General features: G+C 37.3%; 1 protein-coding gene, 1 long non-coding RNA gene, 13 other non-coding genes and 20 pseudogenes across 16 annotated transcripts; 2 read left to right on the plus strand and 33 right to left on the minus strand.

Moving 5' to 3' along the window:
• Positions 1–95: 95 nt before the first annotated feature.
• Positions 96–213, minus strand: LOC114775056 (uncharacterized; annotated as a pseudogene).
• A 144-nt stretch (positions 214–357) lies between these two features.
• LOC114775054 (uncharacterized) lies at positions 358–466 on the minus strand (annotated as a pseudogene).
• A 139-nt stretch (positions 467–605) lies between these two features.
• LOC114775059 (uncharacterized) lies at positions 606–724 on the minus strand (annotated as a pseudogene).
• Positions 725–864: 140 nt separating this feature from the next.
• On the minus strand, positions 865–982 carry LOC114775043 (uncharacterized; annotated as a pseudogene).
• Positions 983–1,119: 137 nt separating this feature from the next.
• Positions 1,120–1,237, minus strand: LOC114775058 (uncharacterized; annotated as a pseudogene).
• A 136-nt stretch (positions 1,238–1,373) lies between these two features.
• Positions 1,374–1,492, minus strand: LOC114775053 (uncharacterized; annotated as a pseudogene).
• Positions 1,493–1,636: 144 nt separating this feature from the next.
• LOC114775032 (5S ribosomal RNA) lies at positions 1,637–1,755 on the minus strand. The gene has a single exon (XR_003744975.1). It is a non-coding gene; the product is annotated as a 5S ribosomal RNA (ribosomal RNA).
• Positions 1,756–2,153: 398 nt separating this feature from the next.
• On the minus strand, positions 2,154–2,272 carry LOC114775038 (uncharacterized; annotated as a pseudogene).
• Positions 2,273–2,417: 145 nt separating this feature from the next.
• Positions 2,418–2,536, minus strand: LOC114775039 (5S ribosomal RNA). Its single transcript, XR_003744980.1, has one exon. It is a non-coding gene; the product is annotated as a 5S ribosomal RNA (ribosomal RNA).
• Positions 2,537–2,934: 398 nt separating this feature from the next.
• Positions 2,935–3,053, minus strand: LOC114775047 (uncharacterized; annotated as a pseudogene).
• Positions 3,054–3,193: 140 nt separating this feature from the next.
• On the minus strand, positions 3,194–3,312 carry LOC114775029 (5S ribosomal RNA). The gene has a single exon (XR_003744972.1). It is a non-coding gene; the product is annotated as a 5S ribosomal RNA (ribosomal RNA).
• Positions 3,313–3,703: 391 nt separating this feature from the next.
• LOC114775033 (5S ribosomal RNA) lies at positions 3,704–3,822 on the minus strand. The gene has a single exon (XR_003744976.1). It is a non-coding gene; the product is annotated as a 5S ribosomal RNA (ribosomal RNA).
• A 138-nt stretch (positions 3,823–3,960) lies between these two features.
• LOC114775060 (uncharacterized) lies at positions 3,961–4,078 on the minus strand (annotated as a pseudogene).
• Positions 4,079–4,221: 143 nt separating this feature from the next.
• LOC114775040 (uncharacterized) lies at positions 4,222–4,340 on the minus strand (annotated as a pseudogene).
• A 144-nt stretch (positions 4,341–4,484) lies between these two features.
• Positions 4,485–4,603, minus strand: LOC114775031 (5S ribosomal RNA). Its single transcript, XR_003744974.1, has one exon. It is a non-coding gene; the product is annotated as a 5S ribosomal RNA (ribosomal RNA).
• Positions 4,604–4,739: 136 nt separating this feature from the next.
• Positions 4,740–4,858, minus strand: LOC114775044 (uncharacterized; annotated as a pseudogene).
• Positions 4,859–5,001: 143 nt separating this feature from the next.
• Positions 5,002–5,120, minus strand: LOC114775034 (5S ribosomal RNA). Its single transcript, XR_003744977.1, has one exon. It is a non-coding gene; the product is annotated as a 5S ribosomal RNA (ribosomal RNA).
• Positions 5,121–5,257: 137 nt separating this feature from the next.
• LOC114775045 (uncharacterized) lies at positions 5,258–5,376 on the minus strand (annotated as a pseudogene).
• A 144-nt stretch (positions 5,377–5,520) lies between these two features.
• LOC114775035 (5S ribosomal RNA) lies at positions 5,521–5,639 on the minus strand. The gene has a single exon (XR_003744978.1). It is a non-coding gene; the product is annotated as a 5S ribosomal RNA (ribosomal RNA).
• A 137-nt stretch (positions 5,640–5,776) lies between these two features.
• LOC114775057 (uncharacterized) lies at positions 5,777–5,894 on the minus strand (annotated as a pseudogene).
• Positions 5,895–6,038: 144 nt separating this feature from the next.
• Positions 6,039–6,147, minus strand: LOC114775055 (uncharacterized; annotated as a pseudogene).
• Positions 6,148–6,547: 400 nt separating this feature from the next.
• Positions 6,548–6,666, minus strand: LOC114775036 (5S ribosomal RNA). Its single transcript, XR_003744979.1, has one exon. It is a non-coding gene; the product is annotated as a 5S ribosomal RNA (ribosomal RNA).
• A 144-nt stretch (positions 6,667–6,810) lies between these two features.
• Positions 6,811–6,929, minus strand: LOC114775051 (5S ribosomal RNA). The gene has a single exon (XR_003744981.1). It is a non-coding gene; the product is annotated as a 5S ribosomal RNA (ribosomal RNA).
• Positions 6,930–7,073: 144 nt separating this feature from the next.
• On the minus strand, positions 7,074–7,192 carry LOC114775061 (5S ribosomal RNA). The gene has a single exon (XR_003744982.1). It is a non-coding gene; the product is annotated as a 5S ribosomal RNA (ribosomal RNA).
• Positions 7,193–7,592: 400 nt separating this feature from the next.
• Positions 7,593–7,711, minus strand: LOC114775050 (uncharacterized; annotated as a pseudogene).
• Positions 7,712–8,110: 399 nt separating this feature from the next.
• Positions 8,111–8,230, minus strand: LOC114775041 (uncharacterized; annotated as a pseudogene).
• A 144-nt stretch (positions 8,231–8,374) lies between these two features.
• On the minus strand, positions 8,375–8,493 carry LOC114775030 (5S ribosomal RNA). Its single transcript, XR_003744973.1, has one exon. It is a non-coding gene; the product is annotated as a 5S ribosomal RNA (ribosomal RNA).
• Positions 8,494–8,886: 393 nt separating this feature from the next.
• LOC114775062 (5S ribosomal RNA) lies at positions 8,887–9,005 on the minus strand. The gene has a single exon (XR_003744983.1). It is a non-coding gene; the product is annotated as a 5S ribosomal RNA (ribosomal RNA).
• Positions 9,006–9,142: 137 nt separating this feature from the next.
• Positions 9,143–9,261, minus strand: LOC114775048 (uncharacterized; annotated as a pseudogene).
• Positions 9,262–9,405: 144 nt separating this feature from the next.
• LOC114775028 (5S ribosomal RNA) lies at positions 9,406–9,524 on the minus strand. The gene has a single exon (XR_003744971.1). It is a non-coding gene; the product is annotated as a 5S ribosomal RNA (ribosomal RNA).
• A 144-nt stretch (positions 9,525–9,668) lies between these two features.
• LOC114775037 (uncharacterized) lies at positions 9,669–9,787 on the minus strand (annotated as a pseudogene).
• Positions 9,788–9,923: 136 nt separating this feature from the next.
• Positions 9,924–10,041, minus strand: LOC114775049 (uncharacterized; annotated as a pseudogene).
• A 144-nt stretch (positions 10,042–10,185) lies between these two features.
• Positions 10,186–10,304, minus strand: LOC114775042 (uncharacterized; annotated as a pseudogene).
• A 15,370-nt stretch (positions 10,305–25,674) lies between these two features.
• LOC114775026 (radial spoke head protein 6 homolog A-like) lies at positions 25,675–29,307 on the plus strand. Of its 2 annotated transcripts, XR_003744969.1 has the most exons (6): positions 25,675–25,960; positions 26,039–26,379; positions 26,625–26,797; positions 27,477–27,532; positions 28,475–28,631; positions 29,087–29,307. XR_003744969.1 is itself a non-coding variant. In XM_028966440.1 (2 exons), exons 1-2 carry the CDS (start codon positions 25,889–25,891, stop codon positions 26,294–26,296), a joined length of 330 nt encoding a protein of 109 aa, XP_028822273.1. In that variant the 5' UTR covers positions 25,676–25,888; the 3' UTR covers positions 26,297–26,588. The 2 variants fall into 2 exon arrangements, 1 of the variants encoding a protein (XP_028822273.1); XM_028966440.1 differs by lacking the exons at positions 26,625–26,797; positions 27,477–27,532; positions 28,475–28,631; positions 29,087–29,307 and having other exon boundaries at positions 25,676–25,960; positions 26,039–26,588.
• Positions 29,308–30,096: 789 nt separating this feature from the next.
• On the plus strand, positions 30,097–30,487 carry LOC114775027 (uncharacterized). The gene is made up of 3 exons (XR_003744970.1): positions 30,097–30,181; positions 30,259–30,367; positions 30,432–30,487. It is a non-coding gene; the product is annotated as an uncharacterized LOC114775027 (long non-coding RNA).
• The last annotated feature ends 39,051 nt before the right edge of the window (positions 30,488–69,538 follow it).

A 69,538-nucleotide genomic window follows, 5' to 3' on the forward strand; every position in this document is an offset into this window, starting at 1 on the left:
TTGAAACATATCACAGAGTGAAAATACCTCTTAACTTACTTAAGAAAAAACTAACAAAGCCATGCAAAAAAACTTCATTTTAAAAAGTTTTTCAACAGTTAAAGCACCTGGCATTCCCAGGAGGTCTCCCATCTAAGTACTAACCAGCCCAAGCGTTCTTAGCTTCCGAGATCAGACGAGACCGGGCGTTCTTGGGCTGGTATGGCCGTAAGCAATCTCTGCTTGAAAATCTTGGACTTTAAACAACCTAGGCTTGAAAACATATCATAGAGTGAAAATACCTCTTAACTTACTTTAGAAAAAAACTAACAAGGCGATGCAAAAAAACTTCATTTCAAAAAGTTTTTCAACAGTTAAAGCTTACAGCACCTGGCATTCCCAGGAGGTCTCCCATCCAAGTACTAACCAGGACCAAGCCGTCTTAGCTTCCGAGATCAGACGTTCTTGGGCTGGTATGGCCGTAAGCAACTCTCTGCTTGAAAAATTTTGGACTTTAAAACACCTAGGTTGAAAACATATCACAGAGTGAAAATACCTCTTAACTTACTTTAGAAAAAATGTAACAAAGCGATGCAAAAAAACTTCATTTTAAAAAGTTTTTTCAACAGTTAAAGCACCTGGCATTCCCAGGAGGACTCCCATCCAAGTGCTAACCAGGCCCAAGCCTTCTTAGCTTCCGAGATCAGACGACACCGGGCGTTCTTGGGCTGGTATGGCCGTAAGCAATCTCTGCTTGAAAAGTCTTGGACTTTAAACAACCTAGGCTTTGAAAACATATCACAGAGTGAAAATACCTATTAACTTACTTTAGAAAAAAACTAACAAAGCGATGCAAAAAAACTTCATTTTAAAAAGTTTTTCAACAGTTTAAGCACCTGGCATTCCCAGGAGGTCTCCCATCCAAGTACTAACCAGGTCCAAGCCTTCTTAGCTTCCGAGATCAGACGAGACCGGGCGTTCTTGGGCTGGTATGGCCATAAGCAATCTCTGCTTGAAAATCTTGGACTTTAAACAACCTAGGCTTGAAAACATATCACAGAGTGAAAATACCTCTTAACTTACTTTAGAAAAAAACTAACAAGGCGATGCAAAAAAACTTCATTTTAAAAAGTTTTTCAACAGTTAAAGCACCTGGCATTCCAGGAGGTCTCCCATCCAAGTACTAACCAGGCCCAAGCCTTCTTAGCTTCCGAGATCAGACGAGACTGGCTGTTCTTGGGCTGGTATGGCCGTAAGCAATGTCTGCTTCAAAATCTTGGACTTTAAACCACCTAGGCTTGAAAACATATCACAGAGTGAAAATACCTCTTAACTTACTTTAGAAAAAACTAACAAGGCGATGCAAAAAAACTTCATTTTAAAAAGTTTTTCAACAGTTAAAGCACCTGGCATTTCCAGGAGGTCTCCCATCCAAGTACTAACCAGGCCCAAGCCTTCTTAGCTTCCGAGATCAGACGAGACTGGGCGTTCTTGGGCTGGTATGGCCGTAAGCAATCTCTGCTTGAAAATCTTGGACTTTAAACAACCTAGGCTTGAAAACATATCACAGATTAAAAATACCTCTTAACTTACTATAGAAAAAAACTAACAAAGCGATGCAAAAAAACTTCATTTTAAAAAGTTTTTCAAAAGTTAAAGCTTACAGCACCTGGCATTCCAAGGAGGTCTCCCATCCAAGTACTAACCAGGCCCAAGCCTTCTCAGCTTCCGAGATCAGACGAGACCGGGCGTTCTTGGGCTGGTATGGCCGTAAGCAATCTCTGCTTGAAAATCTTGGACTTTAAACAACCTAGGCTTGAAAACATATCACAGAGTGAAAATACCTCTTAACTTACTTTAGAAAAAAAATAACAAAGCCATGCAAAAAAACTTCATTTTAAAAAGTTTTTCAACAGTTAAAGCACCTGGCATTCCCAGGAGGTCTCCCATCTAAGTACTAACCAGCCCAAGTGTTCTTAGCTTCCGAGATCAGACGAGACCGGGCGTTCTTGGGCTGATATGGCCGTAAGCAATCTCTGCTTGAAAATCTTGGACTTTAAACAACCTAGGCTTGAAAACATATCACAGAGTGAAAATACCTCTTAACTTACTTTAGAAAAAAACTAACAAGGCGATGCAAAAAAACTTCATTTCAAAAAGTTTTCAACAGTTAAAGCTTACAGCACCTGGCATTCCCAGGAGGTCTCCCATCCAAGTACTAACCAGGCCCAAGCTTTCTTAGCTTCCGAGATCAGACTAGACCGGGCGTTTTTGGGCTGGTATGGCCGTATGCAATCTCTGCTTGAAAATCTTGGACTTTAAACAACCTAAGCTTGAAAACATATCACAGAGTGAAAATACCTCTTAACTTACTTTAGATAAAAACTAACAAAGCGATGCAAAAAAAACTTCATTTTAAAAAGTTTTGCAACAGTTAAAGCTTACAGCACCTGGCATTCCCAGGAGGTCTCCCATCCAAGTACTAACCAGGCCCAAGCCTTCTTAGCTTCCGAGATCAGACGAGACCGGGCGTTCTTGGGCGGGTATGGCCATAAGCAATTTCTGCTTTAAAATCTTGGACTTTAAACAACCTAGGCTTGAAAACATATCACAGAGTGAAAATACCTCTTAACTTACTTTAGAAAAAACTAACAAAGCGATGCAAAAAAACTTCATTTTAAAAAGTTTTTCAACAGTTAAAGCACCTGGCATTCCCAGGAGGTCTCCCATCCAAGTACTAACCAGTCCCAAGACTTCTTAGTTCCAGGATCAGACGAGACCAGGCGTTCTTGGGCTGGTATGGCCGTAAGCAATCTCTGCTTGAAAATCTTGGACTTTAAACAACCTAGGCTTGAAAACATATCACAGAGTGAAAATACCTCTTAACTTACTTTAGAAAAAAACTAACAAAGCGATGCAAAAAAACTTCATTTTAAAAAGTTTTTCAACAGTTAAAGCTTACAGCACCTGGCATTCCAAGGAGGTCTCCCATCCAAGTACTAACCAGGCCCAAGCCTTCTCAGCTTCCGAGATCAGACGAGACGGGCGTATCTTGGGCTGGTATGGCCGTAAGCAATCTCTGCTTGAAAATCTTGGACTTTAAACAACCTAAGCTTGAAAAATATCACAGAGTGAAAATACCTCTTAACTTACTTAAAAAAAAACTAACAAAGCGATGCAAAAAACTTCATTTTAAAAGTTTTTCAACAGTTAAAGCTTACAGCACCTGGCAGTCCCAGGAGGTCTCCCATCCAAGTACTAACCAGGCCCAAGCCTTCTTAGCTTCCGAGATCAGACGAGACCGGGCGTTCTTGGGCTGGTATGGCCGTAAGCAATCTCTGTTTGAAAATCTTGGACTTTAAACAACCTAGGCTTGAAACATATCACAGAGTGGGCAGTGGTGGCCTAGCGGTTAAGGAAGCGGCCCCGTAATCAGAAGGTTGCCGGTTCGAATCCCGGTCCGCCAAGGTACCACTGAGGTGCCACTGAGCAAAGCACCGTCCCCACACACTGCTCCCCGGGCGCCGGTCATGGCTGCCCACTGCTCACTAAGGGTGATGGGTTAAATGCAGAGGACAAATTTCACTGTGTGCACTGTGTGCTGTGCTGCTGTGTATCACATGTGACAATCACTTCACTTTAAAAATACCTCTTAACTTACTTTAGAAAAAAACTAACAAAGCGATGCAAAAAAACTTCATTTTAAAAGTTTTTCAAAAGTTAAAGCTTACAGCACCTGGCATTCCAAGGAGGTCTCCCATCCAAGTACTAACCAGGCCCAAGCCTTCTCAGCTTCCGAGATCAGACGAGACCGGGCGTTCTTGGGCTGGTATGGCCGTAAGCAATCTCTGCTTGAAAATCTTGGACTTTAAACAACCTAGGCTTGAAAACATATCACAGAGTGAAAATACCTCTTAACTTACTTTAGAAAAAAAATAACAAAGCCATGCAAAAAAACTTCATTTTAAAAAGTTTTTCAACATTTTAAAGCACCTGGCATTCCCAGGAGGTCTCCCATCTAAGTACTAACCAGCCCAAGTGTTCTTAGCTTCCGAGATCAGACGAGACCGGGCGTTCTTGGGCTGATATGGCCGTAAGCAATCTCTGCTTGAAAATCTTGGACTTTAAACAACCTAGGCTTGAAAACATATCACAGAGTGAAAATACCTCTTAACTTACTTTAGAAAAAACTAACAAGGCGATGCAAAAAAACTTCATTTCAAAAAGTTTTTCAACAGTTAAAGCTTACAGCACCTGGCATTCCCAGGAGGTCTCCCATCCAAGTACTAACCAGGCCCAAGCTTTCTTAGCTTCCGAGATCAGACTAGACCGGGCGTTTTTGGGCTGGTATGGCCGTATGCAATCTCTGCTTGAAAATCTTGGACTTTAAACAACCTAAGCTTGAAAACATATCACAGAGTGAAAATACCTCTTAACTTACTTTAGATAAAAACTAACAAAGCGATGCAAAAAAACTTCATTTTAAAAAGTTTTTGAACAGTTAAAGCTTACAGCACCTGGCATTCCCAGGAGGTCTCCCATCAAAGTACTAACCAGGCCCAAGCCTTCTTTGCTTCCGAGATCAGACAAGACCGGGCGTTCTTGGGCTGGTATGGCCGTAAGCAATCTCTGCTTCAAAATCTTGGACTTTAAACCACCTAGGCTTGAAAACATATCACAGAGTGAAAATACCTCTTAACTTACTTTAGAAAAAACTAACAAGGCGATGCAAAAAAACTTCATTTTAAAAAGTTTTTCAACAGTTAAAGCACCTGGCATTTCCAGGAGGTCTCCCATCCAAGTACTAACCAGGCCCAAGCCTTCTTAGCTTCCGAGATCAGACGAGACCGGGCGTTCTTGGGCTGGTATGGCCGTAAGCAATCTCTGCTTGAAAATCTTGGACTTTAAACAACCTAGGCTTGAAAACATATCACAGATTAAAAAAACCTCTTAACTTACTTTAGAAAAAAACTAACAAAGCGATGCAAAAAAACTTCATTTTAAAAGTTTTTCAAAAGTTAAAGCTTACAGCACCTGGCATTCCAAGGAGGTCTCCCATCCAAGTACTAACCAGGCCCAAGCCTTCTCAGCTTCCGAGATCAGACGAGACCGGGCGTTCTTGGGCTGGTATGGCCGTAAGCAATCTCTGCTTGAAAATCTTGGACTTTAAACAACCTAGGCTTGAAAACATATCACAGAGTGAAAATACCTCTTAACTTACTTTAGAAAAAAAATAACAAAGCCATGCAAAAAAACTTCATTTTAAAAAGTTTTTCAACAGTTAAAGCACCTGGCATTTCCAGGAGGTCTCCCATCCAAGTACTAACCAGGCCCAAGCCTTCTTAGCTTCCGAGATCAGACGAGACCGGGCGTTCTTGGGCTGGTATGGCCGTAAGCAATCTCTGCTTGAAAATCTTGGACTTTAAACAACCTAGGCTTGAAAACATATCACAGATTAAAAAAACCTCTTAACTTACTTTAGAAAAAAACTAACAAAGCGATGCAAAAAAACTTCATTTTAAAAAGTTTTTCAAAAGTTAAAGCTTACAGCACCTGGCATTCCAAGGAGGTCTCCCATCCAAGTACTAACCAGGCCCAAGCCTTCTCAGCTTCCGAGATCAGACGAGACCGGGCGTTCTTGGGCTGGTATGGCCGTAAGCAATCTCTGCTTGAAAATCTTGGACTTTAAACAACCTAGGCTTGAAAACATATCACAGAGTGAAAATACCTCTTAACTTACTTTAGAAAAAAAATAACAAAGCCATGCAAAAAAACTTCATTTTAAAAAGTTTTTCAACAGTTAAAGCACCTGGCATTCCCAGGAGGTCTCCCATCTAAGTACTAACCAGCCCAAGCGTTCTTAGCTTCCGAGATCAGACGAGACCGGGCGTTCTTGGGCTGGTATGGCCGTAAGCAATCTCTGCTTGAAAATCTTGGACTTTAAACAACCTAGGCTTGAAAACATATCACAGAGTGAAAATACCTCTTAACTTACTTTAGAAAAAAACTAACAAGGCGATGCAAAAAAACTTCATTTCAAAAAGTTTTTCAACAGTTAAAGCTTACAGCACCTGGCATTCCCAGGAGGTCTCCCATCCAAGTACTAACCAGGACCAAGCCGTCTTAGCTTCCGAGATCAGACGTTCTTGGGCTGGTATGGCCGTAAGCAATCTCTGCTTGAAAATTTTGGACTTTAAACAACCTAAGGTTGAAAACATATCACAGAGTGAAAATACCTCTTAACTTACTTTAGAAAAAATGTAACAAAGCGATGCAAAAAAACTTCATTTTAAAAAGTTTTTCAACAGTTAAAGCACCTGGCATTCCCAGGAGGACTCCCATCCAAGTGCTAACCAGGCCCAAGCCTTCTTAGCTTCTGAGATCAGACGACACCGGGCGTTCTTGGGCTGGTATGGCCGTAAGCAATCTCTGCTTGAAAATCTTGGACTTTAAACAACCTAGGCTTGAAAACATATCACAGAGTGAAAATACCTCTTAACTTACTTTAGAAAAAAACTAACAAAGCGATGCAAAAAAACTTCATTTTAAAAAGTTTTTCAACAGTTAAAGCTTACAGCACCTGGCATTCCAAGGAGGTCTCCCATCCAAGTACTAACCAGGCCCAAGCCTTCTCAGCTTCTGAGATCAGACGAGACCAGGCGTTCTTGGGCTGGTATGGCCGTAAGCAATCTCTGCTTGAAAATCTTGGACTTTAAACAACCTAGGCTTGAAAACATATCACAGAGTGAAAATACCTCTTAACTTACTTTAGAAAAAAACTAACAAAGCGATGCAAAAAAACTTCATTTTAAAAAGTTTTGCAACAGTTAAAGCTTACAGCACCTGGCATTCCCAGGAGGTCTCCCATCCAAGTACTAACCAGGCCCAAGCCTTCTTAGCTTCCGAGATCAGACGAGACCGGGCGTTCTTGGGCGGGTATGGCCATAAGCAATCTCTGCTTGAAAATCTTGGACTTTAAACAACCTAGGCTTGAAAACATATCACAGAGTGAAAATACCTCTTAACTTACTTTAGAAAAAAACTAACAAAGCAATGCAAAGAAACTTCATTTTAAAAAGTTTTGCAACAGTTAAAGCTTACAGCACCTGGCATTCCCAGGAGGTCTCCCATCCAAGTACTAACCAGGCCCAAGCCTTCTTAGCTTCCGAGATCAGACGAGACCGGGCGTTCTTGGGCGGGTATGGCCATAAGCAATCTCTGCATAAAAATCTTGGACTTTAAACAACCTAGGCTTGAAAACATATCACAGAGTGAAAATACCTCTTAACTTACTTTAGAAAAAAACTAACAAAGCGATGCAAAAAAAACTTCATTTTAAAAAGTTTTTCAACAGTTAAAGCACCTGGCATTCCCAGGAGGTCTCCCATCCAAGTACTAACCAGTCCCAAGACTTCTTAGTTCCAGGATCAGACGAGACCAGGCGTTCTTGGGCTGGTATGGCCGTAAGCAATCTCTGCTTGAAAATCTTGGACTTTAAACAACCTAGGCTTGAAAACATATCACAGAGTGAAAATACCTCTTAACTTACTTTAGAAAAAAACTAATAAAGCCATGCAAAAAAACTTCATTTTAAAAGGTTTTTCAACAGTTAAAGCTTACAGCAGCTGGCAGTCCCAGGAGGTCTCCCATCCAAGTACTAACCAGGCCAAAGCCTTCTTAGCTTCCGAGATCAGACGAGACCGGGTTATCTTGGGCTGGTATGGCCGTAAGCAATCTCTGCTTGAAAATCTTGGACTTTAAACAACCTAGGCTTGAAAACATATCACAGAGTGAAAATACCTCTTAACTTACTTTAGATAAAAACTAACAAAGCGATGCAAAAAAACTTCATTTTAAAAAGTTTTTCAACAGTTAAAGCACCTGGCATTCCCAGGAGGTCTCCCATCCAAGTACTAACCAGTCCCAAGACTTCTTAGTTCCAGGATCAGACGAGACCAGGCGTTCTTGGGCTGGTATGGCCGTAAGCAATCTCTGCTTGAAAATCTTGGACTTTAAACAACCTAGGCTTGAAAACATATCACAGAGTGAAAATACCTCTTAACTTACTTTAGAAAAAAACTAACAAAGCGATGCAAAAAAACTTCATTTTAAAAAGTTTTTCAACAGTTAAAGCTTACAGCACCTGGCATTCCAAGGAGGTCTCCCATCCAAGTACTAACCAGGCCCAAGCCTTCTCAGCTTCCGAGATCAGACGAGACCGGGCGTATCTTGGGCTGGTATGGCCGTAAGCAATCTCTGCTTGAAAATCTTGGACTTTAAACAACCTAAGCTTGAAAAAATATCACAGAGTGAAAATACCTCTTAACTTACTTTAAAAAAAAACTAACAAAGCGATGCAAAAAAACTTCATTTTAAAAAGTTTTTCAACAGTTAAAGCTTACAGCACCTGGCAGTCCCAGGAGGTCTCCCATCCAAGTACTAACCAGGCCCAAGCCTTCTTAGCTTCCGAGATCAGACGAGACCGGGCGTTCTTGGGCTGGTATGGCCGTAAGCAATCTCTGTTTGAAAATCTTGGACTTTAAACAACCTAGGCTTGAAAACATATCACAGAGTGGGCAGTGGTGGCCTAGCGGTTAAGGAAGCGGCCCCGTAATCAGAAGGTTGCCGGTTCGAATCCCGATCCGCCAAGGTACCACTGAGGTGCCACTGAGCAAAGCACCGTCCCCACACACTGCTCCCCGGGCGCCGGTCATGGCTGCCCACTGCTCACTCAGGGTGATGGGTTAAATGCAGAGGACAAATTTCACTGTGTGCACTGTGTGCTGTGCTGCTGTGTATCACATGTGACAATCACTTCACTTTAAAAATACCTCTTAACTTACTTTAGAAAAAAACTAACAAAGCGATGCAAAAAAACTTCATTTTAAAAAGTTTTGCAACAGTTAAAGCTTACAGCACCTGGCATTCCCAGGAGGTCTCCCATCCAAGTACTAACCAGGCCCAAGCCTTCTTAGCTTCCGAGATCAGACGAGACCGGGCGTTCTTGGGCGGGTATGGCCATAAGCAATTTCTGCTTTAAAATCTTGGACTTTAAACAACCTAGGCTTGAAAACATATCACAGAGAGAAAATACCTCTTAACTTACTTTAGAAAAAAACTAACAAAGCGATGAAAAAAAAATTCATTTTAAAAAGTATTTCAACAGTTAAAGCACCTGGCATTCCCAGGAAGTCTCCCATCCAAGTACTAACCAGGCCCAAGCCTTCTTAGCTTCCAGGATCAGACGAGACCAGGCGTTCTTGGGCTGGTATGGCCGTAAGCAATCTCTGCTTGAAAATCTTGGACTTTAAAAAAACCTAGGCTTGAAAACATATCACAGAGTGAAAATACCTCTTAACTTACTTTAGAAAAAAACTAACAAAGCGATGCAAAAAAACTTCATTTTAAAAGTTTTTCAACAGTTAAAGCTTACAGCACCTGGCATTCCAAGGAGGTCTCCCATCCAAGTACTAACCAGGCCCAAGCCTTCTTAGCTTCCGAGATCAGATGAGACCGGGCGTTCTTGGGCTGGTATGGCCATAAGCAATCTCTGCTTGAAAATCTTGGACTTTAAACAACCTAGGCTTGAAAACATATCACAGAGTGAAAATACCTCTTAACTTACTTTAGAAAAAAACTAACAAAGCGATGCAAAAAAACTTCATTTTAAAAAGATTTTCAACAGTTAACGCTTACAGCACCTGGCATTCCAAGGAGGTCTCCCATCCAAGTACTAACCAGGCCCAAGCCTTCTCAGCTTCCGAGATCAGACGAGACCGGGCGTTCTTGGGCTGGTATGGCCGTAAGCAATCTCTGCTTGAAAATCTTGGACTCTAAACAACCTAGGCTTGAAAACATATCACAGAGTGAAAATACCTCTTAACTTACTTTAAAAAAAACTAACAAAGCCATGCAAAAAAACTTCATTTTAAAAAGTTTTTCAACAGTTAAAGCACCTGGCATTCCCAGGAGGTCTCCCATCCAAGTACTAACCAGCCCAAGCCTTCTTAGCTTCCGAGATCAGACGAGACCGGGCGTTCTTGGGCTGGTATGGCCGTAAGCGATCTCTGCTTGAAAATCTTGGACTTTAAACAACCTAGGCTTGAAAACATATCACAGAGTGAAAATACCTCTTAACTTACTTTAGAAAAAAACTAACAAAGCGATGCAAAAACACTTCATTTTAAAAAGTTTTTCAACAGTTAAAGCTTACAGCACCTGGCATTCCCAGGAGGTCTCCCATCCAAGTTCTAACCAGGCCCAAGCCTTCTTAGCTTCCGAGATCAGACGAGACCAGGCGTTCTTGGGCTGGTATGGCGGTAAGCAATCTCTGCTTGAAAATCTTGGACTTTAAACAACCTAGGCTTGAAAACATTTCACAGAGTGAAAATACCTCTTAACTTACTTTAGAAAAAAAACTAACAAAGCGATGCAAAAAAACTTCATTTTAAAAAGTTTTTCAACAGTTAAAGCTTACAGAACCTGGTATTCCCAGGAGGTCTCCCATCCAAGTACTAACCAGGCCCAAGCCTTCTTAGCTTCTGAGATCCAGATTATATCAGATTTGCATTTAGGCATCTAGACGTGGTGAAAACAATTTTCTGAAATCCAAACTGGTCATTAGAATTTGGGTAAAAGAATATTTAAGTTGTTTTGGACGAGACACAGTTGGAGTTTTTAGAAACTGGTGATCTACTGTCATGCACAACCATATGTAGGGTTTACCAGGTCTGAAAAAGAGAAAAGATCCGGTTAGCAACAGTTGTGTAGCCAAAAAGCCTTGTTGATGTCACAGGATAAAGGGCAGACTCAAAATGTCAGAACAACCAATGTATGTGGACAGTGTTGGGGAGTGACGGAATGCATGTACCGTTTAAATGAGTGATAATCAGAATACAGTAACTTTGCTAAAATAAATGTATACACGGCTGTCTGATCAGCACTGCCACCAGGACGACCATCTGCCCGTTCCAGAGCAAGCACAAGTGTGCGTAATAGTGCGCGTAACAGTGCCAAACGTTACCACAAAACATTCCATTTTCTCCAAGTACAGTATGAGTGCGAGGAATAATTAATTCATGCATTTTTATAATAATTTTTATAATAATTATCTCGGTATTGTTCACTGATAAGACCTGATAAGACCTCATTATTTAGTAAACTTAGTGTTTGTTTTTTTGCAAGCATTAGAAAAGCAGCACCTCATATGTTTATGCCAATTGTTAGCCAATTATTGGATTTTTTGGGGGGATTTAAGTTTTTCAACCAAACAGTTCAGCACTGACACCTTAGAGGGTTCTTGTAAATGGCCATGAAGTAATGTTGCTGGGTTGCATTAAAACATATATTGTCTTGTGTTTAAAAAGATATGTGGTGGTTGTCATATGTTGTCATTGTCACATCAAGTTTAAAATATCTGATTTGTATTGAAGGATCTTTAGTATTTTCAAGTTATTTGTGGAAGAGTAATATTGACAGAAAATAAAAAAAGTATATTTAATTTTTTTTCTATTCTACTTTATTAACTAGAAAACTGAAGACTGGAGAATTATCAAAACAATTTAACATTCTGTTAGTAGGGTCAAAATGTGGTGTAATCATTATGTAAGCATGGATGCATCCAACCCTGGATCTAGTGGTTCAGGCTGGTGTTGGTCTCTCAGGAGGGGGGGGGGGGGGGCTGTCCATGTAACTACCGATTGTAAGTCACTCTGGATAAGGCTGTCTGATAAATACCATAGATGTACACATAAATTAGTATTGCTGCTGACATCTCCATTCACTTATTACCACAGTGTACCCCCCCCCCCCCCTTTTTTTTTGATGGCTACTTAAATACAGCATAATACACCAAGTCACAAAGCTCAAACTATCTCAGACTAGTTACTTGAACATGACATTGAGTTCGTTGTACTCTACATTCACCAGGTCTCAATCCAAACAGAACACCTTCGGATATTGGCTTCGGATATCATAGACAACCAGCAGACAAATCTGCCGCAGCTACATGATGCTATCATGTCTGTATGGCTCAATATATCTGAGGAATATTTCCACACCTTTTTGAGGCTATGCCATGAAGAATAAGGTGGTTCTAAAGGCATAAGGTGGTCCACCCGAGTACTAACGAGGTCTACCTAATAATATGACCAGCGAGAATCAATCATACAGATAGAAAATCTGCGAACAATGAAGCACTTCAGCATCAGAAGGATAAAAAAATACAAATATACTGTAGAAAAAATATACAAATAAATAAACTTTAAATTCTTTGATATTATAGCCCTAAAGTTGCAAGCCCCCTCCCTAAAAATCACACCCCTTGATACGATTTCAGAAAATATGAAATTGTTAACATGAGAAATTTATTTGAAGTTACTTGATAATAATATTAAAAACCATGTCTAAAATATATATATGTCTGATGTGAACTATATTAAAAAGTGGTTAGAAAGTGTGTAGGTATATATTATCAATATTATCATTACATAATCCATAGTGGAAAAACATGATTAAAAAGAATGTTGAAAAGTTTTTTCAATGTTCATAAATATATCAGTTTGATAAACAGAAGTCTGTGTGAGGTTCATTAAATAGAAATTATAGTTTGTTAACGTTTTTGTGCGGCATATCTTCTGAAAACCAAAGATGAGACACCTTTGGAGAACGGTTTGTTCATAAAACATTGTTACGATTAGTTTTTGTGTGGCATATCATCTGAAAACCATAGATGAGACACCTTTGGAGAAAGGTTTGTTCATAAATCAGCATTATGATTAGTTTTATTTTGGCATGGAAAAGTCTGTTTGTGTGTGTGTGTGTGTGCGAACAGGTTATGTCCTGTGTCAATGGTGTGATGCTTCCTACATACCATTATGTGATGTATCTTTTGGAAAATGACTGATGGGATACCATATTCAGTAAGTATATTAACAGTGTTTGCATTGTATTAAAATTAGTATTGTGTTTAGTATGTGTTTAACACTGAAACAATAGGTTGAGTAAATCCTTGAGTGAAAAACAAGGTTTCTGTTTTAAAAGATAGTCTAAGGGTGTGTGAACTGTGGGTCTGTGTCATTGATATGAGGGGTTCGTAAACCACCAACAATGGTCATTTTTGGAAACATCAGTTTCAAGCGAGCACTAAATAGTAGTTGGTTATCTGCTGGGTGGTGAAGATCTTGTTACTGCCAATGAGGAGCGGTCACAAGCTGGGATGGTTTCAGAAGAAATTAACATTGTTAATAAATGTAGGATTTTATTTTTTCTGAAAAGAATCTTGAAAAAAATATTTCATGTTCATAAATATATCAGTTTGATAAACAAAAGTCTGTGTATGGTTCAACTAAATAAAAATGAGAGTTTATTAACGTTTTGTGTGTCAAATCATCTGAAAACCATAAATGAAATACCTCTGGCTTGTTCATAAAACAGCGTGACGATTAGTTTTATTTTAGCAAGGAAAAGAAAAAGTATGTTGTGTGGGTGTGTGTGTGTGTGTGTGTGTGTGTGTGTCAATCATACAAATAGTAAATATACGAACAGTGAAGCCCTTCAGCATAAGAAGGTTAAAAAAATACAAATATACTGTAGAAAAAAATAACTGAAACTTTAAATTCTTGATATTATAGCCCTAAAAGTCACAACCCCCCTCTCTAAAAATCACACCTCTTGATACGATTTTAGAAAATATGAAATTGTTAACATGAGAAATTTATTTGAGGTTACTTGATAATAATAATAAAAAATCATGTCTAAAATATATATATGTCTGATGTGAACTACAACAACTACAAAAAGTGGTTAGAAGTGTGTAGGTATATTTTTCAATATTAAATGTTAGGTTTATATGTCAGTCTAACATTTACTAAACAAAGAGAAGAAAGACACAAAGCATTTGAGTCCATTTTACTTGCAAGGAGAGCGAATGGAAGTCACGCCTTACAACAGGCCTCCAAAAGGTCAGGCGTCCTTCATCGCATCTCCTTCTTTTATTTGGTAGGTTCATTAGGGTTCACATAAAACCACACCATATTAGTTAATAATTGTGTATTACACGTAGTCTTATGAATTGATCTTTGGTCGAGTCATGGTGACATGGTGACATGTTCATCTTCGTCTGTAGATTCTTCAGGTGATTGGACTCTGGTTCATCATAGTCTGCTTGTTGTTGGTCCTCAGGTCGCGGTCATGCTGTCCTGCAATCTTAAAACCTTTGATCTGAGATTTGTAATGATTAAGAGTTGTCAGTAATATTCCAAGGATTAATACATATTCGTGCTTAAAGGATATGAATAAAAGTAGTAATTACATGATAACATATATACATTTTTCCAACAATTATCATTACATAATCCAAAGTGGAAAAAAAAAACATGATTAAAAAGAATTGTGGTTTTTAACGTTTTAAAGTAGGATTTGAGAGTTTTTTTTTCATGTTCATAAATATATCAGTTTGATAAACAGAAGTCTGTGTGTGGTTCAATTAAATAGAAATTATAGTTTGTTAACGTTTCTGTGAGAAAGGTTTGTTCATAAAACAGTGTTATGATTAGTTTTATTTTAGCAAGAAAAAGAAAAAGTCTGTGTGTGTGTGTGTGTGTGTGTGTGCGTGTGTGTGTGTGCGTGTCAGTGATGTGATGCCTCCTACATACCATTGTGTGATGTATCTTTTGGAAAAACGACTGAATGTGTTGTATATTTAAAATAAGTATTGTGTTTAAACTTGTTTTTCTTTAACTAGAAATCCTTTTAAACCATATATCATTAAAATATGGTTTTAAAAATAGTCTAAGTGTGTGTGTGTGTGTGTGTGTGTGTGTGTGTGTGTGTGTGTGTCAATATGAGACTCTGCAAGGTGTCGGGGAAGAATGTGAGATGAAACCGGGAAGGGAAGTGCGGTGGGGAAAGGGATGGCTTTGGGAGAAATGGGGTCATAAGCCATCAGCAATGGCCATAGTTGTAAACAAGTGATAAGACATCTGTTTTAAAAGTTAGTCTAAGTGTATATGACATCTGTAATGTGACACAAGGGAGAGAGCGATAGACTGGGGCGAGAAGGTGCTGTGATGCTTCCTACATACAAAATGGGATTCTACCATATTCAGTCAGTATATGAATAGCGTATGCGTTTGTATTTTTAAAATAAGTTTGTGTAAGTATTGTGTTTAAACGTGTTAAACACTGAAACAGTAGGTTGAGTAAAACCATACACTTAAAAATAAGGTTTCTGTTTTAAAAGTAGAGGTATACCGGTTTATGACCTCTCCCACAACAGCCATAGTTTGTAAACTAGTGATATGACATCTGTTTTTTTAAAAGCTTGTCTAAGTGATTATATGACATCTAAGATTGTGAGAGGATGCGCTGGGTGTCCAAGGGTGAGAGAGGGGAGAGGGAAGGAGGTCATAAATTACGCGCTGGGTGTCCGGTGGAGAAGGGGAGAAGGTAGAAGGGTAGGTGGTCATAAATCATGCGCTTTTTCTTTATGCTGATATGTCATCAATCATTTTTGACATAAAGTATATTTTAATCACTACTTATACAGATACATATTTATGTTATTTTTTTGTGATGCTATTACCTTCTGCTTCTGTCACTTTCTGCCGTGACAAGTGCAATTTCCCACTTGTGGGACTAATAAAGGTTTATCTTATCTTATCTTGCACTGGGACTGCTGTACAGGACCTCAATTTCGTCGTGCTGTAGTACTAAGTATGATTGTGCAATGACAATAACGTCTTTAAACTTAAATTTTCTCTGGCATTAGATTGAACAATGAAAGTCTCAGAAACGTCAATTTGCACATGTCAATAAATGTTTTTGTTCGGACTCAATCGATTAAAAGTGATTAGTCGCTAATAGAGCTTGCCATGATGCATATTTAAAACTATTTTCAATTTGTTACTTTTAAAAGCTATTTAAAATACAGAGACTTTTCCCGTCCACGTCGAATGGTGTAATATCATGCAAGTTAAAGGGAATAAATTGGATAATGAATCCAATGAGTGGATGCAAATTTTTCGACCAATGGTCTCCATGGCAACAGGTCAGTAACGGTCAGTCCGATTAATCAACGTGCTCCACTTCCACAACTCTGGTCGACCCGAAGCGGTTTACCCAGATGTTGAGGTAAAGCAGACTGTGATTTGTTCTGGAACTGTCTCTGGAACGTACTCAGCTCTTAGTGATGGCACACAGCTTCACGGTTAGAACTCTGTCAGGTTCTACAAGTGAAAGTGAACTGATTGTCATTGTGAAACACCGCAGCACAGCACACGGTGACACGGTGAAACGTGTCCTCTGTATTTAACCGTCACCCTTGGTGAGCAGTGGGCACCATGACAGGCGCCCAGGGAGCAGCTTGTGGGGACCGTGCTTTGAACCAGGGGACCTTGGTGGTTTGGCATCCACACCTGCAACCTTCCGATTACAGGGCCACACTTGGACCGTGTCGCCATATCGTAATACAGCTAAAAAACTCAATGTTGCAGGTGAGAACTTAAACAGACCAATCAGGACATGAGAAGAATCATGTCTAGCTGCCCTAAATAGATCTTTCATACAAGACACAGTTAGAAATGATGATGAGCACTTTATTACACCGCGTCATATTTACAATTATGGCATACGACTTACAACGTGCTTTCAAGTTACCATCGATTAAGAGATCAATTCCGGTTCACTAGGACCCCCAACTATGAATACAATCTTTTTATTCACTCTGTTGTAGATTCTGTACACAAGTTTGAAAAAAAAGAAAGTTACAAGTTCATCTAAATATTCTCTAAAGCAGTACTGGAGGCTCGGAGTATACGAGGTGCAGTGCGAGGTGTAATAAGGGCTGTGAGGTAGGATGGTGCTACTCCATGTTTGGCTTTGTAGGCCAGCATCAGTATTTAGAACCTGATGCGTGCAGCTACTGGGAGCCGGTGAAGGGAACGTAGCAGAGGGGCGGTGTGGAGAACTTGGGAAGGTTGAACATCAGTCGTGCTGCTTCGTCCTGTATGAGTTGTAGAGGTCGGATGGTACATAGAGGTAGATTCTTGTTTACTGTCACTTTCACTTTTTAATCATTATTATTGGTGTGTTTTACACTTGACCAACACACTCGCGTCTGAACCAGAAGAGCACCAAGTTCCAGGTTCAAACTCCACTTACTACCATCGTGTCCCTCTGTCCCCAGGGGGACTGTCCCCGTCACTACTGAATGTAAATGTGTTGTTACGGAACACGTAAAATAATATAGTTGTATATAATCCAAGTGAAATATAGTACATGGTGAACTATACAACATGGTTTTTAATGTTTGTCTTGTGTTTTGGACGTGTGAAGCTCAAGAAAGTCAAAGGAGATTTCATTCATCTTTTCTATATAAATTCTTTATTTGGCGTATTTGCATTTTGTAATAACGCTCATGTTACGCTCGCCTTTGCGATGTCCGCATAGCTGCGTCCTGTTCACCAGCCTCCCAGATCAACCTGGACAGCCTGGTTCTTGTACTGTTTTCTTTTCTCCACGTCTCCTTGTGAAGCTTCTCGAAGATGCTCCAGTGCTGCTCTCATGTACGCGGTTTGCACGAGTTGCCCACACAGTTCCTTCTCCCTTCTGAGGAGGACCTTCAGGGCTTCCTCAATCTCCTGCCTCTTGCTTGTATTGTTTAAGTCCTGGAAAAGTTTTTCCAGTTCGTTCCTGGTAGATGTTTCTTCAAGGAGCACTTTTTCAAGTTCTTCTCGTGCTCTGTGCTCATGGTCACGTTCGGCTGTCATCATCTCGAGTTCCTTTTTCATTTGCTGGAGCGTCTCCTCGTGGAGACTGTCTTTGCTCTCCAGCTGATGACGGAACTTTGTCTCTGTCTCCAGGAGAAGCCTCTCTGCCTCTTTCCTGCTTTCTCTTTTTGCTTCAAGATCTTTTTCAGCTTTCTCTCTCCTGCTCTGCTCATCTGTCATTTGACTTCTCAGCGTTTCCTGCTCCTTCTTCTCGTTCTGCAGCGTCTCTTCATAAAGAGCCTGCATGCTCCCCAGCTGCGTATGGAGCTGTGTCTCCATCTCCATCTGCTTTCCAGTTTCTCTCACGTTACAGAAACGCCTTTCTGCTTCTTCTCTGTTGTGTCTCTCCACGTTCAGCTGTGCTTCAAGCTCCTCACATTGCAGCCGTTCCAGATCTTGTTCTTCTCTCAGTCTTTCTTTTACTTCATTCTCAGCCTCCTGGATGGCAATTTGCCTCAGCTCTTCACGCCAAGCCAGGCTGTTCTGTGTCGTGTCACGAATAGCCATCTCCAGATTATTATTAGAGGCCATGAACATCTCCTCCACTTCTTTACGATAACCGGGATCCCTTTCCAGGAATGTCTCCGTCACCGCCTCGAGTGTGCCGAGCTGTTCCCCGAACACCTCAACCTGACCCATCTGAGCTGATTTCAGATCGGTCATTTTGGGCTCAACGGAAACGTCCTTCTTGAAGAAGCGACGCTTGGTCCACCTAACAAACTTCTTCCACGCCTTCATTTCTCTACCTCTATACTGAACTCTCGTAAATCTGAAATGATTAAGTTCTTCACGGCTCTCCTCTTAAATAGAGCGAAGCTGATGATGTCACTTTTTTTTCAGCCAATCAGATGGAGGAACAAGATCTTAAGAACATTGTGATTGGCTGGTTTCACTCAGCTGATTACGCTACAGAACAAGAGCTCAGAAACATTGTGATTGGCTGAAAAAAACTATATCAGCCAATCACATTAATTCTGGGCTCTTGTTCTTGCTGAAAAAAAAGTGCCTCTCTGGACAGTGAATCAGGAGGAAACCCACACCGAGACAGAAGAACATGTAAACTCCACACACACAAGGTGCTGTCATCGCTATTTGTCCCAAATCAAATTACTGCCACTTTCACTTTTTAATCATTATTATTGGTGTGTTTTACACTTGGCTAACACGCTCACGTCTGAACCGGAAGAGCACCAAGTTCCAGGTTCAAACCCCACTTACTACCATCGTGTCCCTCTGTCCCCAGGGGGACTGTCCCCGTCACTACTGAATGTAAATGTGTTGTTACGGAACAAGTAAAATAATATAGTTGTATATATTCCAAGTGAAATATAGTACACAGTCAGTAAAAACATTTGTTTTGCACGTCATTAGTGTGAATATGGACACGCCCCCTACACAAATGGGCCAATCGGATACCAGTACAACTTTGATTCTACATTTTATTATTAGATCATTTGTACCGTGATATAAATTTATTTTTAATGTTTGTCTTGTGTTTTAGACGTGTCATAAAGACTTTGGGCGGAACCAGATTTGTTTAGTTGTTTCTACCTGGTCCGGTTAGAGTGTGACACCTAATGAGCCACGCGTATTTTTCACATGTAAATGTGTGCGTTCATGACGGAAAGTAAGTGCTGAGGAGTGTTGTTCACACTCGTGTGTTCGATTCGTTTATCCTTTCATACTGTTTTATATGCAGAGAGAGAGTTTGTAATGTTTGGGAATTATTTCATTCTTATGCTAATTTCCGCCTGCTATTAGCGCTAAGCTAACGGGGTTCAATAATTTTCCTGTGTTTTAGCTGCCTATATTTATATTCTAGGTAAAATGTTCTAGGGCTGGTTAGCTGCTTATGTAGGATTGTATTGTCTGTTTCATGTTAGATTACTGTAAGCAGTGTTATTAATCAGTGTTGTGTATCATATCATGTTCTGTGGAGTGTTTGCTTATGTATGCTTTCTGTGTTTCTTGTAGACCACACACACACACACACACACACACAGACACACACATACTTCGTTAATAAATAAGATAATTGATAAGCTGGCCTCCAGGCTCCTGATTCTCTGACCGGAATCAGATCCTATTGTCGCTTCACCAGTGTAACACGTCGTGGGAGTGGTAGAATCTACACGACAAGACGTGTGAAACTCAAGAAAGGCAAAGGAGATTTCATTCATTTTTTCTTTATAGATTCTTCATTTACTGAAATATCCTACTGTGTCTTCCTTTTACCTTCAGAGATGGAGGGACCAGGCGAGCAGTACTGGAGGCTCGTAGTATACCAGGTGCAGTGCGAGGTGTAATAAGGGTATTATAAATCATTATAAATCTGCTTGGCAGCAGAATCCCAGAATCTCTGTATTTAATCAGCTCAAGGTAATGTTGAGACGTGAGAGAAAGTCCAGATGCACACAAATAACTTGTGAAGCATAAGATTGACAGAGTGCTTGGTCTGAATTGTGCTGACTGTCTGGTTCCAGTTCTGGATTTTACATGGTAAACACATGTTGGAGAGTAACGGTGCCACGTCTGGGTGCAGCAGGAGCCCCAGCTGGCAGCACTCAGCCTGACAGCAGGGCTCTAACCATGGACAGGTGCTGCTGGGTAGGCATCCGTGGTTGGAGCCCTGTTAGAAGGAACCGACACTGATGCATCGATGTGGATCCTGAACTTTGATTTCAGTTCCTGGCAACCGCCACACGCCTGTTGGTTTGTTTTACTTGGCTTCCTTTGTTTTGTCCCTCGTGCCTTTTTCTTTTGTGCGTATTAATAAATCCCATTTGCCCAGATGTCCCGTCTCTGCGCTTCCTTCCCCCGTCAGCCCGAGGTCGTGACAAACAGAGGTAAAATGTACAATGAGACAAGTTCTGACATTCAAACAAATCCTGTTCAATTTTCTGATATGTATTGTATTTCTTTTCATAAATTATTTGTTGTTCCGGCAGCTCAGGTGGCACTTTATTTTAAAAAGTCTATATTTGCCAGATCAAGTAAAGCATACATGTGCATGTTTTTGGTGTTATGTTTTGGTGTTTAATTATCATTATATTCATGCATTTTCTAAAGATTCTGTTTTTGAATAAAGGGTTGGAAATGAATGCTTTTATTTATTCATAATTTATAAAAAATAATCGACAGATTAATTGATTATTAAAATGATTGTTAGTAGCAGCCATGCTTCTTTATTATCGGAAGATACATCGAACATTAAGACTAACTGTGCTGTAAAACAAGTATTTGCTTTATTAGATATTTCTCCAGATTTATTTGTTTTAAAGCCAAATGGCGTATGATGTAAGCCAGGACTTTATTAGGCATCAGACCAAGTGATGATTATCACCATTTCACAGGGTGAAGAGCAGGAATCCGCTGAAGATGCAGTGATTACTCTCATCGTTGTAAAGTCGCTGGTTTCCAGGAAGACGCAGGTTAACCCAGTCTCCCGCCTCCAGCTGCAGAGTCACGCCGCCGACCAGGTAGGAGACGTGGTGGTCCATGTCGTACTCCCCCAGCAACATGATCCTCTGCTGGTTCCTGTACAGCGCTGTGTATGTACAAATAAACCGATCTTTCATCACGATTACAATATGTATTCAGTATATAGCAATAATAATGTCATTTACCTGCATTCATGTTGTTCAGTTTCTCCACTTTGGTCTCCACTGATGTTAGTCTGGTCTTCAGTCCTCCAATCTCTGCATTCAGAGCAGAAAATATTAAAACCACAGTCAGTTCCTACGTGAGCTTTACTAGAACCAGTGGACTTCTCCGTCTCCTTTTTGCATTTCTGCTTATTCTACAACACAAATTCATAAATATCTGAACAGAATGAAGACCCCCACTACGCTGGTACGTAAACTTGGTTAATGAGTTCATCACATGATACCTGAGTTCTTCTGCTGCAGATCTTCTACTTGGTTCTTGACAGCTTTCAGCTCTGCTGCTTGTTCTGATGTAGGTGGAACACAAAAAATGAGCCAAATCTTCACCAAGAAAATATGATTAGAGATCATTTTGATCCAGCACCAGCATTCTGATGAGTCAGGTTCTCCACGTTCTGCTCATTGTCATCCATTTGGATCTTTAGAGCCGTCAGCTCTGCCACAAGTGCTGCAATAATGAAGGAATAATTCAGTACTTTATGGTAGATTATGGTATGGCTTATTTCTATAGGAGATTAAAGAGTTTTTATGACAGGATGGTCGCATATAACAGTAAATTTATATGGCTGTATATGGCAGTTTATGGCGGTATATAATAATTTATGGATGAATATGGTTGCATATAACAGTTAATTTATATGGCTGTATATAATAGTTTATGGCGGTATATGAATGTACACGACTGTGTGTATGGATGTATAACAATGTATATTGATGAGATGTCGCTGATTGTTCCCATGCTCAGAATTACTGTAAAAAATTAAATGGTCACTCTTGTAAGCAGCTTGGATGTGAACGTTGGACTGTCTGTTCTGCATTACCTGCATTTTCCATCTTCAGATTCTCCAGGTCTTTCTGTACGTCTGACAGGACAGCATCTTGCGTGTATATACAAAATAATACAGATGTCTGTTATTCTAAATTATATCTACTCATGCACTCTATTACATGTAGAGAATTGAATTAATGTACTGTTATTGTAACCTAAACTAATCATAACCAATGAATAATAATTCACTGTTTATGTTATTTATACAGTAATTACATGGAATTAATACTATGTGTGATTAAATAATACTATTTGTATAGTATATTTTACACTATAATATTTGTCAAATGTCATTTATGCACCTGCATTCTCCTTCTTCATGTTCTCCTCTTCATCCTTCATGGTCTTTATCTCCACATCTTGAGCTAAATAATGTAATAATGTAAATGTAAATGAGCTAAATTCCAACATTAAAGTCTGTGAATGATGTTCATACTGGTCTCAGTGTTGTTGAATTAATATTGCACATTTAGAAGATGTGATTACCAGCGTTTTCGCTCTCCAGAACTGACCACTTCATCCATGGTAACATGGAAGCAAGTTGTAAGTCGCTCTGGTTAAGGACGTCTGGCAAACGCCTTAAATGTAAATGTAAGCGGCCTCCTTTTTTTATAAAGACGAACTTATTCATTATTTACATTTAAGGCATTTGGCAGACGGCCGTATCCAGAGCCACTTACAACGTGCTTTCAAGTTACCATGGATGAAGAGATCAATTCCGGTTCACTAGGACCCCCAACTATGAATACAATCTTTTTATTCACTCTGTTCTAGTTTCTATACAGAAGTCAGACGAGAAGAAGGTCACAAGTTCATCTAAATCTTCTCTAAAGAGGAAGGTCTTGAGCTGCCGTGTGAAGGTGCTCAGTGACTCAGCTGGAAGTTCATTCCACCACCGAGGGGCCAAGACGGAGAAGAGTCTAGATGAGCGTCTTCCTTTTACCTTCAGAGATGGAGGGACCAGGCGAGCAGTACTGGAGGCTCCGAGTATACCAGGTGCAGTGTGAGGTGTAATAAGGGCTGTGAGGTAGGATGGTGCTACTCCATGTTTGGCTTTGTAGGCCAGCATCAGTATTTAGAACCTGATGCGTGCAGCTACTGGGAGCCGGTGGAGGGAACGTAGCAGAGGGGCGGTGTGGAGAACTTGGGAAGGTTGAACATCAGTCGTGCTGCTTCGTCCTGTATGAGTTGTAGAGGTCGGATGGTACATAGAGGTAGATTCTTGTTTACTGTCACTTTCACTTTTTAATCATTATTATTGGTGTGTTTTACACTTGGCCAACACACTCGCGTCTGAACCAGAAGAGCACCAAGTTCCAGGTTCAAACCCCACTTACTACCATCGTGTCCCTCTGTCCCCAGGGGGACTGTCCCCGTCACTACTGAATGTAAATGTGTTGTTACGGAACACGTAAAATAATATAGTTGTATATAATCCAAGTGAAATATAGTACATGGTGAACTATACAACATGGTTTTTAATGTTTGTCTTGTGTTTTGGACGTGTGAAGCTCAAGAAAGTCAAAGGAGATTTCATTCATCTTTTCTATATAGATTCTTTATTTGCATTTTGTAATAACGCTCATGTTACGCTCGCCTTTGCGATGTCCGCATAGCTGCGTCCTGTTCACCAGCCTCCCAGATCAACCTGGACAGCCTGGTTCTTGTACTGTTTTCTTTTCTCCACGTCTCCTTGTGAAGCTTCTCGAAGATGCTCCAGTGCTGCTCTCATGTACGCGGTTTGCACGAGTTGCCCACACAGTTCCTTCTCCCTTCTGAGGAGGACCTTCAGGGCTTCCTCAATCTCCTGCCTCTTGCTTGTATTGTTTAAGTCCTGGAAAAGTTTTTCCAGTTCGTTCCTGGTAGATGTTTCTTCAAGGAGCACTTTTTCAAGTTCTTCTCGTGCTCTGTGCTCATGGTCACGTTCGGCTGTCATCATCTCGAGTTCCTTTTTCATTTGCTGGAGCGTCTCCTCGTGGAGACTGTCTTTGCTCTCCAGCTGATGACGGAACTTTGTCTCTGTCTCCAGGAGAAGCCTCTCTGCCTCTTTCCTGCTTTCTCTTTTTGCTTCAAGATCTTTTTCAGCTTTCTCTCTCCTGCTCTGCTCATCTGTCATTTGACTTCTCAGCGTTTCCTGCTCCTTCTTCTCGTTCTGCAGCGTCTCTTCATAAAGAGCCTGCATGCTCCCCAGCTGCGTATGGAGCTGTGTCTCCATCTCCATCTGCTTTCCAGTTTCTCTCACGTTACAGAAACACCTTTCTGCTTCTTCTCTGTTGTGTCTCTCCACGTTCAGCTGTGCTTCAAGCTCCTCACATTGCAGCCGTTCCAGATCTTGTTCTTCTCTCAGTCTTTCTTTTACTTCATTCTCAGCCTCCTGGATGGCAATTTGCCTCAGCTCTTCACGCCAAGCCAGGCTGTTCTGTGTCGTGTCACGAATAGCCATCTCCAAATTATTATTAGAGGCCATGAACATCTCCTCCACTTCTTTACGATGACCGGGATCCCTTTCCAGGAATGTCTCCGTCACCGCCTCGAGTGTGCCGAGCTGTTCCCCGAACACCTCAACCTGACCCATCTGAGCTGATTTCAGATCGGTCATTTTGGGCTCAACGGAAACGTCCTTCTTGAAGAAGCGACGCTTGGTCCACCTAACAAACTTCTTCCACGCCTTCATTTCTCTACCTCTATACTGAACTCTCGTAAATCTGAAATGATTAAGCTCTTCACGGCTCACCTCTTAAATAGAGCGAAGCTGATGATGTCACTTTTTTTTCAGCCAATCAGATGGAGGAACAAGATCTTAAGAACATTGTGATTGGCTGGTTTCACTCAGCTGATTATGCTACAGAACAAGAGCTCAGAAACATTGTGATTGGCTGGAAAAAATTAAATCAGCCAATCACATTAATTCTGGGCTCTTGTTCTTGCTGAATAAAAAGTGCCTCTCTGGACAGTGAATCAGGAGGAAACCCACACTGAGACAGAAGAACATGTAAACTCCACACACACAAGGTGCTGTCATCGCTATTTGTCCCAAATCAAATTACTGCCACTTTCACTTTTTAATCATTATTATTGGTGTGTTTTACACTTGGCTAACACGCTCGCGTCTGAACCGGAAGAGCACCAAGTTCCAGGTTCAAACCCCACTTACTACCATCGTGTCCCTGAGCGGGACGCTTAACCCTGACTGTGTCCCCAGGGCATACCTGTCAAGTATCCCGTTTTGGCCCGTTCTTTCCCGCCGTCCTCCCGTATTATTATTTTCCCGTAAATCTCCCGTATTTTAATCTGCGTTATTTAAAAAAAAAAATCTGAGTTGTGTCGCTAATCTCGCGATAAGTGCCGCGATAAGCTACTACAGGTACTGAAGGTGGCAGTTCTCGCGAGATTAGCGCGTGAGCTCAGATGACGAGATGATGAGTGACGACGCGGGAAAAAAGAAGAAGAAACAGACAGGTGATGGACGCCAGGACAGAGAAGGGAAGGCGCTCCTGGGTACACCACGTCCCGCACATCCTGACTCAGGTCCGTCCTTCGTATTTAACCGTCACCTCGGACCTTCTAGAACCCGCCGCTGATACTGCGGTTCGTCCAGGGCCGCTGCGTGTGGGTGAACCCGGCGGAGAAACCGGCGGCGGAACCTGATGAAGATGAAGAGGAGGAGCCGGAACGGGAGGAAGGACCCGCCCTCTTCACCCCGCTGTCTGAAGACGCAGGTGAGCGTGCGAGATGCCGCCGGTCCGCCTCCTCCTCCGTAACCACGGTAACGCGCCACGTTTCTGCGTTTGGTGTAGAAATCGACCGGCTGCCACCGTGGAGCTCCCGGCTGTCCTCCGCCCTCGTCCCCCGCTTCGCCGTGGCCGTCGCCCGTCATCACCGCGTCCCGGTCTCCCCGCAGGAAGTTCGAGAACGTTTACATCGGCTGGGGCGTGAAGAGCGACGCGGCCTTCTCGCCGGCGCTGCCCCCCGACCCCCAGCGCGACTTCCCCGGCGGGCCGGAGGTGACCGAGGAGGCGGACCCCACGCCGCAGGAGGACGAGGACGAAGACTGACGTTCACATGAAAACTTTTACTAGCGACCGAAACACAAGATTGACGTTCATGCCGAAGTTTAGTCTGTGCCGGTTAACGCACGGTAAATAAACGGTGAAGACACACGAGACACATGACACTGCAACACATTTCTGTAGTTTTCACAGCATTATTACTGTATAATGAACAAATCCTTACTGTAGAACCTGTATACAGCATGTTGCTGTAGATTTGCAAAGCATCATGGTTTAAATTCCTGGGCGGCTGTTGTTTTACAGTAAAACCATATTGCTGTATATCATAATACAATAATTTTGAGCGGGAATTTTCATATTTCTCATCTTTCAGTTATTCGGAACACAGAAATCATATTTCTAGGATATATTTCATGAAGCCAGAGGACGACCCAGCGTTTTTAATTTTACATCCTCAATATTAAGAAATGAAGTACTGATGGCCAACTTCGCATTATTTTCATGAAAGAAGATTCAACACTTTCCTCGTCCTTTGACTTCAGAAAGGTAAATCAACTCATTGTTTTTTGCAACAGTACGTGTATTAGCTTAACCTAGTGTAGCGGTCCTTCTTCTGCGTTGTGTAATTTTTTTATTTCTTTTCTTGAACCGTAATTGACGAGCTGACACCCAAGAAATTTTCCGTGCAAAGTGTATTCTGTATAAAAGCAAGGTCACGCCAGAACATCGCGTCACAACTCGCGTCTCTCTGCACCTCTCTCTCTCACAGCTCATGCCATGTGTCTAAGAGAACTAAACCGGGTCTCCAACCCACTAACCCAAGGGCACGGCCGCATCCAACCACTTTTCGGGGGTGATCAAAGTTTTAGAACCCACATAACTCTTTATAATAATCATAAATTGAACAAACAAAAATACAGAAACATATTTGACATAACCAGAAACATTAACACATTTTAACATTCTACAATTAAACAAACACCCGGATTATCATTATAATTCCCTTACCCACATCAGAATACAGGTAAACAAAATAAAAGTCTTTAGAAAATAAGAAGATAAAAGACACAAAAAAAGAAGAAATACATTTATAAATCTAGTGTAACCATTTAACTCCGGCACACTAGCACTAATTTAGCTAAATGTTAATTTTTTCAAGTATTGCTTGTCGGTCTGTTAGCTAGCTACAGCTAATTAGCTTGACAATTGTTTTCTTCTTCGCTAGCAACCGTTGGTATTGTCAACGGAAACAGACCTAGGCGACACAGGACACTGCAACAGGTAAGACGCTGCATTTTTGGACTTCGATCATCTAACCTGAGGACACAGGAGTGTCATTTCCAACTAGTGAATACATTTTGACACATTATTGATTTTGGCTTTACATGTTTAAGTCTGTCACATACTTTTTTTTCAGGATATGAATCTGTAGCAAACACCAGCCAAACAGTCAGTTCAACTACATACTGTAATCAGTATGTCTTTCAAATGCAAAGAATTATATTTCTTTGCAGGGACAATCCTCAGTTATATTATAAATAACCAATTTGTTATTTTTATATTTTTACCCATATATTGGTACTTGCTGATCCATTAGTGTAATACATCAACAGATCTGTTCCTTTCCTGTTGTGAGAACAAGAGCTTTACTGGAGTGTATTGCTCTAACATTCTTGAAATTAAATTGCCCATAGGTGTGAGCGTGAATGTTTGTATGCATCTGTATGTCATCTTTGTAATCGCCAACTTGTCCAGGGTGTACCCTGCCTCTTTCCCAATGACAGCTAGAAATGGCTCCAGCTCTTCTGTGATGTTTAAATTGACACTGGAAAATGTATGGATAAATACAGATACATTTTGAGATGCACTACAAAGCTACAAATTTGCTGTGAAGGATATCTGAAACCAACATTTGTCCTCAACACTCTGGTGGAACAATTTTCTGCTTTAGCACTGCCAATATATTTCCCCTATATGTTGAATATGGGTCCGGACAGCTGCTGAGTAGTGAAACAAAGTAGAAAATAGTTCTGCATTCTATGGTATATTAGAGAATCAAAAGTAGCACAGAAAGTATTCACAAAATTACAAGTGTGAGAGGTTAATGTACCAAACTTCAATAATTTATTACCCTCACATGGATCAGCAAATATCACTATATTGGACCAAATCTTTGTAAGTTTTTTCTCCTGGGGTAATATATGGCATCTTATGAATTTACAGATTTATTGTCAGGATAATAAGCAAGTGTTCTTCCAAAGTCCAGCTGATCAGAAGGACTGGCAGGATGGTGCAACGAAAAAATGAATCCCTCAATCCACACGTGGCATCGTTTATCAGAGGCTTTATCGAGTATGACTGGCAGATCAATTGATATCAGGTGAGACTGTTAATTTATATTTATTTAAACTTTGCAGAAATAAAATACTCTACAGCAGGGATAGACAACCTTGATCCTCCAGGGCCACTATCCTGCTAGTTTTACAACTATTCTACCCACTGATTGACTGAACACACCTGATCCAGGCATTCAGAAGCTGTAAGTGCAGTGATGGTTGGAAAATGAGCAGGAGGACAGTGGCCCTCAAGGACCAGGGTTGGCTACACTTATTCACTGTACAGGGCAGTGTCTTACAGATGCCCTCTTGTTTGTGTGTTTCTATATGTAAAACTGTGCATGTGTGTGTAGTGTATTTTACTAGGCTACTGCACCTTCATGTAGTAATAGAAACAAAGTCTCAAAAAATTGTCATAGAGCCAATAGTGTGGATTAATGCTGCCTTTGCATTTCTACTCTACATTAGTAACTAATGCCTCTTTGTCCTTCCACTTCAGGGAAGAAGATTCCAGCCCTAGAAGACATATTCAGTATAGGAAGAAACGGCGCAGGAATCATATATGTCATTGGGACCAGTAAAGTCAGTCTTGAACAGTTTATTGGTTGAATATTGAAATGTTTTCGTACAAATGCATTTTTCTACAATTCTTCTTTTAACTGAACATTTTACTTACTTGGAATTTTTGTATTTGTAAAAAACAAACAAACAAAAAAACAAAACCTGAAATATGTGATAGTTGTCTATATGGTGATGCTTTTGTGTGTTTTATTGTTAATTTTATTATATTATCAATTAACTTTACAGGATACAGTGACTGCACATACAAACCAATGTCTGAAAAGGGAAATGTAAAAAGTACAAAAAAGTATTTTTTTTTAATTATCTGTATAAGCATTGAAGTGTTACAAAATAATTCTTGGCCTTGGTGTTTAAATTGGTTTACCTGAAGAGAAAGGGTTGTTTGGGAAAATAGTGTTTTTTACAAAGTAAAACTTTTTGTAAACTGCTTTAAAAAAATAAATGAAATGTTTTGCGCCAAAAAACGCATCTTCATTGTATTGTATGGTATAATTTTTATATTATAACAATATTTTATAAATTACTTATTATAACAAATAATGCAGTCATGCATATTGCAGTAGCCTAATATGTGCTGTAATGAAATATACAGCACTTTATTACTGTGATTGCAAATACAGTCTGTGCTTACTACTGTAACAATGATTACAGTATTCAGATCATTGCTGTAATAACAATTACAGTATTTTGTAGGTACTGTGATTCAATTTACAGTAAGCATACTGTAGAATGTTCTACAGCAACTTACTTGCTAAAAGCTGCCAGCTAGTTTCTGTAGATTCACATTATCCTTGTTAAAGTGTACAACACAGCAGCGTTTTAAATAAAGTTCTGAAATTAAAATCCAGCCTGGTCATTATTCCGGGGGGTCCGGTCCTAACGCAGGTCCGTCTCCTCGTCCCGCACCATCTTTTTAATCCGGAGCAGCCGGCTGGTGCACGAGCTGGCGGCCGTCTACACCGAGGCCATCGCCGACATCAAGCGCAGCGTCCTCAGGGTCATAGAGCAGCCGGTGAGACGCCGCGGCGCCCCCGGGGGACGTGTCTTCACGCTGACGCGTGCGTTTAACCATGTGTCTCTGGGGTTCAGATCAGAGGAATGGGCATGAACTCCCCCGACCTGCTGCTGCTGGTGGAGAACTGTCCTAAAGGAGCCGAGACGCTGGTCACTCGCTGCCTGCACATCCTCACCGACAAAGGTCCGCCGTTCGTAACGAGTGTTACTATCAAGACGAGAGTCCGAACGTGTGTGTTCCTCCTCAGTGTCCCCCTCTCCAGAGCTGGTGGAGAGGGTCCGGGATCTCTATCACAAGCGGGTTGCTGATGTCCGCTTCCTCATTCCCGTCATCAACGGCCTGGAGAAGGTGGGTTGCGTTGATGCAGTCAGTGTGTGAGTGTGTGTGATACCAAGTCATGTTCTTGTCCTGTTCTCCTCAGAAAGAGGTGATTCAGGCTCTACCCAAGCTCATCAAGCTGAACCCCATCGTGGTGAAGGAGGTCTTCAACCGGCTCCTCGGCACCCAGCACAGTAAGCTGGCGTTTCGTCCTGCTGTCCCCAGCATCTTCTGTGCAGCTCGGCGCTGAGATGTGTGTGTTCCTGCAGGTGAAGGCAGCTCCTCCATGTCTCCGCTGACCCCCGGCGAGCTGCTCATCGCCCTCCACAACATCGACTCCACCAAGTGCGACAACGTTTCCAGGACTTAAACAATACAAGCAAGAGGCAGGAGATTGAGGAAACCCTGAAGGTCCTCCTCAGAAGGGAGAAGGAACTGTGTGGGCAACTCGAGCAGACAGTGGACATGAGAGCAGCACTGGAGCATCTTCGAGAAGCTTCACAAGGAGACGTGTAAAAACAGTACAAGAACCAGGCTGTCCAGGTTGATCTGGGAGGCTGGTGAACAGGACGCAGCTATGCGGACATCGCAAAGGCGAGCGTAACATGAGCGTTATTACAAAATGCAAATACGCCAAATAAAGAATCTATATAGAAAAGATGAATGAAATCTCCTTTGACTTTCTTGAGCTTCACACGTCCAAAACACAAGACAAACATTAAAAACCATGTTGTATAGTTCACCATGTACTATATTTCACTTGGATTATATACAACTATATTATTTTACGTGTTCCGTAACAACACATTTACATTCAGTAGTGACGGGGACAGTCCCCCTGGGGACAGAGGGACACGATGGTAGTAAGTGGGGTTTGAACCTGGAACTTGGTGCTCTTCTGGTTCAGACGCGAGTGTGTTGGCCAAGTGTAAAACACACCAATAATAATGATTAAAAAGTGAAAGTGACAGTAAACAAGAATCTACCTCTATGTACCATCCGACCTCTACAACTCATACAGGACGAAGCAGCACGACTGATGTTCAACCTTCCCAAGTTCTCCACACCGCCCCTCTGCTACGTTCCCTCCACCGGCTCCCAGTAGCTGCACGCATCAGGTTCTAAATACTGATGCTGGCCTACAAAGCCAAACATGGAGTAGCACCATCCTACCTCACAGCCCTTATTACACCTCACACTGCACCTGGTATACTCCGAGCCTCCAGTACTGCTCGCCTGGTCCCTCCATCTCTGAAGGTAAAAGGAAGACGCTCATCTAGACTCTTCTCCGTCTTGGCCCCTCGGTGGTGGAATGAACTTCCAGCTCAGTCACTGAGCACCTTCACACGGCAGCTCAAGACCTTCCTCTTCAGAGAAGATTTAGATGAACTTGTAACCTTCTTCTCGTCTGACTTCTGTATAGAAACTAGAACAGAGTGAATAAAAAGATTGTATTCATAGTTGGGGGTCCTAGTGAACCGGAATTGATCTCTTCATCCATGGTAACTTGGAAGCACGTTGTAAGTGGCTCTGGATACGGCCGTCTGCCAAATGCCTTAAATGTAAATAATGAATAAGTTCGTCTTTATAAAAAAAGGAGGCCGCTTACATTTACATTTAAGGCGTTTGCCAGACGTCCTTAACCAGAGCGACTTACAACTTGCTTCCATGTTACCATGGATGAAGTGGTCAGTTCTGGTTCACTAGGACCCCCAACTATGAATACAATCTTTTTATTCACTCTGTTGTAGATTCTGTACAGAAGACAAGAAGAAGGTCACAAGTTCATCTAAATCTTCTCTAAAGAGGAAGGTCTTGAGCTGCCGTTTGAAGGTGCTCAGAGACTGAGCTGTTCTGACCTAAAGGGGAAGTTCATTCCACAACCGAGGGGCCAAGACGGAGAAGAGTCTAGATGAGTGGAAAGCTGACCTGATAGTGTTGAAGATGAGGGTCATCATCTCCTTGCTGTTCCTGCTGTTCTCTACATTTAGAGCTCTTTCTCTGAACAACCAGAGCTACCCTCTAAATACAAAAAAAGAAATTCCTGTGCAGGACATCAACGCTGAGCTGCAGTACCTGAGGAACATGGTCCACTACCTGCGGGACACGATGCTGGCTCAGGAAGTCCAGTTGGAGAACGTGAAGACCAACCTAAAGGACCCTGAAGACATGGTGCTGGATCTGAGGCTGGATTTCAAAGTTCTGGAGAGAGAAAACGCTGGTAATCACATCTTCTAAATGTGCAATATTAATTCAACTACACTGAGACCAGTATGAACATCATTCACAGACTTTAATGTTGGTATTTAGCTCATTTACATTTACATTATTACATTATTTAGCTCAAGATGTGGAGATAAAGACCATGAAGGATGAAGTGGAGAACATGAAGAAGGAGAATGCAGGTGCATAAATGACATTTGACAAATATTATAGTGTAAAATATACTATACAAATAGTATTATTTAATCACACATAGTATTAATTCCATGTAATTACTGTATAAATAACATAAACAGTGAATTATTATTCATTGGTTATGATTAATTTAGGTTAGAATAACAGTACATTAATTCAATTCTCTACATGTAATAAGAGTGTATGAGTAGATATAATTTAGAAAATCAGACATATGTATTATTTTGTATATAAGCGCAAGATGCTTCCTGTCAGACGTACAGAAAGACCTGGAGAATCTGAAGATGGAAAATGCAGGTAATGCAGAACAGACAGTCCAACGTTCACATCCAAGCTGCTTACAAGAGTGACCATTTAATTTTTTACAGTAATTCTGAGCATGGGAACAATCAGCGACATCTCATCAATATACATTGTTATACATCCATACATACAGTCATGTACATTCATATACCGCCATAAACTATTATATACAGCCATATAAATTAACTGTTATATGCGACCATCCTGTCATAAAAACTCTTTAATCTCCTATAGAAATAAGCCATACCATAATCTACCATAAAGTACTGAATTATCACTTCATTATTGCAGCACTTGTGGCAGAGCTGACGGCTCTAAAGATCCAAATGGATGACAATGAGCAGAACGTGGAGAACCTGACTCATCAGAATGCAGGTGCTGGATTGAAATGATCTCTAATCATATTTTCTTGGTGAAGATTTGGCTCATTTTTTGTGTTCCACCTACATCAGAGCAAGCAGCAGAGCTGAAAGCTGTCAAGAACCAAGTAGAAGATCTGCAGCAGAAGAACTCAGGTATCATGTGATGAACTGTGGTTTTAATATTTTCTGCTCTGAATGCAGAGATTGGAGGACTGAAGACCAGACTAACATCAGTGGAGACCAAAGTGGAGAAACTGAGCAACATGAATGCAGGTAAATGACATTATTATTGCTATATACTGAATACATATTGTAATCGTGATGAAAGATTGGTTTATTTGTACATGATGAGTATTGGGTCATATCCTTAAATATGATGTGCCTTTTATTTGGGATATAAGTTACTTTCTAGTCATCATTCTATGTAAATCAATAGAATTACTTACATATCAGATGATTATGTTTTTGTCTTTTTGTAAAGTTGAATATCAGCAGTGATGTTTTTTTGGTTCTGTTCCACTTTACAGGAGGCAAAGTGGCCTTTTCAGCAGCTCTGACATTTAATACTGAGTAGAATACAAGCAGGACCTTCCGAACTGAACTTGGTCTTCAGGAACATCATCACCAATGTTGGAAACGCCTACAGCAGTAATACAGGTGCTCAGCATCTTCTCATAGTCATGGTGTCAGTGGGAGTCACATTCTTTAAACACCTCAGTGCCAGCCTCTTAACGCACTTTGTGAAAGTGAAGTGACTGTCCTTGTGAAACACCACACACGGTGTGGCTCAGGTTAAAAGGCTTAAACCATCACCGTTGGTGAGGAGCGGGCAGCCATGTTCATCTTCTCTGCATCAGCTCGTTTTGCTCCTACTGGCCCGTGACTGGTTGGCTCGGCCTGTAGAATTGAGCCTCTTTGTCTTTGGACTGGAAGGCGGAGTCCCTGGTGTCCACCAGGGTTTGTGGTTCGGTCCGGTGATGAACAGGGACTGATAGTCTCCTGTTTAACCTGACAGGTGCATCATGGTAGTAGATCTGACTGTAGTGAATTTTTCTGTATGGTTCTGCAGGGTTCTTCACCGCTCCAGTGAAGGGCGTTTACTTCTTCAGGTTCACCATGGCGGACATCCTCTCATCGCGCACCATGTACACAGCGCTGTACAGGAACCAGCAGAGGATCATGTTGCTGGGGGAGTACGACATGGAACACCACGTCTCCTACCTGGTCGGCGGCGTGACTCTGCAGCTGGAGGCGGGAGACTGGGTTAACCTGCATCTTCCTGGAAACCAGCGACTTTACAACGATGAGAGTAATCACTGCATCTTCAGCGGATTCCTGCTCTTCACCCTGTGAAATGGTGATAATCATCACTTGGTCTGATGCCTAATAAAGTCCTGGCTTACATCATACGCCATTTGGCTTTAAAACAAATAAATCTGGAGAAATATCTAATAAAGCAAATACTTGTTTTACAGCACAGTTAGTCTTAATGTTCGATGTATCTTCCGATAATAAAGAAGCATGGCTGCTACTAACAATCATTTTAATAATCAATTAATCTGTCGATTATTTTTTATAAATTATGAATAAATAAAAGCATTCATTTCCAACCCTTTATTCAAAAACAGAATCTTTAGAAAATGCACGAATATAATGATAATTAAACACCAAAACATAACACCAAAAACATGCACATGTATGCTTTACTTGATCTGGCGAATATAGACTTTTTAAAATAAAGTGCCACCTGAGCTGCCGGAACAACAAATAATTTATGAAAAGAAATACAATACATATCAGAAAATTGAACAGGATTTGTTTGAATGTCTCATTGTACATTTTACCTCTGTTTGTCACGACCACGGGCTGACAGGGGAAGGAAGCGCAGAGACGGGACATCTGGGCAAATGGGATTTATTAATACGCACAAAAGAAAAAGGCACGAGGGACAAAACAAAGGAAGCCAAGAAAAACAAACCAACAGGCGTGTGGCAGTTGCCAGGAACTGAAATCAAAGTTCAGGATCCACATCGATGCATCAGTGTCGGTTCCTTCTAACAGGGCTCCAACCACGGATGCCTACCCAGCAGCACCTGTCCATGGTTAGAGCCCTGCTGTCAGGCTGAGTGCTGCCAGCTGGGGCTCCTGCTGCACCCAGACGTGGCACCGTTACTCTCCAACATGTGTTTACCATGTAAAATCCAGAACTGGAACCAGACAGTCAGCACAATTCAGACCAAGCACTCTGTCAATCTTATGCTTCACAAGTTATTTGTGTGCATCTGGACTTTCTTTCTCTCACGTCTCAACATTACCTTGAGCTGATTAAATACAGAGATTCTGGGATTCTGCTGCCAAGCAGATTTATAATGATTTATAATACCCTTATTACACCTCGCACTGCACCTGGTATACTACGAGCCTCCAGTACTGCTCGCCTGGTCCCTCCATCTCTGAAGGTAAAAGGAAGACACAGTAGGATATTTCAGTAAATAAAGAATCTATAAAGAAAAAATGAATGAAATCTCCTTTGCCTTTCTTGAGTTTCACACGTCTTGTCGTGTAGATTCTACCACTCCCACGACGTGTTACACTGGTGAAGCGACAATAGGATCTGATTCCGGTCAGAGAATCAGGAGCCTGGAGGCCAGCTTATCAATTATCTTATTTATTAACGAAGTATGTGTGTGTCTGTGTGTGTGTGTGTGTGTGTGTGGTCTACAAGAAACACAGAAAGCATACATAAGCAAACACTCCACAGAACATGATATGATACACAACACTGATTAATAACACTGCTTACAGTAATCTAACATGAAACAGACAATACAATCCTACATAAGCAGCTAACCAGCCCTAGAATATTTTACCTAGAATATAAATATAGGCAGCTAAAACACAGGAAAATTATTGAACCCCGTTAGCTTAGCGCTAATAGCAGGCGGAAATTAGCATAAGAATGAAATAATTCCCAAACATTACAAACTCTCTCTCTGCATATAAAACAGTATGAAAGGATAAACGAATCGAACACACGAGTGTGAACAACACTCCTCAGCACTTACTTTCCGTCATGAACGCACACATTTACATGTGAAAAATACGCGTGGCTCATTAGGTGTCACACTCTAACCGGACCAGGTAGAAACAACTAAACAAATCTGGTTCCGCCCAAAGTCTTTATGACACGTCTAAAACACAAGACAAACATTAAAAATAATTTTATATCACGGTACAAATGATCTAATAATAAAATGTAGAATCAAAGTTGTACTGGTATCCGATTGGCCCATTTGTGTAGGGGGCGTGTCCATGTTCACACTAATGACGTGCAAAACAAATGTTTTTACTGACTGTGTACTATATTTCACTTGGAATATATACAACTATATTATTTTACTTGTTCCGTAACAACACATTTACATTCAGTAGTGACGGGGACAGTCCCCCTGGGGACAGAGGGACACGATGGTAGTAAGTGGGGTTTGAACCTGGAACTTGGTGCTCTTCCGGTTCAGACGCGAGCGTGTTAGCCAAGTGTAAAACACACCAATAATAATGATTAAAAAGTGAAAGTGGCAGTAATTTGATTTGGGACAAATAGCGATGACAGCACCTTGTGTGTGTGGAGTTTACATGTTCTTCTGTCTCGGTGTGGGTTTCCTCCTGATTCGCTGTCCAGAGAGGCACTTTTTTTTCAGCAAGAACAAGAGCCCAGAATTAATGTGATTGGCTGATTTAGTTTTTTTCAGCCAATCACAATGTTTCTGAGCTCTTGTTCTGTAGCGTAATCAGCTGAGTGAAACCAGCCAATCACAATGTTCTTAAGATCTTGTTCCTCCATCTGATTGGCTGAAAAAAAAGTGACATCATCAGCTTCGCTCTATTTAAGAGGTGAGCCGTGAAGAACTTAATCATTTCAGATTTATGAGAGTTCAGTATAGAGGTAGAGAAATGAAGGCGTGGAAGAAGTTTGTTAGGTGGACCAAGCGTCGCTTCTTCAAGAAGGACGTTTCCGTTGAGCCCAAAATGACCGATCTGAAATCAGCTCAGATGGGTCAGGTTGAGGTGTTCGGGGAACAGCTCGGCACACTCGAGGCGGTGACGGAGACATTCCTGGAAAGGGATCCCGGTCATCGTAAAGAAGTGGAGGAGATGTTCATGGCCTCTAATAACAATCTGGAGATGGCTATTCGGGACACGACACAGAACAGCCTGGCTTGGCGTGAAGAGCTGAGGCAAATTGCCATCCAGGAGGCTGAGAATGAAGTAAAAGAAAGACTGAGAGAAGAACAAGATCTGGAACGGCTGCAATGTGAGGAGCTTGAAGCACAGCTGAACGTGGAGAGACACAACAGAGAAGAAGCAGAAAGGTGTTTCTGTAACGTGAGAGAAACTGGAAAGCAGATGGAGATGGAGACACAGCTCCATACGCAGCTGGGGAGCATGCAGGCTCTTTATGAAGAGACGCTGCAGAACGAGAAGAAGGAGCAGGAAACGCTGAGAAGTCAAATGACAGATGAGCAGAGCAGGAGAGAGAAAGCTGAAAAAGATCTTGAAGCAAAAAGAGAAAGCAGGAAAGAGGCAGAGAGGCTTCTCCTGGAGACAGAGACAAAGTTCCGTCATCAGCTGGAGAGCAAAGACAGTCTCCACGAGGAGACGCTCCAGCAAATGAAAAAGGAACTCGAGATGATGACAGCCGAACGTGACCATGAGCACAGAGCACGAGAAGAACTTGAAAAAGTGCTCCTTGAAGAAACATCTACCAGGAACGAACTGGAAAAACGTTTCCAGGACTTAAACAATACAAGCAAGAGGCAGGAGATTGAGGAAGCCCTGAAGGTCCTCCTCAGAAGGGAGAAGGAACTGTGTGGGCAACTCGAGCAGACAGTGGACATGAGAGCAGCACTGGAGCATCTTCGAGAAGCTTCACAAGGAGACGTGGAGAAAAGAAAACAGTACAAGAACCAGGCTGTCCAGGTTGATCTGGGAGGCTGGTGAACAGGACGCAGCTATGCGGACATCGCAAAGGCGAGCGTAACATGAGCGTTATTACAAAATGCAAATAAAGAATCTATATAGAAAAGATGAATGAAATCTCCTTTGACTTTCTTGAGCTTCACACGTCCAAAACACAAGACAAACATTAAAAACCATGTTGTATAGTTCACCATGTACTATATTTCACTTGGATTATATACAACTATATTATTTTACGTGTTCCGTAACAACACATTTCCATTCAGTAGTGACGGGGACAGTCCCCCTGGGGACAGAGGGACACGATGGTAGTAAGTGGGGTTTGAACCTGGAACTTGGTGCTCTTCTGGTTCAGACGCGAGTGTGTTGGCCAAGTGTAAAACACACCAATAATAATGATTAAAAAGTGAAAGTGACAGTAAACAAGAATCTACCTCTATGTACCATCCGACCTCTACAACTCATACAGGACGAAGCAGCACGACTGATGTTCAACCTTCCCAAGTTCTCCACACCGCCCCTCTGCTACGTTCCCTCCACCGGCTCCCAGTAGCTGCACGCATCAGGTTCTAAATACTGATGCTGGCCTACAAAGCCAAACATGGAGTAGCACCATCCTACCTCACAGCCCTTATTACACCTCGCACTGCACCTGGTATACTCCGAGCCTCCAGTACTGCTCGCCTGGTCCCTCCATCTGTGAAGGTAAAAGGAAGACCCTGATCTAGACTCTTCTCCGTCTTGGCCTCTCGGTGGTGGAATGAACTTCCAGTTCAGTCACTGAGCACCTTCACACGGCAGCTCAAGACCTTCCTCTTTAGAGAAGATTTAGATGAACTTGTAACCTTCTTCTCGTCTGACTTCTGTATAGAAACTAGAACAGAGTGAATAAAAAGATTGTATTCATAGTTGGGGGTCCTAGTGAACCGGAATTGATCTCTTCATCCATGGTAACTTGAAAGCACGTTGTAAGTGGCTCTGGATACGGCCGTCTGCCAAATGCCTTAAATGTAAATAATGAATAAGTTCGTCTTTATAAAAAAAGGAGGCCGCTTACATTTACATTTAAGGCGTTTGCCAGACGTCCTTAACCAGAGCGACTTACAACTTGCTTCCATGTTACCATGGATGAAGTGGTCAGTTCTGGTTCACTAGGACCCCCAACTATGAATACAATCTTTTTATTCACTCTGTTGTAGATTCTGTACAGAAGACAAGAAGAAGGTCACAAGTTCATCTAAATCTTCTCTAAAGAGGAAGGTCTTGAGCTGCCGTTTGAAGGTGCTCAGTGACTGAGCTGTTCTGACCTAAAGGGGAAGTTCATTCCACAACCGAGGGGCCAAGACGGAGAAGAGTCTAGATGAGTGGAAAGCTGACCTGATTGTGTTGAAGATGAGGGTCATCATCTCCTTGCTGTTCCTGCTGTTCTCCACATTTAGAGCTCTTTCTCTAAACAACCAGAGCAACCCTCTAAATACAAAAAAAGAAATTCCTGTGCAGGACATCAACGCTGAGCTGCAGTACCTGAGGAACATGGTCCACTACCTGCGGGACACGATGCTGGCTCAGGAAGTCCAGTTGGAGAACGTGAAGACCAACCTAAAGGACCCTGAAGACATGGTGCTGGATCTGAGGCTGGATTTCAAAGTTCTGGAGAGAGAAAACGCTGGTAATCACATCTTCTAAATGTGCAATATTAATTCAACTACACTGAGACCAGTATGAACATCATTCACAGACTTTAATGTTGGTATTTAGCTCATTTACATTTACATTATTACATTATTTAGCTCAAGATGCGGAGATAAAGACCATGAAGGATGAAGTGGAAAACATGAAGAAGGAGAATGCAGGTGCATAAATGACATTTGACAAATATTATATTGTAAAATATACTACACAAATAGTATTATTTAATCACACATAGTATTAATTCCATGTAATTACTGTATAAATAACAAACAGTGAATTATTATTCATTGGTTATGATTAGTTTAGGTTATAATAACAGTACATTAATTCAATTCTCTACATGTAATAGAGTGCATGAGTAGATATAATTTAGAATAACAGACATCTGTATTATTTTGTATATAAGCGCAAGATGCTGTCCTGTCAGACGTACAGAAAGACCTGGAGAATCTGAAGATGGAAAATGCAGGTAATGCAGAACAGACAGTCCAACGTTCACATCCAAGCTGCTTACAAGAGTGACCATTGAATTTTTTACAGTAATTCTGAGCATGGGAACAATCAGCGACATCTCATCAATATACATTGTTATACATCCATACATACAGTCATGTACATTCATATACCGCCATAAACTATTATATACAGCCATATAAATTAACTGTTATATGCGACCATCCTGTCATAAAAACTCTTTAATCTCCTATAGAAATAAGCCATACCATAATCTACCATAAAGTACTGAATTATTCCTTCATTACTGCAGCACTTGTGGCAGAGCTGACGGCTCTAAAGATCCAAATGGATGACAATGAGCAGAACGTGGAGAACCTGACTCATCAGAATGCAGGTGCTGGATTGAAATGATCCTGTCACAGGGGGAATTCGATGACGCACTTGCAGACATACTTTCGGCGTGGGGATAAGCCGTCGTACGGCTTAGCCCGAGGACGGCCTCGCCCGAGGACACTGGGCGAGCGGGGCAGGAGGACCGGGGGCGCCTGGCCGGCGAGGAATGAGGAAGTAATGGACGCGCTGCAACGCAGCGGGGAGTCAGTTCGGGATCTTTGGGAAGGACCGGGGCAGAGGAGAACCGGAAGACGGCGGGTTTCAGGATGGTCCGGGATCTTGGACAGGACGGGAGTAAGTCTTGGGCTGTAGGAAGGTAGGGGAGCATGGAATCCCGTCTTAACCGAGGGGTCAGGTAGGTTCAAGGTCAGGGGCAGGAAGAGGTTGTAGTCAGGAAGTTCCGGTCGGGGTTCCTTTCGTGGTTTCCAGGGGATCAGGCAATTCTCGAAGTCGTGGGCAGGCGAAGGTCGTATTACGGGAATCTCAATTATCATAGGTCGTGGGTGACTCATACAACTCATTTAACACATACATTTACATTTACATTTACATTTACGGCATTTATCAGACGCCCTTATCCAGAGCGACTTACAATCAGTAGTTTCAGGGGACAGTCTCCCTGGAGCAACTTAGGGTTAAGTGTCTTGCTCAGGGACACAATGGTAGTAAGCGGGATTTGAACCTGGGTATTCTGGTTCATAGGCGAGTGTGTTACCCACTAGGCTACTACCACCCTACAAAGAGCGGGCGTGTCTCCTTGGTGTTATTTCCCTTTTATACTTGCCACCGCCCGCTTCCATTTCCTCTTCCGGGTTGCCATCTCCCAGGCTGGTGAGGTGCCCTCTAGCGGGCTGGAGGCGCGTTGGCCATGACAGATCCCTAATCATATTTTCTTGGTGAAGATTTGGCTCATTTTTTGTGTTCCACCTACATCAGAACAAGCAGCAGAGCTGAAAGCTGTCAAGAACCAAGTAGAAGATCTGCAGCAGAAGAACTCAGGTATCATGTGATGAACTCATTAACCAAGTTTACGTACCAGCGTAGTGGGGGTCTTCATTCTGTTCAGATATTTATGAATTTGTGTTGTAGAATAAGCAGAAATGCAAAAAGAAGACGGAGAAGTCCACTGGTTCTAGTAAAGCTCACGTAGGAACTGACTGTGGTTTTAATATTTTCTGCTCTGAATGAAGAGATTGGAGGACTGAAGACCAGACTAACATCAGTGGAGACAAAAGTGGAGAAACTGAACATGAATGCAGGTAAATGACATTATTATTGCTATATACTGAATACATATTGTAATCGTGATGAAAGATTGGTTTATTTGTACATGATGAGTATTGGGTCATATCCTTAAATATGATGTGCCTTTTATTTGGGATATAAGTTACTTTCTAGTCATCATTCTATGTAAATCAATAGAATTACTTACATATCAGATGATTATGTTTTTGTCTTTTTGTAAAGTTGAATATCAGCAGTGATGTTTTTTTGGTTCTGTTCCACTTTACAGGAGGCAAAGTGGCCTTTTCAGCAGCTCTGACATTTAATACTGAGTAGAATACAAGCAGGACCTTCCGAACTGAACTTGGTCTTCAGGAACATCATCACCAATGTTGGAAACGCCTACAGCAGTAATACAGGTGCTCAGCATCTTCTCATAGTCATGGTGTCAGTGGGAGTCACATTCTTTAAACACCTCAGTGCCAGCCTCTTAACGCACTTTGTGAAAGTGAAGTGACTGTCCTTGTGAACCACCACACACAGTGGGGCTCAGGTTTAAAGGCTTAAACCATCACCGTTGGTGAGGAGCGGGCAGCCATGTTCATCTTCTCTGCATCAGCTCGTTTTGCTCCTACTGGCCCGTGACTGGTTGGCTCGGCCTGTAGAATTGAGCCTCTTTGTCTTTGGACTGGAAGGCGGAGTCCCTGGTGTCCACCAGGGTTTGTGGTTCGGTCCGGTGATGAACAGGGACTGATAGTCTCCTGTTTAACCTGACAGGTGCATCATGGTAGTAGATCTGACTGTAGTGAATTTTTCTGTATGGTTCTGCAGGGTTCTTCACCGCTCCAGTGAAGGGCGTTTACTTCTTCAGGTTCACCGTGGCGGACATCCTCTCATCGCGCACCATGTACACAGCGCTGTACAGGAACCAGCAGAGGATCATGTTGCTGGGGGAGTACGACATGGACCACCATGTCTCCTACCTGGTCGGCGGCGTGACTCTGCAGCTGGAGGCGGGAGACTGGGTTAACCTGCGTCTTCCTGGAAACCAGCGACTTTACAACGATGAGAGTAATCACTGCATCTTCAGCGGATTCCTGCTCTTCACCCTGTGAAATGGTGATAATCATCACTTGGTCTGATGCCTAATAAAGTCCTGGCTTACATCATACGCCATTTGGCTTTAAAACAAATAAATCTGGAGAAATATCTAATAAAGCAAATACTTGTTTTACAGCACAGTTAGTCTTAATGTTCGATGTATCTTCCGATAATAAAGAAGCATGGCTGTTACTAACAATCATTTTAATAATCATTTAATCTGTCGATTAATTTTTTAAATTATGAATAAATAAAAGCATTCATTTCCAACCCTTTATTCAAAAACAGAATCTTTAGAAAATGCATGAATATAATGATAATTAAACACCAAAACATAACACCAAAAACATGCACATGTATGCTTTACTTGATCTGGCGAATATAGACTTTTTAAAATGAAGTGCCACCTGAGCTGCCGGAGCAACAAATAATTTATGAAAAGAAATACAATACATATCAGAAAATTGAACAGGATTTGTTTGAATGTCTCATTGTACATTTTACCTCTGTTTGTCACGACCACGGGCTGACGGGGGAAGGAAGCGCAGAGACGGGACATCTGGGCAAATGGGATTTATTAATACGCACAAAAGAAAAAGGCACGAGGGACAAAACAAAGGAAGCCAAGAAAAACAAACCAACAGGCGTGTGGCGGTTGCCAGGAACTGAAATAAAAATTCAGGATCCACATCGATGCATCAGTGTCGGTTGCTTCTAACGGGGCTCCAACCACGGATGCCTACCCAGCAGCACCTGTGCATGGTTAGAGCCCTGCTGTCAGGCTGAGTGCTGCCAGCTGGGGCTCCTGCTGCACCCAGACGTGGCACTGTTACTCTCCAACTTACCATGTAAAATCCAGAACTGGAACCAGACAGTCAGCACAATTCAGACCAAGCACTTTGTCAATCTTATGCTTCACAAGTTATTTCTGTGCATCTGGACTTTCTCTCACATCTCAACATTACCTTGAGCTGATTAAATACAGAGATTCTGGGATTCTGCTGCAAGCAGATTTATAATGATTTATAATACCCTTATTACACCTCGCACTGCACCTGGTATACTCCGAGCCTCCAGTACTGCTCGCCTGGTCCCTCCATCTCTGAAGGTAAAAGGAAGACACAGTAGGATATTTCGGTAAAAAAAGAATCTATAAAGAAAAAATTAATGAAACCTCTTTTGCCTTTCTTGAGTTTCACGTGTCTAAAACACAAGACAAACATTAGTCCAAAAAAAAAACATGTCAGTTTTTCCACTTTTTACTTCTGACTTTTGTTGTTTTTTAAATCAGTTTTGTCAGTTAAAAAAAATGACAAAAAATTACACAAGTCAGAAGTAAAAAAGTGAAAAAAAATGACAGTCCAAAAAAAAAAACATGTCAGTTTTGTCAGTTTTTCCACTTTTTTACTTCTGACTCTTGTTGTTTTTTTTTAACTTTGTCATTTTTTCCACTTATTCACATAAGTTGAAATTGTAAAATGCTCAAACATTTACAGTCCAAAAAAAAACAATAGTCAGAAGTGAAAAGATTAAAAAAAAAAGACAAAAAATAACAAAAGTTAGAAGCGAAAATGTGAAAAAAAATTAGAAAGTTAAAAAAAAACATATCAGTTTTGTCAGGTTTTCCACTTTTTTACTTCTGACTTTTTTTGTTTTTTAAATCAGTTTTGTCAGTTAATGAAATCTCCCTTTTTTACTTCTGACTTTTGTTTTTTTTTTTTAACTTTTTTTATACTTATTCACATAAGTTAAAATTGTAAAATGCTCAAAAATTTACAAAGTCCAAGAGAAAAAAAAAAGTCAGAAATGAAAAGGTTAAAAAAAATGACATAAAAAACAAAAGACAGAAGCGAGAAAGTGATAAAAAATGACAAATTCGAAAAAAAACATTTTAGTTTTTTCAGTTTTTCCACTTTTCTACTTTTGACTTTTGTTGTTTTTTAAATCAGTTTTGTCAGTTATTTCCCTTTTTCACTTTTGACTTTTGTTTTTTTTTACTTTGTCATTTTTTCCACTTATTCATCAAAGTTGGAATCGTAAAATGTTAAAAAAAATCTACAAAGTCGCAAAAAAAAAACATAATTCAGAAGTAAGAAGGTTAAAAAATGACAAAAAATAACAAAAGTCCGAAGCGAAAAAGTGAAAAAAATGACAAAGTCCAAAAAAAAACATGCATGTTTTGTCAGTTTTTCCACTTTATTACTTCTGACTTTTGTTGTTTTTTAAATCAGTTTTGTCAGTTATTTCCCTTTGTTACATCTGACTATTGTTTTTTTTTTTTACTTTTTCATTTTTTATACTTTTTCACATAAGTTAAAATTGTAAAATGCTCAAAAATTTAAAGGTCCAAGAAAAAAAAAATCAGAAGTGAAAAGGTTAAAAAAAATGACAAAAAAAACAAAAGACAGAAGCGAAAAAGTGAATAAAATGACAAAGTCGAAAAAAAAACATGTTATTTTTGTCAGTTTTTCCACTTTGTTACTTCTGACTGTTGTTGTTTTTTAAATCAATTTTGTCAGTTATTTCCTTTTTTTTTCCTTCTGACTTTTTTTTTTAACTTTGTCATTTATTCCACTTATTCACATGAGTTGAAATTCTGAAATGCTCCAAAATTTACAGTCCAAAAAAAAAACAATATTCAGAAGTGAAAGGGTTAAAAAAAAGACAAAAAATATGAAAAAAAAACAGAAGAGAAAAAGTGAAAAAAATGACAAATTCGAAAAAAAAAACATTTTAGTTTTGTCAGTTTTTCCACTTTTTTACTTCTGACTTTTGTTGTTTTTTAAATCAGTTTTGTCAGTTACTTCCCTTTATCACTTCTGACTTTTTTTTTTAACTTTGTCATTTTTTCCACTTATTCACCTAAGTTGGAATTGTTAAATGCTCAAAAATCTACAAAGTCGAGAAAAAAAAAGTCAAAAGTAAAAAAGTTAAAAAATGACAAAAAATGACAAAAGTCAGAAGAGAAAAAGTGAAAAAAATGACAGTCGAAAAAAAACATGTCAGTTTTGTCAGTTTTTCCACTTTTTTTACTTATGACTTTTGTTGTTTTTTAAATCAGTTTTGTCAGTTATTTCCCTTTTTCACTTCTGACTTGTTTTTTTTTAACTTTGTCATTTTTTCCACTTATTCACCTAAGTTGGAATTGTAAAATGCTCAAAAATCTACAAAGTCGAAAAAAGTAAAAAGTAAAAAGGTTAAAAAATGACAAAAAAAAACAAAAGTCAGAAGTGAAAAAGGGAAATAACTGGCAAAACTGATTTAAAAAACAACAAGAGTCAGAAGTAAAAACGTGGAAAAACTGACAAAACTGACATGTTTTTTTTTGACTTTGTAATTTTTTTCACTTTTTCGCTTCTGACCTTTGTCATTTTTTGTCTTTTTTTTTTCCTTTTTTCTTCGGACTTTTTTTTTTTTTTTTCGACTTTGTAGATTTTTGAGCATTTTACAATTCCTACTTAGGTGAATAAGTGGAAAAAATGACAAAGATAAAAAAAAGTCAGAAGTGAAAAAGGGAAATAACTGACAAAACTGATTTAAAAAACAACAAAAGTCAGAAGTAAAAAAGTGGAAAAACTGACAAAACTGACATGTTTTTTTTCGACTTTGTCATATTTCTCACTTTTTCTCTTCTGACTTTTGTCATTTTTTGTCATTTTTTTAACCTTTTTACTTCAGAATTTTGTTTTTTTTTCGACTTTGTAGATTTTGAGCATTTTACAATTCCTACTTAGGTGAATAAGTGGAAAAAATGACAAAGATAAAAAAAAAACAAGTCAGAAGTGAAAAAGGGAAATAACTGACAAAACTGATTTAAAAAACAACAAAAGTCAGAAGTTAAAAAAGTGGAAAAACTGACAAAACTGATTTAAAAACAACAAAAGTCAGAAGTAAAAAGAGTGGAAAAACTGACAAAACTGACATGTTTTTTTTCGACTTTGTCATGTTTCTTACTTTTTCTCTTCTGACTTTGTCATTTTTTTTTCATTTTTTTAACCTTTTTACTTCGGACTTTTGTTTTTTTTTCGACTTTGTAGATTTTTGAGCATTTTACAATTCCAACTTAGTTGAATAAGTGGAAAAAATGACAAAGATAAAAAAAAAAGTCAGAAGTGAAAAAGGGAAATAACTGACAAAACTGATTTAAAAAACAACAAGAATCAGAAGCAAAAACGTGGAAAAACTGACAAAACTGACATGTTTTTTTTTCGACTTTGTCATTTTTCTCACCTTTTCTCTTCTGACTTTTGTCATTTTTTGTCATTTTTTTTTCCTTTTTACTTCGGACTTTTGTTTTTTTTTCGTTTTTGTAGATTTTTGAGCATTTTACAATTCCAACTTAGTTGAATAAGTGGAAAAAATGACAAAGTTAAAAAAAAACAAAAGTCAGAAGTGAAAAAGGGAAATAACTGACAAAACTGATTTAAAAACAACAAAAGTCAGAAGTAAAAAAAGTGGAAAAACTGACAAAACTGATTTAAAAACAACAAAAGTCAGAAGTAAAAAGAGTGGAAAAAACTGACAAAACTGACATGTTTTTTTTCGACTTTGTCATTTTTCTCACTTATTCTCTTCTGACTTTTGTCATTTTTTGTCATTTTTTTTCCTTTTTACTTCGGACTTTTGTTTTTTTTTTTCGTTTTTGTAGATTTTTGAGCATTTTACAATTCCAACTTAGTTGAATAAGTGGAAAAAATGACAAAGTTAAAAAAAAACAAAAGTCAGGAGTGAAAAAGGGAAATAACTGACAAAACTGATTTAAAAACAACAAAAGTCAGAAGTAAAAAAAGTGGAAAAACTGACAAAACTGATTTAAAAACAACAAAAGTCAGAAGTAAAAAGAGTGGAAAAACTGACAAAACTGACATGTTTTTTTTCGACTTTGTCATGTTTCTTACTTTTTCTCTTCTGACTTTGTCATTTTTTTTTCATTTTTTTAACCTTTTTACTTCGGACTTTTGTTTTTTTTTCGACTTTGTAGATTTTTGAGCATTTTACAATTCCAACTTAGTTGAATAAGTGGAAAAAATGACAAAGATAAAAAAAAAAGTCAGAAGTGAAAAAGGGAAATAACTGACAAAACTGATTTAAAAAACAACAAGAATCAGAAGCAAAAACGTGGAAAAACTGACAAAACTGACATGTTTTTTTTTCGACTTTGTCATTTTTCTCACCTTTTCTCTTCTGACTTTTGTCATTTTTTGTCATTTTTTTTTCCTTTTTACTTCGGACTTTTGTTTTTTTTTCATTTTTGTAGATTTTTGAGCATTTTACAATTCCAACTTAGTTGAATAAGTGGAAAAAATGACAAAGTTAAAAAAAAACAAAAGTCAGGAGTGAAAAAGGGAAATAACTGACAAAACTGATTTAAAAACAACAAAAGTCAGAAGTAAAAAAAGTGGAAAAACTGACAAAACTGATTTAAAAACAACAAAAGTCAGAAGTAAAAAGAGTTGAAAAACTGACAAAACTGACATGTTTTTTTTCGACTTTGTCATTTTTCTCACTTATTCTCTTCTGACTTTTGTCATTTTTTTGTCATTTTTTTTTTCCTTTTTACTTTGGACTTTTGTTTTTTTTTCGTTTTTGTAGATTTTTGAGCATTTTACAATTCCAACTTAGTTGAATAAGTGGAAAAAATGACAAAGTTAAAAAAAAACAAAAGTCAGGAGTGAAAAAGGGAAATAACTGACAAAACTGATTTAAAAACAACAAAAGTCAGAAGTAAAAAAAGTGGAAAAACTGACAAAACTGATTTAAAAACAACAAAAGTCAGAAGTAAAAAGAGTGGAAAAACTGACAAAACTGACATGTTTTTTTTCGACTTTGTCATTTTTCTCACTTATTCTCTTCTGACTTTTGTCATTTTTTGTCATTTTTTTTTCCTTTTTACTTCGGACTTTTGTTTTTTTTTTCGTTTTTGTAGATTTTTGAGCATTTTACAATTCCAACTTAGTTGAACAAGTGGAAAAAATGACAAAGTTAAAAAAAAACAAAAGTCAGGAGTGAAAAAGGGAAATAACTGACAAAACTGATTTAAAAACAACAAAAGTCAGAAGTAAAAAAAGTGGAAAAACTGACAAAACTGATTTAAAAACAACAAAAGTCAGAAGTAAAAAGAGTGGAAAAACTGACAAAACTGACATGTTTTTTATCGACTTTGTCATTTTTCTTACTTTTTCTCTTCTGACTTTTGTCATTTTTTTTCATTTTTTTAACCTTTTTACTTCGGACTTTTGTTTTTTTTTCGACTTTGTAGATTTTTGAGCATTTTACAATTCCAACTTAGTTGGATAAGTGGAAAAAATGAAAAAGATAAAAAAAAAGTCAGAAGTGAAAAAGGGAAATAACTGACAAAACTGATTTAAAAAACAACAAGAATCAGAAGTAAAAAGAGTGGAAAAACTGACAAAACTGACATGTTTTTTTTCGACTGTCATTTTTCTCACTTTTTCTCTTCTGACTTTTGTCATTTTTTGTCATTTTTTTTTTCCTTTTTACTTCGGACTTTTGTTTTTTTTTTTTCATTTTTGTAGATTTTTGAGCATTTTAACATTCCAACTTAGTTGAATAAGTGGAAAAAATGACAAAGTTAAAAAAAAAACAAAAGTCAGGAGTGAAAAAGGGAAATAACAGACAAAACTGATTTAAAAACAACAAAAGTCAGAAGTAAAAAGAGTGGAAAAACTGACAAAACTGACATGTTTTTTTTCGACTTTGTCATTTTTCTTACTTTTTCTCTTCTGACTTTTGTCATTTTTTTTCATTTTTTTAACCTTTTTACTTCGGACTTTTGTTTTTTTTTTCGACTTTGTAGATTTTGAGCATTTTACAATTCCAACTTAGTTGAATAAGTGGAAAAAATGACAAAGATAAAAAAAAAGTCAGAAGTGAAAAAGGGAAATAACTGACAAAACTGATTTAAAAAACAACAAGAATCAGAAGTAAAAACGTGGAAAAACTGACAAAACTGACATGTTTTTTTTCGACTTTGTCATTTTTTTCACTTTTTCGCTTCTGACTTTTGTCATTTTTTGTCATTTTTTTTTCCTTTTTACTTCGGACTTTTGTTTTTTTTTCGTTTTTGTAGATTTTTGAGCATTTTACAATTCCAACTTAGTTGAATAAGTGGAAAAAATGACAAAGTTAAAAAAAAACAAAAGTCAGGAGTGAAAAAGGGAAATAACTGACAAAACTGATTTAAAAACAACAAAAGTCAGAAGTAAAAAAAGTGGAAAAACTGACAAAACTGATTTAAAAACAACAAAAGTCAGAAGTAAAAAGAGTGGAAAAACTGACAAAACTGACATGTTTTTTATCGACTTTGTCATTTTTCTTACTTTTTCTCTTCTGACTTTTGTCATTTTTTTTCATTTTTTTAACCTTTTTACTTCGGACTTTTGTTTTTTTTTTCGACTTTGTAGATTTTTGAGCATTTTACAATTCCAACTTAGTTGAATAAGTGGAAAAAATGAAAAAGATAAAGAAAAAGTCAGAATTGAAAAAGGGAAATAACTGACAAAACTGATTTAAAAAACAAGAATCAGAAGTAAAAACGTGGAAAAACTGACAAAACTGACATGTTTTTTTTCGACTGTCATTTTTCTCACTTTTTCTCTTCTGACTTTTGTCATTTTTTGTCATTTTTTTTCCTTTTTACTTCGGACTTTTGTTTTTTTCGTTTTTGTAGATTTTTGAGCATTTTACAATTCCAACTTAGTTGAATAAGTGGAAAAAATGACAAAGTTAAAAAAAAAACAAAAGTCAGCAGTGAAAAAGGGAAATAACTGACAAAACTGATTTAAAAACAACAAAAGTCAGAAGTAAAAAAAGTGGAAAACTGACAAAACTGATTTAAAAACAACAAAAGTCAGAAGTAAAAAGAGTGGAAAAACTGACAAAACTGACATGTTTTTTTTCGACTTTGTCATTTTTCTTACTTTTTCTCTTCTGACTTTTGTCATTTTTTTTCATTTTTTTAACCTTTTTACTTCGGACTTTTGTTTTTTTTTCGACTTTGTAGATTTTTGAGCATTTTACAACTCCAACTTAGTTGAATAAGTGGAAAAAATGACAAAGATAAAAAAAAAAGTCAGAAGTGAAAAAGGGAAATAACGGACAAAACTGATTTAAAAAACAACAAGAATCAGAAGTAAAAACGTGGAAAAACTGACAAAACTGACATGTTTTTTTTCGACTTTGTCATTTTTTTTCACTTTTTCGCTTCTGACTTTTGTCCTTTTTTGTCATTTTTTTTTAACCTTTTTACTTCGGACTTTTGTTATTTTTTTCGACTTTGTAGATTTTAGAGCATTTTACAATTCCAACTTAGGTAAATAAGTGGAAAAAATGACAAAGTTAAAAAAAAAAAGTCAGAAGTAAAAAAGGGAAATAACTGACAAAACTGATTTAAAAAACAACAAAAGTCAGAAGTAAAAAAAGTGGAAAAACTGACAAAACTGACATGTTTTTTTTCGACTTTGTAGATTTTAGAGCATTTTACAATTCCAACTTAGGTGAATAAGTGGAAAAAATGACAAAGTTAAAAAAAAACAAAAGTCAGAAGTGAAAAAGGGAAATAACTGACAAAACTGATTTAAAAACAACAAAAGTCAGAAGTTAAAAAAAGTGGAAAAACTGACAAAACTGACGTTTTTTTTTTACTTTGTCATTTTTCTCACTTTTTCTCTTCTGACTTTTGTCATATTTTGTAATTTTTTTAACCTTTTTACTTCAGAATTTTTTTTTTTTTCGACTTTGTAGATTTTTGAGCTTTTTACAATTCCATCTTAGTTGAATAAGTGGAAAAAATGACAAAGTTAAAAAAAAACAAAAGTCAGAAGTTAAAAAGGAAATAACTGACAAAACTGATTTAAAAAACAACAAAAGTCAGAAATAAAAAAGTGGAAAAACTGACAAATCTGACATGTTTATTTTCGACTTTGTCATTTTTTTCACTTTTTCGCTTCTGACTTTTGACATTTTTTGTCATTTTTTTTTACCTTTTTACTTCGGACTTTTGTTATTTTTTTCGACTTTGTAGATTTTTGAGCATTTTACAACTCCAACTTAGTTGAATAAGTGGAAAAAATGACAAAGATAAAAAAAAAAGTCAGAAGTGAAAAAGGGAAATAACGGACAAAACTGATTTAAAAAACAACAAGAATCAGAAGTAAAAACGTGGAAAAACTGACAAAACTGACATGTTTTTTTTCGACTTTGTCATTTTTTTTCACTTTTTCGCTTCTGACTTTTGTCCTTTTTTGTCATTTTTTTTTAACCTTTTTACTTCGGACTTTTGTTATTTTTTTCGACTTTGTAGATTTTAGAGCATTTTACAATTCCAACTTAGGTGAATAAGTGGAAAAAATGACAAAGTTAAAAAAAAACAAAAGTCAGAAGTGAAAAAGGGAAATAACTGACAAAACTGATTTAAAAACAACAAAAGTCAGAAGTTAAAAAAAGTGGAAAAACTGACAAAACTGACGTTTTTTTTTTACTTTGTCATTTTTCTCACTTTTTCTCTTCTGACTTTTGTCATATTTTGTCATTTTTTTAACCTTTTTACTTCAGAATTTTTTTTTTTTTCGACTTTGTAGATTTTTGAGCTTTTTACAACTCCAACTTAGTTGAATAAGTGGAAAAAATGACAAAGATAAAAAAAAAAGTCAGAAGTGAAAAAGGGAAATAACTGACAAAACTGATTTAAAAAACAACAAAAGTCAGAAGTAAATAAAGTGGAAAAACTGACAAAACTGACATGTTTTTTTTCGACTTTGTAGATTTTAGAGCATTTTACAATTCCAACTTAGGTGAATAAGTGGAATAAATGACAAAGTTAAAAAAAAAAAAGTCAGAAGTAAAAAAGGGAAATAACTGAAAAAACTGATTTAAAAAACAACAAAAGTCAGAAGTAAAAAGAGTGGAAAAACTGACAAAACTGACATGTTTTTTTCGACTTGGTCATTTTTCTCACTTTTTCTCTTCTGACTTTTGTCATTTTTTGCAATTTTTTTTTCCTTTTTACTTCGGACTTTTGTTTTTTTTTCGTTTTTGTAGATTTTTGAGCATTTTACAATTCCAACTTAGTTGAATAAGTGGAAAAAATGACAAAGTTAAAAAAAAAACAAAAGTCAGGAGTGAAAAAGGGAAATAACAGACAAAACTGATTTAAAAACAACAAAAGTCAGAAGTAAAAAAAGTGGAAAACTGACAAAACTGATTTAAAAACAACAAAAGTCAGAAGTAAAAAGAGTGGAAAAACTGACAAAACTGACATGTTTTTTTTCGACTTTGTCATTTTTCTTACTTTTTCTCTTCTGACTTTTGTCATTTTTTTTCATTTTTTTAACCTTTTTACTTCGGACTTTTGTTTTTTTTTCGACTTTGTAGATTTTTGAGCATTTTACAACTCCAACTTAGTTGAATAAGTGGAAAAAATGACAAAGATAAAAAAAAAGTCAGAAGTGAAAAAGGGAAATAACGGACAAAACTGATTTAAAAAACAACAAGAATCAGAAGTAAAAACGTGGAAAAACTGACAAAACTGACATGTTTTTTTTCGACTTTGTCATTTTTTTTCACTTTTTCGCTTCTGACTTTTGTCCTTTTTTGTCATTTTTTTTTAACCTTTTTACTTCGGACTTTTGTTATTTTTTTCGACTTTGTAGATCTTAGAGCATTTTACAATTCTAACTTAGGTAAATAAGTGGAAAAAATGACAAAGTTAAAAAAAAAAAGTCAGAAGTAAAAAAGGGAAATAACTGACAAAACTGATTTAAAAAACAACAAAAGTCAGAAGTAAAAAAAGTGGAAAAACTGACAAAACTGACATGTTTTTTTTCGACTTTGTAGATTTTAGAGCATTTTACAATTCCAACTTAGGTGAATAAGTGGAAAAAATGACAAAGTTAAAAAAAAACAAAAGTCAGAAGTGAAAAAGGGAAATAACTGACAAAACTGATTTAAAAACAACAAAAGTCAGAAGTTAAAAAAAGTGGAAAAACTGACAAAACTGACGTTTTTTTTTTACTTTGTCATTTTTCTCACTTTTTCTCTTCTGACTTTTGTCATATTTTGTCATTTTTTTAACCTTTTTACTTCAGAATTTTTTTTTTTTTCGACTTTGTAGATTTTTGAGCTTTTTACAATTCCATCTTAGTTGAATAAGTGGAAAAAATGACAAAGTTAAAAAAAACAAAAGTCAGAAGTTAAAAAGGAAATAACTGACAAAACTGATTTAAAAAACAACAAAAGTCAGAAGTAAAAAAGTGGAAAAACTGACAAATCTGACATGTTTATTTTCGACTTTGTCATTTTTTTCACTTTTTCGCTTCTGACTTTTGACATTTTTTGTCATTTTTTTTTACCTTTTTACTTCGGACTTTTGTTATTTTTTTCGACTTTGTAGATTTTAGAGCATTTTACAATTCCAACTTAGTTGAATAAGTGGAAAAAATGACAAAGTTAAAAAAAAAACAAAAGTCAGGAGTGAAAAAGGGAAATAACAGACAAAACTGATTTAAAAACAACAAAAGTCAGAAGTAAAAAGAGTGGAAAAACTGACATGTTTTTTTTCGACTTTGTCATTTTTCTTACTTTTTCTCTTCTGACTTTTGTCATTTTTTTTCATTTTTTTAACCTTTTTACTTCGGACTTTTGTTTTTTTTTTCGACTTTGTAGATTTTTGAGCATTTTACAATTCCAACTTAGTTGAATAAGTGGAAAAAATGACAAAGATAAAAAAAAGTCAGAAGTGAAAAAGGGAAATAACTGACAAAACTGATTTAAAAAACAACAAGAATCAGAAGTAAAAACGTGGAAAAACTGACAAAACTGACATGTTTTTTTTCGACTTTGTCATTTTTTTCACTTTTTCGCTTCTGACTTTTGTCATTTTTTGTCATTTTTTTTTCCTTTTTACTTCGGACTTTTGTTTTTTTTTCGTTTTTGTAGATTTTTGAGCATTTTACAATTCCAACTTAGTTGAATAAGTGGAAAAAATGACAAAGTTAAAAAAAAACAAAAGTCAGGAGTGAAAAAGGGAAATAACTGACAAAACTGATTTAAAAACAACAAAAGTCAGAAGTAAAAAAAGTGGAAAAACTGACAAAACTGATTTAAAAACAACAAAAGTCAGAAGTAAAAAGAGTGGAAAAACTGACAAAACTGACATGTTTTTTATCGACTTTGTCATTTTTCTTACTTTTTCTCTTCTGACTTTTGTCATTTTTTTTCATTTTTTTAACCTTTTTACTTCGGACTTTTGTTTTTTTTTCGACTTTGTAGATTTTTGAGCATTTTACAATTCCAACTTAGTTGAATAAGTGGAAAAAATGAAAAAGATAAAGAAAAAGTCAGAAGTGAAAAAGGGAAATAACTGACAAAACTGATTTAAAAAACAAGAATCAGAAGTAAAAACGTGGAAAAACTGACAAAACTGACATGTTTTTTTTCGACTGTCATTTTTCTCACTTTTTCTCTTCTGACTTTTGTCATTTTTTGTCATTTTTTTTCCTTTTTACTTCGGACTTTTGTTTTTTTTTTCGTTTTTGTAGATTTTTGAGCATTTTACAATTCCAACTTAGTTGAATAAGTGGAAAAAATGACAAAGTTAAAAAAAAAACAAAAGTCAGGAGTGAAAAAGGGAAATAACAGACAAAACTGATTTAAAAACAACAAAAGTCAGAAGTAAAAAAAGTGGAAAACTGACAAAACTGATTTAAAAACAACAAAAGTCAGAAGTAAAAAGAGTGGAAAAACTGACAAAACTGACATGTTTTTTTTTCGACTTTGTCATTTTTCTTACTTTTTCTCTTCTGACTTTTGTCATTTTTTTTCATTTTTTTAACCTTTTTACTTCGGACTTTTGTTTTTTTTTTCGACTTTGTAGATTTTTGAGCATTTTACAACTCCAACTTAGTTGAATAAGTGGAAAAAATGACAAAGATAAAAAAAAAAGTCAGAAGTGAAAAAGGGAAATAACGGACAAAACTGATTTAAAAAACAACAAGAATCAGAAGTAAAAACGTGGAAAAACTGACAAAACTGACATGTTTTTTTTCGACTTTGTCATTTTTTTTCACTTTTTCGCTTCTGACTTTTGTCCTTTTTTGTCATTTTTTTTAACCTTTTTACTTCGGACTTTTGTTATTTTTTTCGACTTTGTAGATTTTAGAGCATTTTACAATTCCAACTTAGGTAAATAAGTGGAAAAAATGACAAAGTTAAAAAAAAAAAGTCAGAAGTAAAAAAGGGAAATAACTGACAAAACTGATTTAAAAAACAACAAAAGTCAGAAGTAAAAAAAGTGGAAAAAACTGACAAGACTGACATGTTTTTTTTCGACTTTGTAGATTTTAGAGCATTTTACAATTCCAACTTAGGTGAATAAGTGGAAAAAATGACAAAGTTAAAAAAAAACAAAAGTCAGAAGTGAAAAAGGGAAATAACTGACAAAACTGATTTAAAAACAACAAAAGTCAGAAGTTAAAAAAAGTGGAAAAACTGACAAAACTGACGTTTTTTTTTTACTTTGTCATTTTTCTCACTTTTTCTCTTCTGACTTTTGTCATATTTTGTAATTTTTTTAACCTTTTTACTTCAGAATTTTTTTTTTTTCGACTTTGTAGATTTTTGAGCTTTTTACAATTCCATCTTAGTTGAATAAGTGGAAAAAATGACAAAGTTAAAAAAAAACAAAAGTCAGAAGTTAAAAAGGAAATAACTGACAAAACTGATTTAAAAAACAACAAAAGTCAGAAATAAAAAAGTGGAAAAACTGACAAATCTGACGTTTTTTTTTTACTTTGTCATTTTTCTCACTTTTTCTCTTCTGACTTTTGTCATATTTTGTAATTTTTTTAACCTTTTTACTTCAGAATTTTTTTTTTTTTCGACTTTGTAGATTTTTGAGCTTTTTACAATTCCATCTTAGTTGAATAAGTGGAAAAAATGACAAAGTTAAAAAAAAACAAAAGTCAGAAGTTAAAAAGGAAATAACTGACAAAACTGATTTAAAAAACAACAAAAGTCAGAAATAAAAAAGTGGAAAAACTGACAAATCTGACATGTTTATTTTCGACTTTGTCATTTTTTTCACTTTTTCGCTTCTGACTTTTGACATTTTTTGTCATTTTTTTTTACCTTTTTACTTCGGACTTTTGTTATTTTTTTCGACTTTGTAGATTTTAGAGCATTTTACAATTCCAACTTAGGTGAATAAGTGGAAAAAATGACAAAGTTAAAAAAAAAAGTCAGAAGTAAAAAAGGGAAATAACTGACAAAACTGATTTAAAAAACAACAAAAGTCAGAAGTAAAAAAAGTGGAAAAACTGACAAGACTGACATGTTTTTTTTCGACTTTGTAGATTTTAGAGCATTTTACAATTCCAACTTAGGTGAATAAGTGGAAAAAATGACAAAGTTAAAAAAAAACAAAAGTCAGAAGTGAAAAAGGGAAATAACTGACAAAACTGATTTAAAAACAACAAAAGTCAGAAGTTAAAAAAGTGGAAAAACTGACAAAACTGACGTTTTTTTTTTACTTTGTCATTTTTCTCACTTTTTCTCTTCTGACTTTTGTCATATTTTGTAATTTTTTTAACCTTTTTACTTCAGAATTTTTTTTTTTTTCGACTTTGTAGATTTTTGAGCTTTTTACAATTCCATCTTAGTTGAATAAGTGGAAAAAATGACAAAGTTAAAAAAAAACAAAAGTCAGAAGTTAAAAAGGAAATAACTGACAAAACTGATTTAAAAAACAACAAAAGTCAGAAATAAAAAAGTGGAAAAACTGACAAATCTGACATGTTTATTTTCGACTTTGTCATTTTTTTCACTTTTTCGCTTCTGACTTTTGACATTTTTTTGTCATTTTTTTTTACCTTTTTACTTCGGACTTTTGTTATTTTTTTCGACTTTGTAGATTTTAGAGCATTTTACAATTCCAACTTAGGTGAATAAGTGGAAAAAAATGACAAAGTTAAAAAAAAAAGTCAGAAGTAAAAAAGGGAAATAACTGACAAAACTGATTTAAAAAACAACAAAAGTCAGAAGTAAATAAAGTGGAAAAACTGACAAGACTGACATGTTTTTTTCGACTTTGTAGATTTTAGAGCATTTTACAATTCCAACTTAGGTGAATAAGTGGAATAAATGACAAAGTTAAAAAAAAAAAGTCAGAAGTAAAAAAGGGAAATAACTGAAAAAACTGATTTAAAAAACAACAAAAGTCAGAAGTAAAAAGAGTGGAAAAAACTGACAAAACTGACATGTTTTTTTCGACTTGGTCATTTTTCTCACTTTTTCTCTTCTGACTTTTGTCATTTTTTGTCATTTTTTTTTCCTTTTTACTTCGGACTTTTGTTTTTTTTTTCGTTTTTGTAGATTTTTGAGCATTTTACAAGTCCAACTTAGTTGAATAAGTGGAAAAAAATGACAAAGTTAAAAAAAAACAAAAGTCAGGAGTGAAAAAGGGAAATAACAGACAAAACTGATTTAAAAACAACAAAAGTCAGAAGTAAAAAAAGTGGAAAACTGACAAAACTGATTTAAAAACAACAAAAGTCAGAAGTAAAAAGAGTGGAAAAACTGACAAAACTGACATGTTTTTTTTCGACTTTGTCATTTTTCTTACTTTTTCTCTTCTGACTTTTGTCATTTTTTTTCATTTTTTTAACCTTTTTACTTCGGACTTTTGTTTTTTTTTCGACTTTGTAGATTTTTGAGCATTTTACAACTCCAACTTAGTTGAATAAGTGGAAAAAATGACAAAGATAAAAAAAAAAGTCAGAAGTGAAAAAGGGAAATAACGGACAAAACTGATTTAAAAAACAACAAGAATCAGAAGTAAAAACGTGGAAAAACTGACAAAACTGACATGTTTTTTTTCGACTTTGTCATTTTTTTTCACTTTTTCGCTTCTGACTTTTGTCCTTTTTTGTCATTTTTTTTTAACCTTTTTACTTCGGACTTTTGTTATTTTTTTCGACTTTGTAGATTTTAGAGCATTTTACAATTCCAACTTAGGTGAATAAGTGGAAAAAATGACAAAGTTAAAAAAAAAAAGTCAGAAGTAAAAAAGGGAAATAACTGACAAAACTGATTTAAAAAACAACAAAAGTCAGAAGTAAAAAAAGTGGAAAAACTGACAAAACTGACATGTTTTTTTTCGACTTTGTAGATTTTAGAGCATTTTACAATTCCAACTTAGGTGAATAAGTGGAAAAAATGACAAAGTTAAAAAAAAACAAAAGTCAGAAGTGAAAAAGGGAAATAACTGACAAAACTGATTTAAAAACAACAAAAGTCAGAAGTTAAAAAAAGTGGAAAAACTGACAAAACTGACGTTTTTTTTTTACTTTGTCATTTTTCTCACTTTTTCTCTTCTGACTTTTGTCATATTTTGTCATTTTTTTAACCTTTTTACTTCAGAATTTTTTTTTTTTTTCGACTTTGTAGATTTTTGAGCTTTTTACAATTCCATCTTAGTTGAATAAGTGGAAAAAATGACAAAGTTAAAAAAAAACAAAAGTCAGAAGTTAAAAAGGAAATAACTGACAAAACTGATTTAAAAAACAACAAAAGTCAGAAATAAAAAAGTGGAAAAACTGACAAATCTGACATGTTTATTTTCGACTTTGTCATTTTTTTCACTTTTTCGCTTCTGACTTTTGACATTTTTTGTCATTTTTTTTTACCTTTTTACTTCGGACTTTTGTTATTTTTTTCGACTTTGTAGATTTTAGAGCATTTTACAATTCCAACTTAGGTGAATAAGTGGAAAAAATGACAAAGTTAAAAAAAAAGTCAGAAGTAAAAAAGGGAAATAACTGACAAAACTGATTTAAAAAACAACAAAAGTCAGAAGTAAATAAAGTGGAAAAACTGACAAGACTGACATGTTTTTTTCGACTTTGTAGATTTTAGAGCATTTTACAATTCCAACTTAGGTGAATAAGTGGAATAAATGACAAAGTTAAAAAAAAAAAGTCAGAAGTAAAAAAGGGAAATAACTGAAAAAACTGATTTAAAAAACAACAAAAGTCAGAAGTAAAAGAGTGGAAAAACTGACAAAACTGACATGTTTTTTTCGACTTGGTCATTTTTCTCACTTTTTCTCTTCTGACTTTTGTCATTTTTTGTCATTTTTTTTTCCTTTTTACTTCGGACTTTTGTTTTTTTTTTCGTTTTTGTAGATTTTTGAGCATTTTACAATTCCAACTTAGTTGAATAAGTGGAAAAAATGACAAAGTTAAAAAAAAATCAAAAGTCAGCAGTGAAAAAGGGAAATAACTGACAAAACTGATTTAAAAACAACAAAAGTCAGAAGTAAAAAAAGTGGAAAAACTGACAAAACTGATAGTAGTAATAATTATATACTTTATGTCAAAAATGATTGATGGCATATCTGTATGAGGAAAAAGCGCGTTATTTATGACCATCTACCCTTCTACATTCAAGCCTTCTCCACCGGACACTGTGCGCGTAATTTATGGCCTTCTCCCTTTCTGCCTTCTCCATCGGACCCTGCGCGTAATTTATGACCTCCTTCCATCCTTCCCCCTTCGGACATCTGTTATGTAAGACAAGTATGTTCCCGCGATGTCCATTCTTACATAAACACTTAGACAGGTTTTAAAAACAGATGTCTTACCACTTTGTTTACAAACTATGGCTGTTGTGGAGGTGTTATAAGCCAGCATACCATTACCTCTTTCTCGCAAACACTGAATCAACGTGTGACATACAAATCTCACACACACCTTAGAACGTTCTTTTAAAACAGAAACCTTATTTTAAGTGTATGGCTTTACTCAACTACTGTTTCAGTGTTTAACACGTTTAAACACAATACTTACACAGACTTATTTTAAAAATACAAACGCATACTCTATTCATATACTGACTGAAATATGGTAGAACCCCCATTTTGTATGTAGGAAGTATCACAGCACCTTCTGGCCCCACTCTATTGCTCACTCCCTTGTGTCGCATTACAGATGTCATATACACTTAGACTAACTTTTAAAACATGTTTCCTTATCACTTGTTTACAAGTTGTTTTCAGTCGTTTTTTTCCAAAAGATACATCACACAATGGTATGTAGGAGGCATCACACCACTGACACGCACACACACACACGCGCGCGCACACACACACACACAGACTTTTTCTTTTTCTTGCTAAAATAAAACTAATAACACTGTTTTATGAACAAACCTTTCTCACAGAAACGTTAACAAACTATAATTTCTATTTAATTGAACCACACACAGACTTCTGTTTATCAAACTGATTTATTTATGAACATGAAAAAACTTCTCAAATCCTACTTTAAAACCACTATTCTTTTTAATCATGTTTTTTTTTTTTTTTTTTTTTCCACTTTGGATTATGTAATGATAATATTGAAAAATATACCTACACACTTCTAACCACTTTTTGTAGTTGTTGTAGTTCACATCAGACATATATATATTTTAGACACGATTTTTAATTTTATTATCAAGTAACTTTCTCAAAATTTCTAAATAAATTTCTTATGTTAACAATTTCATATTTTCTAAAATCGTATCAAGGGGTCTGATTTTTAGAGAGGGGGGTTGCGACTTTTAGGGCTATAATATCAAGAATTTAAAGTTTCAGTTATTTTTTTCTACAGTATATTTGTATTTTTTTAAACCTTCTGATGCTGAAGGGCTTCACTGTTCATAGATTTACTATTTGTATGATTGACACACAACACACACACACACACACACACACACACACACACACATACAGAAAACAGACTTTTTCTTTTCCTTGCTAAAATAAAAACTAATCGTCACGCTGTTTATGAACAAGCCAGAGGTATTTCATTTATGGTTTTCAGATGATATGACACACAAAACGTTAATAAACTATAATTTTTATTTAGTTGAACCATACACAGGCTTTTGTTTATCAAACTGATATATTTATGATCATGAACATTTTTTTTTCAAGATTCTTTTCAGAAATAAAATCCTACATTTATTAACAATGTTAATTTCCTCTGAAACTATCCCAGCTTGTGACCGCTCCTCATTGGCAGTAACAAGGTCTTCACCACCCAGCAGATAACCAACTACTATTTAGTGCTCGCTTGAAACTGATGTTTGCAAAAATGACCATTGTTGGTGGTTTACGACCCCTCACATCAATGACACAGACCCACAGTTCACACATCCTTAGACTATCTTTTAAAACAGAAACCTTGTTTTTCACTCAAGGTTTTAACTCAACCATCAGTCATTTTCCAAAAGATACATCACATAATGGTATGTAGGAAGCATCACACCATTGACACAGGACATAACCTGTACACACACACACACACATACACAAACAGACTTTTTCTTTTCCTTGCTAAAATAAAACTAATCATAATGCTGATTTATGAACATGCCTGAGGTATTTCATCTATGGTTTTCAGATGATATGACACACAAAACGTTAATAAACTATAATTTTTCTTTAGTTGAACCATACACTGATTGATAATGAATAAACAAACAATGAATTACATAATGTTTTTAACACCTTCTGTTTTTCTACGAAAAGGTTTTAAGGTGCAGTAGGACTTTTATCAAACTGATATATTTATGAACATGAAAATGTTGTATTTTTTTTTCAAGATTCTTTTCAGAAATAAAATCCTACATTTATTAACAATGTTAATTTCCTCTGAAACTATCCCAGCTTGTGACCGTTCCTCATTTGCAGTAACAAGGTCTTCACCACCCAGCAGATAACCAACTACTATTTAGTGCTCGCTTGAAACTGATGTTTGCAAAAATGACCATTGTTGATTGTTTACGACCCCTCACATCAATGACACAGACCCACAGTTCACACACCCTTAGACTATCTTTTAAAACAGAAACCTTGTTTTTCACTCAAGGTTTTAACTCAACCATCAGTCATTTTCCAAAGATACATCACATAATGGTATGTAGGAAGCATCACACCATTGACACAGGACATAACCTGTACACACACACACACACACATACACAAACAGACTTTTTCTTTTCCTTGCTAAAATAAAACTAATCATAATGCTGATTTATGAACATGCCTGAGGTATTTCATCTATGGTTTTCAGATGATATGACACACAAAACGTTAATAAACTATAATTTTTCTTTAGTTGAACCATACACTGATTGATAATGAATAAACAAACAATGAATTACATAATGTTTTTAACACCTTCTGTTTTTCTACGAAAAGGTTTTAAGGTGCAGTAGGACTTTTATCAAACTGATATATTTATGAACATGAAAATGTTGTATTTTTTTTTTCAAGATTCTTTTCAGAAATATAATCCTACATTTATTAACAATGTTAATTTCCTCTGAAACTATCCCAGCTTGTGACCGCTCCTCATTTGCAGTAACAAGGTCTTCACCACCCAGCAGATAACCAACTACTATTTAGTGCTCGCTTGAAACTGATGTTTGCAAAAATGACCATTGTTGATGGTTTACGACCCCTCACATCAATGACACAGACCCACAGTTCACACACCCTTAGACTATCTTTTAAAACAGAAACCATGTTTTTCACTCAAGGTTTTACTCAACCTATTGTTTCAGTGTTAAACACATACTAAACACAATACTAATTTTAATACAACGCAAACACTGTTCATATACTTACTGAATATGTTATCCCATCAGTCATTTTCCAAAAGATACATCAGATAATGGTATGTAGGAAGCATCACACCATTGACACAGGACATAACCTGTTAACACACACACACACAAACAGACTTTTTCTTTTCCTTGCTAAAATAAAACTAATCATAATGCTGATTTATGAACAAACCTTTCTCCAAAGGTGTCTCATCTATGGTTTTCAGATGATATGCCACACAAAAACTAATTGTAACACTGTTTTATGAACAAACCGTTCTCCAAAGGTGTCTCATCTTTGGTTTGCCGCACAAAAACGTTAACAAACTATAATTTCTATTTAACGAACCTCACACAGACTTCTGTTTATCAAACTGATATATTTATGAACATGAAAAAACTTTTCAACATTCTTTTAATCATGTTTTTCCACTATGGATTATGTAATGATAATATTGAAAAATATACCTACACACTTTCTAACCACTTTTTAATATAGTTCACATCAGACATATATATATTTTAGACATGATTTTTCATATTATTATCAAGTAACTTCAAATAAATTTCTCATGTTAACAATTTCATATTTTCTGAAATCGTATCAAGGGGTGTGATTTTTAGGGAGGGGGGCTTGCAACTTTAGGGCTATAATAACAAAGAATTTAAAGTTTCATTTATTTGTATATTTTTTTCTACAGTATATTTGTATTTTTTTTTATCCTTCTGATGCTGAAGTGCTTCATTGTTTGTAGATTTTCTATCTGTATGATTGATTCTCGCTGGTCATATTATTAGGTAGACCTCGTTAGTACTCGGGTGGACCACCTTATGCCTTTAGAACCACCTTATTCTTCATGGCATAGCCTCAAAAAAGGGGTGGAAATATTCCTCAGATATATTGGTCCATAGAGACATGATAGCATCATGTAGCTGCGGCAGATTTATCTGCTGGCTGTCTATGATATCCAAAGCCAATATCCGAAGGTGTTCTGTTTGGATCGAGACCTGGTGAATGTAGAGTATAGCGAACTCAATGTCCTGTTCAAGTAACTAGTCTGAGATGGTTTGAGCTTTGTGACTTGGTGTATTATGCTGTATTTAAGTAGCCATCGAAAAGGGGATACACTGTGGTAATAAGGGGATGGACATGTCAGCAGCAATACTAATTTATGTGTACATCTATGGTATTTATCAGACAGCCTTATCCAGAGTGACTTACAATCGGTAGTTACATGGACAGTCCCCCTGAGAGACCAACACCAGCCTGAACCACTAGATCCAGGGTCGGATGCATCCATGCTTACATGTTGATTACACCACATTTTGACCCTACCAGCTGAATGTTAAATTGTTTTGATAATTCTCCAATCTTCAGTTTTCTAGTTAATAATGTAGAATAAAAAAAATAATAATAATAAAAAAAAAAATTAAATATACTTTTTGGCATTTACTGTCAGTGTTACTCTTCCACAAATAACTTAAAAATACTAAAGATCCTTCAATACAAATCAGATATTTTAAACTTGATGTGACAATGACAAAATGCACTTTAAACCTTGCCACCACATATCTTTTTAAACACAACACAATATATGTTTTAATGCAACCCAGCAACATTACTTCATGGCCATTTACAAGAACCCTCTAAGGTGTCAGTGCTGAACTGTTTGGTTGAAAAACTTAAATCCCCCCCAAAAATCCAATAATTGGCTAACAATTGGCATAAACATATGAGGTGCTGCTTTTCTAATGCTTGCAAAAACAAAAAAAAACAAACAAACAAAAAAAAAACACTAAGTTTACTAAATAATGAGGTTACAAGTCTTATCAGTGAACAATACCGAGATAATTATTATAAAATTATTATAAAAATTCCTTGCACTCATACTGTACTTGGAGAAAATGGAATGTTTTGTGGTAACGTTTGGCACTGTTACGCGCTATATTACGCACACTTGTGCTTGCTCTGGAACGGGCAGATGGTCGTCCTGGTGGCAGCGCAGATCAGACAGCCGTGTATACATTTATTTTAACAAAGTAACTGTATTCTGATTATCTCTCATTTAAACGGTACATGCATTCCGTCACTCCCCGACACTGTCCTCATACATTGGTTGTTCTGACATTTTGAGTCTGCCCTTTATCCTGTGACATCAACAAGGCTTTTTGTCTACACAACTGTTGCTAACCGGATCTTTTCTCTTTTTCAGACCTGGTAAACCCTACATATGGTTGTGCATGACAGTAGATCACCAGTTTCGAAAACTGCAATCGTGTCTCGTCCAGAACCACTTAAATATTCTTTTACCCCCATTCTAATGACTGGTTTGGAGTTCAGAAAATTGTTTTCACCACGTCTAGATGAGCTGTTTGTGTTAACCTACATGTAAAAGGAAAGGCCAGGCTGTATTTGACAGCACTGTTTAACCCCACTTAAAACCAATTTAAACGAGTACAAATTGTATTATACTGAATACATAAAAACTATATGCAATCACAATAATAAACATAACCAGTAAAAAATCCATAACCTGATTGAAAGTGAAGGGAATTGATTTGTGGTTATGGGTCAGAAACTACATAAAACAGTGAAAAAAGGGGATTCTTCAGTCTGCTTAATGCTGATAAAACAACCGTAATCAAATACTTTTATCCAAAACTAATTCCTACAATGCAAAAAACATTCAGCAAAATATAAACTCGTAAATAAATGTATTTACCAATCCACAATATCACCACAATGTATAATATTAAAAGGAGAAATAAGTCAAACAAAATGCACTTCTAAGTCCTTGCCAGACAGAGGTCTCTCATCTGAAAAAGAATAGGTGGACGACCCTAAAATGAATGAAATAATATCTAAATGCTGTTAACAGCCATTGAAAATTATTAAATCAGATGCCTCTTTCAGTCCAGCACAGATAGAAAGCTCTGATAAGGTTGTGGATAAGCCATTCACACGATAAAAGAGGACTTTACATCATGATTTGATGTTTACTATGTGCTATTCAGGGTATTCAAGGAGAATTGAAGTCAGCGTCAGCACACATAACAGAGGATGGAGAGAGATCTAAATAAATTATATATACATACAGTGGAGGAAATAATTATTTGACCCCTCGCTGATTTTGTAAGTTTGTCCAATGACAAAGAAATGAAAAGTCTCAGAACAGTATCATTTTAATGGTAGGTTTATTTTAACAGTGACAGATAGCACATCAAAAGGAAAAAAGACTTAATACTTAGTGGCAAAACCCTTGTTTGCAAGCACAGAGGTCAAACGTTTCTTGTAGTTGATGACCAAGTTTGCACACAGTTTAGGAGGAATTTTGGTCCACTCCTCTTTGCAGATCATCTCTAAATCACTAGGTTTCAAGGCTGTCTCTGTGCAACTTTGAGCTTCAGCTCCCTCCATAGGTTTTCTATTGGATTAAAGTCAGGAGATTGACTAGGCCACTCCATGACCTTAATGTGCTTCTTTTTGAGTGACACCTTTGTTGCCTTTGCTGTATGTTTTGGGTCATTGTCGTGCTGGAACACCATCCACCCCCACTGTCAAGCATAGAGGTGGAAATATTTTGCTTTTGGGGTGTTTTTCTACTAAGGGCACAGGACAGCTTCACCGACGGGAAAATGGACGGAGCCATGTATCGTAAAATCCTGAGCGACAACCTCCTTCCCCCTGCGGGGAAATTGACAATGGGTCATGGATGGTGTTCCAGCACGACAATGACCCAAAACATACAGCAAAGGCAACAAAGGTGTCACTCAAAAAGAAGCACATTAAGGTCATGGAGTGGCCTAGTCAATCTCCTGACTTTAATCCAATAGAAAACCTATGGAGGGAGCTGAAGCTCAAAGTTGCACAGAGACAGCCTTGAAACCTAGTGATTTAGAGATGATCTGCAAAGAGGAGTGGACCAAAATTCCTCCTAAACTGTGTGCAAACTTGGTCATCAACTACAAGAAACGTTTGACCTCTGTGCTTGCAAACAAGGGTTTTGCCACTAAGTATTAAGTCTTTTTTCCTTTTGATGTGCTATCTGTCACTGTTAAAATAAACCTACCATTAAAATGATACTGTTCTGAGACTTTTCATTTCTTTGTCATTGGACAAACTTACAAAATCAGCGAGGGGTCAAATAATTATTTCCTCCACTGTATGTATATATAATTTATTTAGATCTCTCTCCATCCTCTGTTATGTGTGCTGACGCTGACTTCAATTCTCCTTGAATACCCTGAATAGCACATAGTAAACATCAAATCATGATGTAAAGTCCTCTTTTATCGTGTGAATGGCTTATCCACAACCTTATCAGAGCTTTCTATCTGTGCTGGACTGAAAGAGGCATCTGATTTAATAATTTTCAATGGCTGTTAACAGCATTTAGATATTATTTCATTCATTTTAGGGTCGTCCACCTATTCTTTTTCAGATGAGAGACCTCTGTCTGGCAAGGACTTAGAAGTGCATTTTGTTTGACTTATTTCTCCTTTTAATATTATACATTGTGGTGATATTGTGGATTGGTAAATACATTTATTTACGAGTTTATATTTTGCTGAATGTTTTTTGCATTGTAGGAATTAGTTTTGGATAAAAGTATTTGATTACGGTTGTTTTATCAGCATTAAGCAGACTGAAGAATCCCCTTTTTTCACTGTTTTATGTAGTTTCTGACCCATAACCACAAATCAATTCCCTTCACTTTCAATCAGGTTATGGATTTTTTACTGGTTATGTTTATTATTGTGATTGCATATAGTTTTTATGTATTCAGTATAATACAATTTGTACTCGTTTAAATTGGTTTTAAGTGGGGTTAAACAGTGCTGTCAAATACAGCCTGGCCTTTCCTTTTACATGTAGGTTAACACAAACAGCTCATCTAGACGTGGTGAAAACAATTTTCTGAACTCCAAACCAGTCATTAGAATGGGGGTAAAAGAATATTTAAGTGGTTCTGGACGAGACACGATTGCAGTTTTCGAAACTGGTGATCTACTGTCATGCACAACCATATGTAGGGTTTACCAGGTCTGAAAAAGAGAAAAGATCCGGTTAGCAACAGTTGTGTAGACAAAAAGCCTTGTTGATGTCACAGGATAAAGGGCAGACTCAAAATGTCAGAACAACCAATGTATGAGGACAGTGTCGGGGAGTGACGGAATGCATGTACCGTTTAAATGAGAGATAATCAGAATACAGTTACTTTGTTAAAATAAATGTATACACGGCTGTCTGATCTGCGCTGCCACCAGGACGACCATCTGCCCGTTCCAGAGCAAGCACAAGTGTGCGTAATATAGCGCGTAACAGTGCCAAACGTTACCACAAAACATTCCATTTTCTCCAAGTACAGTATGAGTGCAAGGAATTTTTATAATAATTTTTATAATAATTATCTCGGTATTGTTCACTGATAAGACTTGT

The sequence above is a fragment of the Denticeps clupeoides genome, unplaced genomic scaffold (genome assembly GCF_900700375.1).
Source record: "Denticeps clupeoides unplaced genomic scaffold, fDenClu1.1, whole genome shotgun sequence".
NCBI classification, from domain to species: Eukaryota; Metazoa; Chordata; class Actinopteri; order Clupeiformes; family Denticipitidae; genus Denticeps; species Denticeps clupeoides.

Bases quoted from the DNA above. Each gene is read 5' to 3' on its own strand.
- LOC114775026 (XM_028966440.1), top strand. From the start codon at position 25,889: ATGAAGATGAAGAGGAGGAGCCGGAACGGGAGGAAGGACCCGCCCTCT. The intron at 25,961-26,038 runs GTGAGCGTGCGA...CGTTTGGTGTAG, and splicing joins CCCGCTGTCTGAAGACGCAG to AAATCGACCGGCTGCCACCG.